We start from the raw sequence: 72089 nt of genomic DNA, 5'->3' as shown, positions 1-72089 counted from the left end.
TGGGAAAGCCTAGTAATTTCTAAGGTAGGAGCATGTTCCGCACAACTTTGTGGGCCTGTATTGTGCTGTAAGTTTTCGATGTTCTATGAGGACTGGTTCGTGTTCTCCTGATCTTCCCCTTCCTGAAGTCCATAATCCGTTCCTTGGTTTGCTAATGTTCAGTGGAAGGTGGTTGTTGTGGCATGTGCCTATTACAAACATCCCTATGATCCCAGCCTCCATCAGCAATCCCATCAGTGTATTCCAGGCACCCACCACTCTCTGTGTAAAAAAAACCTATCCTCTGCTCATTGTCCCACCAGGTGATGGATGTGGAGAATCAATGAACAGTGATTAGATAAAAACAAACCAGATATTGGTCAATGCTGGCAGAAATATCTCTTCCAAAATTAAAATTAAAAAAACAGGCCTGTAAATTATTATTAAATTAGCTTAAAACCTGTAGACTTTCTCTCATTTACAGACCTTCTGCACGGTGGAGATGAAGATTTGCTGATCATAATTACTATTTTAAATTAGCACAAAAAGGTAACAACAAATTGGTTCACTGTGTATATTGCTGTGTCTGAGTGGCTGGCCCGCCCCCGATGACTTGCTTCCCAGTGGCTCCTCCCCTTGTGGCCTGGCCATAAAGGTCGACCTCCCTCCCCCCACTCCTCCCCCATCCATTCATTCGAGCATGTGGAATTGGGGCCAGTTCCAGTCTAAAGTGCATTAAAGCCTATCGTCTCCCTCTCAGTCTTTGGAGTTATTGATCAAGCGAATCATGGAAGGTATCAATTGATTTAAGCGAAAGAAAATAGAAGCATAAATTTTAAATGGTGTGGACATGTAAACATTTGCAAAATATAAGGTAACAAATCCAGCAAATATTAATGCTAGTTTTCGATAAATGTGGTCATCATTTTGTGTCCTCCATTTGTTTTTTTTAATGATACAGCATGGTAGAAAGCCCTTCTGGCCCACGAACCCTATGCCACCCAATTAACCTACTGACCCCGTACATTTCTGGTTGTGAGTTCGCGTGTTTTGCCCCGAACACCGGAGAACGCTGTGTCCTTGGGTTGTACCTGTACAATCAGGTGACAATGAACTTGAACTTGAAGCCCCTACAGAAAATCCACGCAGATCACAGGGAGAACGTACAAATTCTTTACAAATAGTGCTGGGATTGAACATTAAAGTCTCCTTTTTCAGTGCTGAATGTCGAAAATGCAGATTTTTCTGACTGAGAGAATTAGTGCCTGGACAAGGTTCTTACCATATGTACTCATATACACTTGACCCCACCCCACCCCCCCAACTTTTTCTTGGCCCAAAATTTGTATATTTTTCCATCTATCCTTGGTCATGGTCGACGCTGCCCCCTTCCTTTTTTTTTGGTGCACATTTAACTTGAGTAGAAGAGAATAGAAGATGCACAAATTGGTGTTAATCAAAAATCTGGGTGAGAAGGCTGATTTTAAAGTAGAAAAACACAGGAATTTCTAAGGTTAGAACCTTACCATCAAAAAAACATTGCATATCCCTGTGAGGGGATGGTTTCCCCAGCTCGCAGGTACAGATGACATGGGAGTCTGATCACTGCAGAAATTCTTCTTGGAAAAGCAGTGGTTTCTCATTATGTCATGGGTTGGGGGGGGCGGGTGCTCAGAGAAAAAGGCCACAATACAATTTCCAATAATACTGAGACACATCACCTGCACAGGCACAAGGAAACACAAAGTGGAAAAAAAACTGTTGGTTTATTTACCTTCCCCACCCCCAAACTCAGGGGGAATGAATTTTATTCTGCATCTCACATTTTTGGGTAGTCGTTTATAATCCTGTTAGGGCGAATTGCTATAATTCGGATACCTGTAATGACAGGGTTAGAAAATAGAACAGCACAATGCAGTAGGGACCATTCGGCCCACAATGACGTGCTGAACTCCATACCATGATCAACCCTTCCCAGCCTCACAGTGCTTCGACTATTTTTCTCATGACAGCCCCATGTAACCAGCTACCAACTACCATATATACAAGTATAATGATACTGTGTAAAGTCAACCACCAATTCTCACCTAAGCCACCACAGACCCTCGCCTCAGCTGCCCCCCTTTTCACCAGAGCTCCTGACAGCCCGACCGTGGATCCTCGCCTCAGCTGCCCACTCACTGGAGCTCCTGTCGGCCCGACCGCAGATCCTCGCCTCGGCTGCCCGTCCACTGGAGCTCCTGTCAGCCCGACTGCGGACCCTCGCCTCAGCTGCTCCCCCAACCAAACTACTGATGCCCCAACCACGAATCCTACCCCCCCAGCCACCAGAGCTCCCTATGCCTTGACCGCACACCCTCGTCTCGGCTGCCCGCTCACCCATCTGAGGACTCCCACCGCTCAGACTGCAGATCATTTTCCTGGGCACCCACTCATCCAAGCTCGCAATGCCTAGAACAACACAGGTACTTACTGTGGTCAAAAATGCATGTAATGGTCGACCCCCTAAATTTTGCCATTACCATATATAAAACGTGCACACGCATACAACATGGAGAAAAATCATAAATTATGTAAAAATATACTCAAATAGTGTCACATGCATATACCACGTGGGTGTAATACTTTACATTCTGACCCATAAGAGCAATTTGCATTTGCTTAGGACATGAGACACTATCTGCCACAGTTAATCTTCCACGATTTACACCCATTCAGAGGTGTCAATTGCCCATTATATGGATGATATCCTCCAGCAACACATTAACACACGTTGGAAAGGATTCAGTTAAATTGATCAAAGACAAGCTTCAGAGTTGAGCAGGATTTTAATTCCATCGTGATTTAAAAAGCCTTTCTTGAAAAGAAACATAGCTTGTTAAAAATAGCGTGTAATTGAGAGATGAATGGATTGATTTGATGCAATGAAGTTGATTCAACTGATGCCATCGGGCAGAATCATCCTATTGTAGTCTCAGATCAGAGGGACTTGATATGTTAATCTCTTCCCTCAGGGCACAGGCCTGGGCAATGAACATTTATATACAACCTCTGTGATAATTTCCCATCCACAGTTTTCACACAGGAAGGACGTTCCCACTAAATACCCGAGTTGCAGTAATTTCGTAGGCTGGACATGGGTCGATGTTGACCATGACGTAGACTCTGCGTGCGAAATACAGCGTCGACCTATTAATTTAGCCCATTCCTGTGGATTGCTTGCAGTTCCCAGTTTAGACAGCAGGCAGTCTGCAATCATGCCTAGGCTACCTCAGGAAAACATTTTGGAATGGGAATGAGTCACTCATTCCGTTCTGAACTTTTTACACAGCCTGCGTTGTGGGAACTTTGCTATGATTTCCCGTTACGCAGCGACTATTTAAAAACCATAATTGTGCAGTGCCTTAGCCAGAATATCTTGTTTCTCGGAATACCATGGCACTCAGGGCAGAGACCAATATCAAAACTTTAATATTTTCTTTTTATATGTACCCAATTCCCACGCCCGCTATAAATTTTGTGTGTTCTTTCATTCCCGTTATTACTGTCCTACACCCACTACAAGTGGAGGAAAAATGTGACCGGATAGAATTTAATATTCAAAACACAGAGAAGCTGGAGGAACTCAGCCGGTCTCGCACCCCCGTCTATGGCGAGTAAAGATATGTTACCGATATTTCGGACCTAAGCCCTTCTTCAAGGTAAAAGCAAAAAGAAAAGGGTAACCCGTGTTGCGGGGACTGAGCCTTTTTGTCGAGGTGTGAGCACAAAGCAGACAGACGGCCGAATAAAAAAAGGTTGAAGACCAGGTCACAGGAGAGAGGGAGGAAGAGAAGAATAAAAAAGCTGAGGAGTGATGGGGAGGAGGTAGCTCTGAACGGAGAGGGAGGGGAGTGATGAACTGGAGGAATGGAGATAGAGGGGACAGGGAAGGAGAGGCTCAGGAGGAGGGTTTCATGGAAACTGAAGTCAAAGTTATTGCAATACACAAAAGTGCTGGAGAGACTCGGCAGGTCACACAACATCAGGGAAGCAAAGTCCTCAAACCAATGTTTCAAGCCTGAGCCCGTCATCAAGGAATGAGCAAAATACAAATACGGGCGGCTGTGTTGAAGGCTGAGGGGGGAAAGGGGAAGAATGTGAGGGGGAGGAGTGCAGACCAACAGACAAAGGGAGTTAATTGGATCTGGTCAGTGGACAAGAGAGGAAAGGTGAGAATTAATTTTGGCTCTGTGAAAGACAGAAAGAGGGAGAGAGAGAGAGAGCTAGCTAGAGGAAAGAAGACATGGGGGAAATTGAAGGTGGGTTTCTAACAGAAATCGGAGAAGTCGACATTAATGCCATCCGGTTGGAAGGGGCCCAGATGGAAGATGAGGTGCTGTCCCTCCAATTTGCAGGTGGTCTCAGTCTGGCAGAGCATGAGGCCACAGACAGACATGTCAACAAGGGAATGGGATGGGGAATTGAAATGGGTGGCCACAGGGACTACTCCACTATTGCAGTGGACAGAGCAGAGGTGCTCAATGAAGCCTTCTCCCAGTCTGCGTCCAGTGACTGACATAGTGGAGACCACATTGGGATGCAGGAGGTGACTCCTGTAGATTCACATGATGATGAAGGAGGAGGTGTGGGCGCATCTCCTGCACTCACAGGGGTAGGTGCCAAGGGGGAGATAGGCAGGAAGTGAGGAGTGGACGAGAAAGTCACGGAGGGCGCAGTCGCAGTGGAAGGTGGAGAGGGAAATGTGTGTCTGGTGATGGGATCTGGTAGTGTAGGTGCCAGAGGAGGATATGTTGGACCCAGGGGCTGATGGGGTGGAAGGTGAGGACAGATTTGAAATTCAAACAGTTTGATAGATTCAGTGGTTGCTCAGGATCGGGGTAGAATAGATTCTCTTGGACGATTAGTAATGAAAAATATGACAGGACTTGGAGGGATCTCACAGAGACATAAAACGTTATGGAAGGAGTAGACAAGATAGAAGCAGGGCGGTTGTTTAAGTGAGACTAGAATTAGGGGACATGGCCTCAATCAGTAGATTTTGGATGGAGCTGAGGAGGAACTGCTTCTCCCACAGTGTAGTGAATCTTTGGAACTCTCTACCTGAGGAATCAGTAGAGGCTGGCTCAATGAATGTATTTAAGACACAGTTGGAGAGATTTTTGTCGGAGAAACTGAAGGTTATGGGGAGGTGGAACACTGTCCACGGCCAGATCTGCGTTGGAAAGTGTACAATCGTGCGTTTTGGTCAGGAAAAAAAATAATCGGCCAGACTATTTTCTCATTGTGGAGAAAATTGACAATATCCAGATGCAAAGGGAACTGGGAATCCTTTTACAGGATAGTCAGAAGGTGAAGAAGGCAAATGCAAAGCTGGCGTCCATTTCAAGAGGAACACAAGAGCAGGGATGTGATGGTGAGGCTTCATCAGGTACTGGTGAGACTTCACGTGGAGGATTGTGAGCAGTTCTGGGCTCCTCATTTATATGTGCTGAAGCTGGAGAGGGGTCAGAGATTCCAGGAGTGAAAAGGTTATCTATCGTACAAGGACCGTTTGACAGGTCTTGGCCTGTATTCGGTAGAATTTAGGAAAATGAGGATCTCCTTGAAGCATTTCAAATGTTGAAAGGCAGGGAGAGAGTAGATGCAACACTTCACTTGTGAATCTGTGGGTGTCACCTATTGCATCTGGTGCTCCCATTGTGGTCTCCTCGACATCGGGGAGACTGGACGCAGACTGGGAGACCGCTTCACTAAGCACCTTCGCTGCGTCTACTGCAATACCCCAGGTATCTGGCACCTGTGGGAATTGGTAGATGCCTGATCAGTGAATTTTCCAGTTGTTCGTGATTGTGTGGATTGGCGAATTCACAGTGAGTCTCGCCAATTTAAAATCTGTATATTTTATCAGTGTATTTTCCGTGATTTTTTTTTGTCGGCTGCTTGAATTCCAGATAATAGGGGTTATTACTCTATTCTCCAACCAGACAGCATTAACATCAACCTCCAATTTCCGTTAACCCCTCCCTCCCCATGCCTATCTTTCGCAATCCCTCTGTCTCCCCCTCCCATTGGAGAGCTACCCTTCCCCATCACTTCTCACCTTTTCTCGCTTCTACCTCCCACCTTCATTCTCTGCCTTCAGACGTAACAACATGGCTTCCCCTTCGCCACTATCAACTCAGCTCTTAGCCGTATCTCCTCCATTTCCCGCTCATCTTCTCTGGCCCCCTCTGCCCTAAGATGGAATAAATACAGGATTCCCCTTGTCCTCACCTACCACCCTACCAGCTTCCTCATCCTACACATTATCCTCTGTAATTTCTGCCACATACAACCTGTTATGTATGGAGGAAACGTGGCCTTCCTGCACACCTGGAATGTGTGTATTGCAGGTGGTCACATGTAACTTCCAAATAAGTTCCAAACATCACCTGTCAATCAAGGTAAAGGTAAAAGGTAAAGTTCCATTATTGTCATGTAACACTACATTTTTTTTAAAGAATGTAACATACATGAAATTCTTTAACTTTTGTCTACCATCAGGCAGACAGTGTCACCACTTTGTCCAAGTGCCCCTCACAGAAACCTACAGCACCTGGTAGTCTCCCCTCCAAGTACTGACCAGTCCTGCTTCCGAGTTCAGACAATCCCAGGTGTATTCAGGCTGTTAGGTGCTGAGGGTTGGACTTGGCCACCCGTTAGTGCACACCTTGCCATTGGCCAATTTAAATAACCTAGGGTCATTATTGGCTTGCAGCATAGATTAGCACTCTATATAGTCCCAGTACACAGCACATTCTCTCTTTCTCTCTCTCTCTCTGCCTCATGTCCAAGCCCCAGACGCTGCTCCATGCCAGATCGCTACCGTGGACGTCGTGGGTAAGGCGTGCGCTACACTGAAGCTGAGTATTGTGCTAGATCAATACTTGCAGTACAGCTGCATCCCTGTGGATCAGGGAACTGAGACTGTATGTAGGACTCCCTGTTTCTAGTGGATGAGCGGGGTCAAATATAGGTTTACCGTTGTCAGAGTCCAACTGATGTCTGAGGTGAGTGTCTGTATCGTCGCTGACATGAATTAGTAGTTGTGTACCGGTTGATGTTCTCCCCTGTTTGTTTCTCGTGTAAATAAAAGTTACATGTGAATCTCCCAACCCTGATATTCTCAATACAACACTCCCTTGTCCACCATCCCCTCCCATTAATTGCCCCCTCGGCACCTTCCCCTCCGGCACAGAGATGCACCTACACCTCCTCCCTCACCACCATTTAAGCCCCAAACAGGCCTTTCAAGTGAAGCAACACTTCACTGGTGTATCCACAGGAGACGTCTACTGCTCCCTGGGCTCCCGTTGTGGCCTCCTCTACATCGGAGAGACTGGGCACCAACTGGGAGGTACTTCGCTGAGCACCTTTGCTCTGTCCGCATCAGTGACAGGGATCTCCCGGTGGCCAACCATTTCAATTCTGAACTCCGTTCCCATACTGACATGTCTGTCCATGGCCTCATGGACAACCAAGACCACCTGTAAAGTGGAGGAGCAACACTTAATTTCCATCTGGAATCCAACCAGACACCATTAATTGTCTTCTCCGGTTTCTGCTGGACCATTCTTCGTTCTCCCTCCCTACCCTTTCCCTTTGTCTTCTTCCCTCAGGTCTCCCCACCCCCTTTCCCTTTCCATTCACAGAAGCCATTCCCCCTCCCCGTTGGCTGTTGTGCCCTCCTTCCCTTTTCCACCTATTACCTCCTGCCCTCGAGACTGTGCTCCTCCCCCTGCCCTTCCCCCTACCATTTTGTTCAGGCACCTGCCTACATTTTGACAAAGGGTTCAAGCCCGAATAGTTGGTTCTGTATCTTTACCTTTGCTACATAAAGCACACTGTGTGACCTGCTGAGTTTCTCTGGGTTGTGTTTTTGCTTCAACTGCGGAGTCTGCAGACTCATGTTTTACTCCATCCTCTTCCCTGTTCTTGTCCCTATGATTAACATTCATCTTTGTCAGCTTTCTTTATACTGGATGCTGGTTTTAAAGAATGGGTTGGACTGGGTTTTAAGAGTTTTAGGGATTTGTATATCAGAGGTAATTTTGCATCATTTGAACAGTTAACAGTTAAATTTAGTCTTCCTAATAGGCATTTTTTTTAGATATTTACAAATAAGGCACTTTGCCCAATCTAAACTTTCTAATTTTCCCTGAGTTCCCAAAACCAATGTTCTGGATTTACTTTTTATAAAATTTCCTCAAGGCGGCTACCATTTCTAAACATCTGTTGGATCTAAAAATTGGTTCTGGCAATGCAATTAAAAGGGAATGGGAAAGAGATTTGAATCTCTTTATTTTAGCTACGCTTGACTTGATTAAGAATATCTCATTTTGTGCATGACATTGTCTATTGTAATTGCAAGTGGCTTATAGAATACACTGGTCTAAGGTTTTTATTCTGACATGGATCCAATATATGACAAATGTAGAATTCATGAGACATCACTGGTTCATAGGTTTAGGAGTGTCCAAAACTGAGAAGAGTTTTGGAGATGAATTTTTCAGCCCATTTCAGAGATCCTTAGGATCGTGATAGATCCTTAACCCTGTATTGGTTATTCTCATCAGAAAAATATTTCCTTGAACCCAACTCAGAGAGGAGTTGTGCCCTTTACCTCGTTGAAAACCAGATGAACAATTTTGATTAAATGGAAGGATGGTCTACCACTGACACATATGTCGGATACAGATATCATGTCTTGTTTGAGCTTGGAGAAAATCAGATAAACTATGAAAGAAATGATGATTGAATTCAACAACGTATGTGCCCCATTCATGGATTACTAACACAATATGATTACATAGGCTTGAGTGCTCGATGTGCAGAGGCAAAACTCAATCCCTGGCTTATCTCCCCATTAAAAAAAAATTTGCTGTTGACCGTGTTCAGTGGGAGGGGTAGAATTAGTACCGGGGAGGGGAGCTCAACGAAATGCCGGAAGAGCTCAACTAGTCTTAATACTCGGCAATATCTCTGTCTCCTTATAGACAGCTCCAGACTTTCGTGTTTCACTCTCTGAACCCTTTCCAGCACTTTGTGACTTTTATTAACTATCCTAGGTTTTTTTTGTTTCTTGGATATTCAGACTCTGCACAGAACTAACAGAATGTAAACAGTCTTAAAAGTGGAAAATATTTTTAAAATCGGACTTTGTTAGTTAGAATTAAAAATGCTTGGGAACAGGATTTAAAATTGACTATATTGGATGTGGATTGGGACACAATTCTTAAGATGGTCAATTGCTCTTCACTATGTGCTTCTCATTGTTTATTACAATTTAAAGTGGTTCACACATGTCTCAAGCTAAATTATCTCATTCCTATTCTGATACGACTTCTTATTGCGACAGGTGTAAGAGTGGAGAAACATCATTAATTCATATGTTCTGGACTTGACCTAGTCTTGAAAAATTCTGGAGAGAGGTTTTCCATACTTTAACATAGATTTAATACCGAATCCTCTGGTGGCCCTCTTTGGCACAATGGGAGGGAATGATTCTTCTCTATCTCTGGCTCAGAGACGTGCAATCTCTTTTCCACGCGTGTTACATTCTAAATGTAGCATTAGGTGGCAATAATGGAACCCTTACCTTTGCCTCTCTTTTGGCAAGGCGTGCGATTTTACTTAAATGGCAGGATCCTGTCCCGCTTACTCCTGGTCAGTGGTAGCAAGACATCGTGTCCTGTTTGAATATGGAAAACATTCATTATTCAAATGATACAAGATTTTAGACTTTACGGGGGACATCATGACTCATTTCCTTGTTTTATAATTTCATCTTAATGTCAATAAATTGTCTGACATGTATCTTTTCCAATTTTTTTCACATTTTTTAAACCTTCATTTTTCTTTCACATTAATCCTACTCAACACCTGGCAACACTGTTAGGTGGGGGATTGGAGTTTTTCTCCATTTTACTATTTTCTTTCTTTTGTTTTTTTCTTTTCCCTCTCAATTTTGTTTGTCATTACTTCCTTTTTAATAAATACAGAGAAACCCCGATTTCACGTGCCCCAAGTTAATACAAATTCGGATATAATGCGATGAATCATTAGACTCGGGTATCAGACTCCCAGGCAGATGCGGGGACCTGGGGCTCCTGGGCGATGAGATTTTTCTGGACCCCAAGATGGGGCCACATTTGGAATACATTTCATTGATATGATTTACAGCCTGTGTATGTTTTTGTTATACTGAATGTTTCATTAATGCTATATAATAACCCATAGCATTTTATTGAATTATATTATCTGTATGTTCTGTATTAAAATCAATAAAAAATATTTTAAAAAGAAAGAAAAGTGGGAAATACTTACATTGAGCAGATTTTGTGCAAAAGCGACATAAAATAATCCAAACGTTCATCAATAAATAATAAATTGCAGCCGAGGTTAAAAAGCAGCGGATGATTTTGAGAGAAAAAAAATCTGGAAATGTCCAGCAGCCCCGGTTTCATGTTTGGGGAGAAATTTTAATCCTTTTGTCCAATAAATAGTTAGAGTACACCCATTATGCTGACGAGACATTCCCCTGTTTATTTAACTGCTGTATTTTGCTTCCACGTTGAAGTACTAACTTGCACCTCAAGGTTCGAGAACAGTTTCTGTCCAACAGCTCTCAGGTTCTTGAACGTCCCCTTGTTACACTGATCCTGACACCACAAGATAACTGTCTGCATTACTGCAAGTCACTTTATTTTTGCTGCATCAGGTAGCCGGCAATATTTAATGTATGACCAAAGGACATAGGTCTCCGTAACCCTCGATTCCCTTCCTAATCAAGAACCTCTCTCTTAAATATAGCCAGTGACTTGGCCTCCACAGCCGTCCACGGCAACAAATTCCACAGATTCGACTCCCTCTCGGTAAAAAAAATTTCTCCTCATCACTGTCCGAAAGGGAAATTATTGTGTTCTGAGGCTGTGCTTTCTGGACCCAGACTTCCCCACCGTAGGAAACCTCCTCTCCATATTTCAATGTTCAGTAGGTTTTCATGAGATTTCCCACCCCACCGTCTCCCCCCCCCCCCCACCCACCCATTCTTCTAAATAGTGGAGAGTATGGAGAATAGCTCCAGATCCATCAAACACTCCTCTTGTGATCATCCTCTCATTCCAGGGATCATTCTGGTGAACCTCCTCTGGACCTTCTCCAATGTTAACACATCTTTCCTGAGATGAGAAGCTCAAATCTGCACTATCTACTTCTGTCAGAATTGTCTCCATTTAATACATATTGTGTACACGATTGTTATCTTTTTACATATAAACTATGCGTTTGGCTGCAGCCAGTAAATATTTTGGTGCATAGGGTCATTGTATGATGTATATGGCAATAAATGAATCACAGGCAGCATGGTTTACGTAGCTGTTAGTACAGCGCTGTGACATTGCCAACGACCGGGGTTCACATCCTGTAAGGAGTTTGTACGTTTGTCTGTGAGGAGTTTGCACATTCTCTCCATGTCTGTGTGGGTTTCCTCCGGGCGCTCCGGTTCCTTCCCACCCTCCAAAGCATACGGGGCTGTAGGTGACTTGGAGTATTTGAGCAGCACGAGCTTGTGGGACAGAAGGGCCTGTTACTGTGCTGTGTGTCTAAATTTAAAATCAATACTTCTTCCAGGCCCGGCTGTTCGACTGTAGAAGATGATGGTGAGACTGCACTTGGAGTACCGTGCACAGTTCTGTTCACCCTGCTGACGGAAAGATGTCATTCAACGGAAAGGGGTAGAAATGATTCACGGAGGGAGCAGTCCCTACGGAAGGCAGAGAGGGGAGTAGAGAGAAATATGTGCCTGGTGGTGGGATGGTGTTGAAGTTGGTGGAAATTACAGTGCGTTGGAGGCCGATGGGGTAGTAGGTGAGGATGAGGGGAATCCTGTGATTGTTGCGTGGGGGGGGCGGGGGGCAGAGGGGGCCAGGGCAGACGAACGGGAAATGGAGGAGATGTGGGTGAGGGCTGAGTCAGTGGTGGTGGAGGGGAAGCCACGTTTGTGGAAGAAGGTGGACATTTCAGATGTGCTGGACTGGAAAACCTCATCTTGGGACCAGATGCTGTGGAGACAGAAATTGAAAGAGCAGAATGGAATCCTTGAAGGAGTAAAGTCTGCAGACCTGAGTTAAAGTAAACACGCAACACTGGAGAGAGTCAGCAGGTCAGTGCCCTTTCTGTCACAAAGATAAAGATATATGCGTTGTACAGGACGATGTGAAATGTTACCTTTTAAAAAATATCAGGGTCGTCCTCAACCTCTCACCTGGATGGTCTCACGGGGCTGGTGGAGGGTCCCCGTGGTCACGCACATTCCACAGATCGATGCCCTGTCGTCGCTGCAGAAGACCTTCAGCCCCTCGATGAGCACCGGGCAGCGGAGCTCCGGCTCCGGCGCGTCCAGCGACAGTTTCCAGATGTTCTCCACCACGAAGCGGTTGGGTCTGGCCGAGTTGCAGGGCAGACGCGTTCGGCACTGAGGGCAAGTGGCCGCGCCTCTCTCCGACCTACAGTGCTGCTCGATTCGGACATTGCGACCGCTGTCTCTGGTCACCAGCAGTGGTTCATTGACCAGAAGGCGGAAGTCTGGGGGGCCCGAAGGAGAAGGGTGCCCGAGCCCTTAAGCTTCAGCCTTCTCGAACCCCACCCCCAGGAACCCGCGCTGCCTGCCCCGGTCTGTGTCAGTTTTCCCCGGGGGCTCGTAAACTTGCCAAACTGCGAGAGACCCGAGTGAGCGGCAGGGCTGTCACTGGCCCGTCTTCCTCTGCTGGGGCTGGGTGTCATGATAATGAATATGCATGATATGTACTAACCTGACCGGAAGTTAAATGGTATGCACTGGAGGTAAAAGGTGCAGGATGATGAAATAAGGGAAGCAGGAAAATAAAGACTCTGGGATGTTCAACTGGTAAAGCATGTGGTGATGGTGTTTAAATGTGATAAACATTTTGAATTTTGAATCGGTGGCTTTGAGCTGGAAGGTTTTCTTCATGGCAGTCACAGGAGCTGAATTTCTAGCACTTCGAGGTGTTCCTCATTTTGGCCCGACGGGTGATGCAAGCACTGTGAGTGTGAAGTGGAAGGCATGGCTGGAAGAATTTGAAGCCTACGCCGACAGTCGTGGCCTATTTCTCGATAGCAGTACGGCAGAACAGAAAGCGCAGTGGAGGGCGTTACTTCTCTTCACTGCAGGACCCGCAGTTTGGGAAACTTTTAAGACGCTTTCAAATACTGGAAGGAAGGAGGAATACCAGAAAGCCGTAGATGCATTGAATGCACACTATGTGGTGACACCGAATGCTACATTTCAACGCCATTTGTTTTGCAAAACAAAACAAGAAGATGGAGAAACGGTTGCCCAGTATGTGACTAGATTGCGACAACTGGCTGTGGGATGCAATTACGTGGTAGCTGATTTGGACAACCAGTTATTGGATCAAGTTGTGCAGCACTGCAGATCAGACAAACTCAGAAGGTGATTGCTGGAAAAAGGGGGTGAGTTGGAACTTACCAATGCTTTAACAATAGCTGCTGCATTAGAGGCTGTTGAGGGGCAATTTCATACCATGAAACTGAAAGACAACTCAAGCCAGCCCAGTAAAGACAAAGTTGGTCAACAAGTAAATAGGCTCTCGCATAGCCATAGCCAGCCAAGAAATATGCCGACACGTGACTTGGAGTGTTACAGATGTGGAAACAGAGGTCATTTTGGAAAAGACCCATGCTGCCCAGCAAAAGGCAAAGCTTGTAGAAAGTGTGGAGGTAAAGACCACTTTGCAAAGAAGTGCAAAAGCAAGTCAAATGCAAACCAGAATGGGAAGAGTACAGCTTCTAAGGGCAAAGCTTGGGGGAAAGGAAAGTATCCTGGAAAGAAAGGCACTATTCGCCATATAGAAGGTGACCCAGAAAGTGACGATGATGATGACAACTAGGATGGGCAGAAATACTATCAGTTTACATTGAATGATGTACATCATGAGAAGGTCCCAGTGATAATTGGTGGTGTGACAGTTCCGGTCATTGTAGACTCAGACAGTGACAGTAATGTAACTGACCGACACTTATGGGATAAATTGAAAAGAAAAAAGATCATTTGTACATCAAAGAAGTGTTCAAAGAAACTGTATCCATACACAGCAACCAAGCCATTGCAGACCATTGGATGTTTCACTGCGACTGGTGACAAGTACACTGAAGCAGAGTTTGTTGTCATAGACGAGAGGGGAGAACCATTGCTGAGTAGACACACGGCGTAAGACCTGGCAATACTTCATATTGGAGCTCGTGTCAATTCAGTTCAGTCATACGAGGGTATGAAGCAAGAATTCCCCGCAGTTTTCCAGGGAGTAGGAAAGCTGAAAGGTTGACAACTAAAGCTAACAGTGGATAAAACATTCAAACCCAAGGCACAACTAGTGCGCAGAACTCCATTTGGACTTCATGGGAAAGTCGAGGCCAAAATCAAAGATTTGATCGAGCAAGACATTATTGAACCTGTAGAACATTCAACACAATGGGTCAGCCCAGTAGTGATCGTGCCCAAACCAAATGGTGACATAAGACTGTGTGTTGATATGAGGATGGCCAATGAAGCTATAATTTGAGAACTCCAGGAGTTAACTACTAGTCAGGTGTTCTCAACAATTGATTTAAAATGGGGCTATCATCAATTAGAGCTGGACCCAGAATCCAGGGACGTGACAACATTTGTGACTCACTGTGGATTGTACCGGTACAAGAGACTATCGTTCGGCATCAATGCAGCTCCTGAGATTTACCAGTACGAAATCCATCGAGTGATTCAAGGCATTCCTGGAGTTGCCAACATTTCTGATGACATCTTAGTCCATGCGGCTACAAAGGAAGAGCATGACAGACGGTTGAGGCATGTGGTATCCAGACTACAGGGGGCAGGCCTTACCGTGAATGGAGACAAGCGCCAGTTTTGTGTCTCAGAGATGGACTTCATGGGACACAGGCTTACACGGGAAGGACTGAACCCAGCTGATGCCAAGGTGAAAGCTGTTGCAGATGCACGTGAACCCCAGAATGCAACGGAGATGAGGAGTTTCTTGGGATTGGTTAATTATTCCGCAAAATTCATCCCTAACTTTCCTACATTGGCAGAACCACTGAGGAAACTAACCAGGAAAAGTGTACCATTCCATTTTGGCTCTGAGCAGAAGGAAGCATTCACAGCTCTGAAACAAAGTCTGACGAATGCCGATACTCTTGGGTATTATGATCCGGCTACACCAACCAAAGTCATAGCGGATGCTAGTCCTGTTGGTTTAGGAGCCGTGTTGGTCCAGATGCGTGATGTGGGATCAAGAATCATTGCCTATGCCAGCAGATCTTTGACAGATGTGGAAAGGAGATATTCTCAGACAGAGAAAGAAGCACTGGGACTTGTATGGGCCTGCGAGAGATTCCATGCATATTTGTATGGCATTGAATTTGAACTCATCACGGATCATAAACCATTGGAGGTGATCTATGCCGCCAGGTCCAAACTGTGTGCCAGGATAGAACGATGGGTGCTCAGACTCCAACTGTACAAGTACAGAGTAGTTCACATTGCCGGGAAAGCAAACATTGCTGATCTGCTGTCCAGATTGTTGAAAGATGGATGCCCACAATCCAAGTCAGAATTGGGGACAGAAGCAGAGAACTTTGTACGCTTCGTAGCCATTCAGTCGACACCGGAAGCTGCGACAACGAGGGAAGTCGAGAGTCCGAACATGACCCAGAACTCATGGAAGTTAGAGAATGTATCCAAAGTGGACGATGGGACAAGTGCATTCACAAGGCATATATTCCCATTAGAGATGAACTTTGTTGCATCGGGCAGTGTGTATTGAGGGGGCTGTAGATTGGTGATACCACAGAGGTTGAGACCGAAGATCATATCATTAGCTCATGAAGGACACCTAGGTATTGTTGGTACCAAGCAAAACCTCAGGAGTAAAGTATTGTGGCCAGGTTGTGATAAAGACGCAGAGAAATTCGTCAAAACCTGCCATGGGTGTCAACTCACAAGTAGGAGTAATCCTCCAGAGCCGATCCAGAGTATGCAACTCCCGACAGGACCGTGGATCGATGTAGCTGTCTATCGGGCAACGCCTCATGCAACCACAGGAAAAAGTCCAGCAGAAGTACTTTTTGGGAGGAAAATCCACACAAAAATGCCCGAAATAAAGGAAATCAGGGACAACCAGGAGATGAGGGACCACGATGCTGAAAAGAAGGGAGCAGCAAAGTTGTATGCAGACTCGAGGCATGGGGCCAGGTACACAGACATCATGCCTGGAGATAATGTTCTGGTGAGGCAAGAGAGTGGTGGTAAGCTAGACACACCTTATTACCATCTGTTGTATCCAGAAGCGGCAGTATGGTGACAGTCAAGTCTCCAGCTGGAGTCCTGTACAAAAGAATCGTGTCTGGTGTAAAAAAGTACCAAAAGTGAAGTGGTTGGAAGTCCAATACGAGATGATCAACCTGAGGGACCAGATGATGTTCCAGAGGTAGTTACCAGCATTCCCGATGAAGTGGCCAGAGTACCAGAAACACCAGAGGCCACAGCGAGCAGTGTTTCCGGTGCTGAGGGTGAACAACCAAGTTGCGACAGTAGCATTGCAGGAAGGCCGAGACGGGACAGGAAACCACCTAAGCGATATGACGATTTTGTGCCATATTTCTAATCGTGCCCGCATTATCACGAACGTGAAAGTTTGTGATAGTTGGAATGAGTTTCAATGAAGTGCAGTAATGTTACTCACCAAGGAAGAGAAATGATAATGGGAATATTTGGACAGTGATTTGATCAATACATCATAAAGTACATGCATGAGTGCTGTATGAATTGCATTTTTGTTTAGTCGACTATTTGGTATTAAATGAAAAAAAAACAAAAGTATCGGAATTTAAACATGGGAGGTGTATAAATTTAAATGTTTACATTTTGCATGTGAGGTGAGCATTGTATTAGTATAATTACAGAAGAACAGTCGAGCTATTATATTACATTTGGTTATAACATGTTTATGTTACATTTTGTGAAGAGGGAATTTGAAGTTGATTTTGTTTTGAATTTGAAATTGTTTTGTTGGTTCAGAAGGCAGAAGAATGCTATTGATAGTGTTAAAGTGTTTACATTTAAACATAAAGATATAAAGTTTATTTCTGGTGAAAGGAGGGATGTCATGATAATGAATATGCATGAGATGGATTAACCTGACCGGAAGTCAGATGGTATGCACTGGAGGTGGAAGGTGCAGGATGATGAAATAAGGGAAGCAGGAAAATAAAGACACTGGGATGTCTGGTGATGGTGTTATTAATTTCACATTTCGGGCCACAAATGTGACACTGGGTGCTCCGAAACCCATGTGCGGTGCATCAGACCGCCAGTGGGGCGGTCACTGGCTCCGTCGCCCGCATCTGCTTGCCGGCACCAGGCAAAATCCACAGTCCCGGACTCAGCCAGATTCCCTTTGTCCTGCGGATGCCAGCCAGGCAGGGGCGGAACTCGGGGATGGACTGCCCTCCCCGTTCAAAACCAGGCGCCTCTGATGTGCCCGGCTCCCCGCTGATCGGGCGCTGAGCTGGGTTGGGGCGTTTGAACAGAGTTTGGTGAATTCGTGGGGGTGGGAGATAGATGCGTTATCAGTTCCACACCGCCTTCCGCTCACCCCACCTGTTCCCCCACGGTCAGGTCACCCCCACCCACTCCCCGGTCAGCTACACCCTCCCTCAAGCCAGCCCCACCACCCCCTCCTCCCCCCAGCTCCACATCCCTCCCAGTCGCCTCCACACAAACCCCATCACCTACACCCATCCCTGGTTAGCTCCCCCACCTGGTCACCTCCACCCATCCCTGGTTAGAGCCCCCCACCCCATCACCTCCACCCCCACCCGGTCACCTCCACCCACCCCTGGTTAGCCCCCCCCCAACCCAGTCACCTCCACCCACCCCTGGTTAGCCCCCCCCCACCCAGTCACCACCCACCCCTGGTTAGCCCCCCACCTCCCACCCGGTCACCACCCACCCTGGTTAGCCCCCCCTCCCACCCGGTCACCACCCACCCCTGGTTAGCCCCCCACCTCCCACCCGGTCACCACCCACCCCTGGTTAGCCCCCCACCTCCCACCCGGTCACCACCCACCCCTGGTTAGCCCCCCACCTCCCACCCGGTCACCACCCACCCCTGGTTAGCCCCCCACCTCCCACCCGGTCACCACCCACCCCTGGTTAGCCCCCCACCTCCCACCTGGCCACCACCCACCCCTGGTTAGCCCCCCCTCCCACCCAGTCACCACCCACCCCTGGATAGCCCCCCCCCCACCCGGTCACCACCCACCCCTGGTTAGCCCCCCCCACACCCAGTCACCACCCACCCGTGGTTAGCCCCCCACCTCCCACCCAGTCACCACCCACCCCTGGTTAGCCCCCCACCTCCCACCCAGTCACCACCCACCCCTTGTTAGCCCCCCCCACTTTCAAAGGCACATGATCAGAAAGAGTAATTGCGCTGTAAGTACAATCTGTTACCAAGGGAACTAATTGATTATCAACAAAATATAATCAATATTGATGCTGAATATGTGGGGGAAAAACTTTATCATTAAGGTGTAGAAAACACTATATATCAACAAGTCCATAATTAACAAAAAATTGATAAAGGAAGCAAGTTTATTGGGCAGCATCAGATTTGAAGAGATTCTGTCAATTAATGGGTCATTAACATTCGGAGCTTACATATTAATTAGAACAACTTTCTAATTACAAAGTGCACCCGTAACTATTAAAATTTTTCCAGTCAGATCTGTGATCGCATTAAAATGTAGAAAGGGAACATAAAAGCCAAGAAAAATAGATAATACCTCTTTCAATTTAGACTGTGATGGAATTGCAAAACCATCCAAAACTTTAAAAACCCGCGCTCATCTTCCTTATGAATGCGAGTCTCTTGCGCAGAAGTAATATCAGCATGGAATATTTTACAAACTTTTTTTATAATCTTCTAGATTATAGCAGTTAATAGTAAAAGAAACCAAATTATAAGTCTTTGCATGCATAATTTAAAATTATTTTAATAGCTTTAAAAACATGTATTGCGCATGTGAGACTTCATTCGAAAAGAGACAGAAACTGGCTTAGACCAGAACATTGAAACAGTAGTGAGATTTTGTCAAGATTGCCCAGCGAAATGAAATCTCTAAATAGCCCCCCCCCCCCACCAATTCTGAAACTACTTTAACCCACATCTCAAATTGGAAGGACTCCAAGATTAAAACTAATGTTTGTTACCACAAAACAAACTATTATTTAAAAACACTAGATTGGCCCACTTTCTGTCCCGACTCCTGGCTATCATTACAGGGATCCAACACAGGCACTTGTGGCAGGTTCCACAGCATCCTGCTCCATCGTTAACACAGCAACTCTGTTTGGTCGAGGGAGGGGGGTGCGGGTGAGGTGCCGTCATTCAATTTGATTGTGCTTCTCCAGCAAACGGAGAGCACTTGGATATTAGTATCATTTTTATCTATTTTTAAGAGCACATCATTTTTTTATATAGATATTACATCCACATTAAGTCATTGATTGTCATATTAATCTCAGAGGGATGTGGCTTCAGAGGGTGAAATGAGTGTGGAGGAAATATGGCCCCCTGCCTTTTTGGAATGTGTGTATTGAAGGTGGTAATGTATCCTCCTCGTCTGGAACTTATTTGGAAGTCACATCACCTGTCAATCAAAGTTGGGCTCCGGCCACTAATTAGTGCACACCTTGCCATTGGCTAATTCAAATCACTCAATGTCACTATTGGCTAGAGCCCAGTATTTAGCATCAGAACAGGGCACATTGCTCTTTCTCTCTCGCTCTCATTCTCTCTCCATGTGATGATAGACACGGACACTGTTCCACCCCACATTCGCTACTGTGGACGTCACTTGGAAGGTTCGAGTATAAGATGTGCATTGCACTGAAGCTGATCCGTAGTATCGTTATAGTTGAAACTGCTGTGGATCGATAACTGCAGTAGAGCCGCACCTCCTTATGATCACGATCCGAGAGAATGCATAAACCCCATTTGTCCCAAGGCTGCCTCCCGATGACCAGGATTCCAGGAAATGTGTGTATTACCCTTGTTATAGTTTGCGAATGTCAACACTGCCTGTTTGAATCAATGTGTTGCATTTTCCCGTAACATTTCCCGTGCTCTCCTATAAAAGCCAAATGTGGTTGCAAGCCCTTGTGTCCAGGTTAAGAAGCAGGACCTCCAGGATTGTAATCTTGGGGCTGCTACCTGTGCTGTGCGTGGGTGGGGGCCAAAATAATAAAATCAGGAGGTTAAATGTGTGGCTGGAGGAATGGTGCAGAGTGCAGGGATTCAGGTTCATTGACCATTGGGATCTCTTCTGGGGAAGACAAGACCTCTACAGGAGGGATGGTTTACACCTGAATGCAACAAGGGCCAATATACTGGCAGTTAGGTTTAATAATGCTGTCGGATTTGATTTAAACTAATTTGGCGGGAAGGGAACAGGACTGATAGGGAAGCAGATAGGAGAGTGAATATAGGGGTGGTTCCATTAGACGGTGAAACAATAAGGAAAAAAGGGAACTAAAAGTGATAGGAGAGTAGGGGCAAGTGCATCGAGAACAAAGGTGGAAGGGGAAAGGAGATATGGTATCAAGGTATTGTGTATGAATGCACGGAGTGTAAGGAATAAAATGGATGAGCTTGAGGCGCAAATGGCAATGGGAGGTTAAGACATTGTCGGAGTAACGGAGACATGGCTGCGGGAAGGGCAGGAATGGAAAATAAATGTTCCCGGGTACACGTCCTATAGAAAAGACAGAAAGTTAGGAAGAGGAGGTGGGGTAGCTCTGTTGGTAAATGAAATTCAGGCATTTGAAAGGAAAGACATTGAAACAGGTGGGGTAGAGTCTGTTTGGATAGAATTAAGAAATTGCAAAGGCACGAGGACCATAATGGGGGTCATTTACAGGCCTCTGAAAAGTAGCTCAGATATCGGTAGAAGTATAAATCAGGAATTAAGAGTGGCATGTCAAAGTGGTAGCAATACAGTAGTTAGGGGGGACTTCAACATGAAGGTGGACTGGGATAATCAGATGGGGGCAGGAACACAAGAGAGTGAGTTTATTGAATGTCTACGAGATACTTTCTTGGAGCAGCTAGTGGAGGAACCTACCAGGGGGAAGTCGATTCTGGACTTGGTGCTGTGCAGTGACGCAGAGTTAATAAGTGACCTCGATGGAGGGGAGCCATTAGGGAATAGTGACCATGGTATGGTTGCTTTTGAGCTGCAATTAGAAAGGGAAAAAGAAAGGAAGTCGGAAGCATCTGTACTGCAGTTAAATAAGGGGAATTATGCAGCTATGAGGGAGGAGCTAGCCAAAATAAAATGGAAAGATACACTAGCTGGGAGGACAACTGGAGAAAAATGGCAGGTATTTTTGGACATTTTTCACAGGATTCAGGACAAATTTATTCCAAAGTGAAGGAAAGGCTCTAGGAGATGCAAATGGCAGCCGTGGCTAACTAATGAAATCAAGTGCAATATCAAATCCAAAGGGAGTAAGTATAAGATAGCGAAGCGGAGTGGGAAGTTAGAGGATTGGGAAACCTTCAAAGAGCATCAGAGGGTAACTAAGAAAGTCATAAGAGAGGGGAAAATGAAGTACGAGAGGAAATTAGCAAATAATATAATGGAGGATAGCAAAAGCTTTTTTAAATATGTGAAGAGGAAGAAATTGGTTCGGTCCAAAATTGGTCCATTAAGAATGGAAAAGGGTGGAATTATTACTGGAAACAAGGAGATGGCTGAGGAATTTAACAAATACTTTGCAACTGTCTTCACCAAAGAGGATATAGGTTATGGTCAGTTAGGGGGTAGTGGTCATGTGGCATCAAGAGACTTGGGGAACTTTCCTGGGGAAGTCGGGGATCTAATGGATATCCGGATCCAGAAGCAGGAGGTTGTGAGTAAATTGTTGGGACTGAGGGCTGATAAATCCCCAGGGCCTGATGGGCTGCATCCCAGGGTGCTTAAAGAAGTTGCTATGGAAATTGTGGAGGCATTGGTTGACATTTTCCAAAGTTCCATAGATTCAGGGGAGGTCCCTGAGGATTGGAGAGTGGCTGATGTGGTGCCGATTTTTAAGAAGGGAGGGAGGGAGAAAACGGGAAATTATAGACCGGTCAGCCTGACGTCAGTGGTGGGGAAGATATTGGAATCTATCATAAAAGGAGTAATAGCAGAACACTGAGGCAGAAATAATAGTATAAGGGCTAGTCAGCATGGATTCCTTAAGGGTAAGTCATGCTTGACTAACCTTCTGGAATTTTTCGAGGATGTGACAAAGAGGGTGGACTTGGGAGAGCCAGTGGATGTGGTGTATTTGGACTTCCAGAAGGCCTTTGATAAGGTACCGCACGGGAGACTAGTGGGCAAGATCAGGGAGCATGGTATTGGAGGTAAGGTGCTGACATGGATAGGAAATTGGTTAAGAAATAGGAAACAAAGGGTTGGAGTAAGCGGGTCTTTTTCAGGATGGCAGGATGTGACGAGTGGAGTGCCGCAGTTGGGTCCTCAGTTGTTTGTAATTTATGTAAATGATTTGGATGAGGGGATTATTAATAACATGAGCAAATTTGCAGATGACACTAAATTGGGTGGCGGTGTGAGGAGGATGTCAGGAAAATGCAGAGGGACTTAGACAGGTTGGGGGAGTGGGCTGCAGAATGGAAGATGACGTTCAATGTGAGCAAATGTGAGGTTATCCATTTTGGGGGCAATAATAGGAAAGCTGAGTATTATTTAAATGGAGACAAGCTAGGGAGTGGGGAGGTGCAAATGGATCTGGGTGTACTTGTTCACCGGTCACTGAAGGCTAACATTGCAGGTTCAGAAAGCTGTGAAGAAGGCAAATGGCATGTTGACTTTCATAAAGAGGGGATTGGAGTATAGGAACAGAGACGCCCTTCTGCAGTTGTACAGGGCCCTGGTGAGACCCCACCTGGAGTATTGCGTCCAGTTCTGGTCTCCAATTTTGAGGAAGGACATACTAGCTATAGAGGGTGTGCAGCGCTGATTTACAAGGTTAGTTCCAGGGATGGCGGGGTTGACATATGCTGAAAGGCTAGAAAAACTGGACTTGTATCCGATGGAGTTTAGAAGGATGAGGGGGGACATGATTGAGGTATACAAAATCATCAGGGGGATAGACAAGGTGAAGTCGGATTACTTGTTCCCAATGATGGGGGAGACGAGGACTAGAGGGCATAGTTTAAGAATACAGGGTAGGCCCTTTAGGACGGAGATGAGAAAGCATTTTTTTACCCAGAGAAGTGTGAATCTGTGGAATGCTCTGCCACAGAGGGTGGTAGAGGCAGATTTGCTGATTATGTTCAAAAGAGAGTTAGATAAGACTCTAGTGGGCAAAGGAGTTAAGGGTTATGGGGATAAGGCTGGAAAGGGGTACTGATAGTAGTGATCAGCCATGATCTGTAAAATGGCGGTGCTGGCTTGACGGGCTGAAGGGCCTACCCTGTATTCTTAAACTATGCCCTCTAGTCTTCGTCTCCCCCATCATTGGGAACAAGTAATCCGACTTCACCTTGTCTATCCTCCTGATGATTTTGTCTATTGCCTATTGTCTATTGTTTATTGTCTTCTCTCTGTAAATCCACCTGATACTTTCTCAACACCACAGAGGGTAACCAGGAGAAGGGTAAAGACCATTATCATGTCGGTGGAAGTGATGTCTGAAATGAGTATATGGGTTCAAAATGGAAAAGGATTGTTGCAGAATTTGTCTTGTACAGGTTCTCTGAGCACAATTTGTCACAGCACATGTTCTCGAAAAGAGGAAGGAGGCATTAAATAGATTTGCAGTCTTAAGGAAGGATGTCTGTAGATCTCTATGAGTTCAATCTCTGGATAGTGTGGGAAGTAAGGAAAGAGTTTGCTGGATCGCCAGAAGATTTTTTTTAATTCATCCTCCATTGTGAAGATACTGAGGATGATACGAAGAGAGCAAGTGTGCTGGTTTCATTCAAGAGAGGGAGCGGGATGAACCAGGTCATCAGTAAAGTGGAGTTAACCAAGAAAGTGTAGGATGGAGCACAGCGCACAAACATGCTGGGGAAACTGATAATATTGAATATTCATCTGGCTACCAGAGGAGGTGATTGTAGCAGATACTATGACAATGTTCCAGAAAATAACTGGCAAATGCATGGATAGAATGTAGATTTTTATGGACCAAATGCAGGGAGGTGGGACTAGTGAGGATGGGCCAACTGTACAAATACACGGATAGGTTGGGTTTCAAGAGATATGGACCTAACACAGGCAGGTGGGGCATGTATGTGTGGGACTGATGAAGAGATAGATGGTTAGGTTGGATTTAAACAAATATTGGCCAAACGCAGGCAGGTGCATGTTGTGTGCGTGGGACAGTTTGGTCAGCATGGGCAATTTGAGCCGAGGGACTTGTTTTGACGTGGTGTGACTTGATGTCCTGGAAATACATCCATGAATTCCCACTGGCCAGAGGATCAGGCAAGGACCAGGGAGAAGCACAGAGATGGGGAACACGATTCCTCATCCAGAACTGGATGGGGAAGGGTGTGAATTGAAGTATGGAGAAAGCGGTTTTCGAGGGGAAGGTGGGGAAGCTGGTAGACAGTTAATGGATACTCCATTCAAATTGTGTTTCCGGGAAGGTGGGGAAGCTGGTAGACAGTTAATGGATACTCCATTCAAATTGTATTTCCGGGGGATGCTTTATATTTATGAAACAGAAGAGAATAGATTCTCAGGGGCTGTCGAGAAGTGCCAGCATGGGACTGGAGCACAAAGACATTTACATGAACCAGTGGTGGTGACTCCACCCATGAGAAGGGATTTCAAAACAAATGGGTGAAGGAAGGTAGCAAAGAGGACAGACGATGTGGTAACACCCACACACAGAGGGAGGAGAGGATGTGGAATAGAAGAAGTAACTTGTTATTGTCTGAGTGATGCAGTTTGCTTCCCAGAGTCCAAAGTTATTGTTTGATCCAATTCATAAAGTTTGAAAAGAACCCTTTGCTCTTTTTACCAGCACCTTTCGTTCCCCGAGTGTGATCTTGGTTTAACTTCTCTGGAACCCAATTTGGATTTTTGGAGACATTTTCTATGAGTTCTGCCTGATCCTTGACTTTTCTCAGTGTTTCAATTCGCTCTATGAAGCCAGGCTTTGCCTCGTCTTTCTCAGACTGAATCAAGATGTCGATGTAAGCCGGTGTCGATAACGGGTTTGGTCTCAGAGCAATTTCCTCCAGTCTTTGAATGCTCTGGGATAATTGATCGATGAACTGCAGCACTGCTTCCTGAACCTCATCGAACTCCTCCCGAAGGGTTTCCAGGAACTTCTGCTGTGTCATCTTCTCACCACAAGCCTTCTCGTACTTTCTCTTCAGCTCATCATACGTCCTCTTCTCCTTCTTCGTTTCATAGGAAAATTTGTACTTTTGGTTGAAGTGAACATTCCAGATACATTTTTGGGGACACACTGTACAGTACCCATTACAGTCCATGGCCACACATCGATGTTTGTCTGCATCATTCGCAATACGGCAGACATCGTGGCAGGTGAAATGACATTTCTGACAGTTGGTGATGTAATGACCGCTCCTGCTGATGTCGACCTTCACTGGAACTGTGACTTCAATTTCATACTCAAAGTCTTTATTTGCATCCAGCTCTGTCTGGTGTTGCTTCAGGGCCTCTTGAGTTTTCCGGAGTCCCTCTAATTTGCTCAACCCGACTCGGATTTTCATCTGCAACCCCTCCACTGCAGCCTCCAGCTGCTGACGTTCCCTCAGAACCTCTTTCGTCAGACGTAAACTTCTCGATTCCATTTTGTTCAGAGCACTGAAGAATTTCTTCATGCTGCTTGTTCCCATCTTCCAGAACATTGCATCAAAGTTATCGTCATCCTCTCCCTCACTGTCATCCGAGTTGTCCTGGTCGGCAGAGTTTCCAGAGCCTGGACGCTGGGCATAAATGGCAGAATTGTTGAACTTGAAGAGCAGAGGCGAACCATTTTTGTCCATGGGACAGGGAACGTTGGCCACCTTCAAGGCCTCCAGAACGGGGGGACTCTGCCCGTCTGCGAATGTCACCAGGATGAGAATGTTCTGGGCGATATCTTTGCCGAAAATAGAAAGAATCGCATCGAAGACATACTTCTGTGTGGGAGTCAGGCGGGGTAGTGAGGCTTGAGCCACAAAACACACGGCGTCGATCTGATCGATACCCTTTGGGGAGGTGAAGAACTCTTGGATCTGTTCAGTAATGAACTGATCTCGGCTTATCCCTCTGGTGTCTCCGAACCCTGGCGTGTCAATGATGGTCAGAGAGTAGTCGATGTTAAATCCTACTTGATGGTGGAGTTCGTAGGCAGTGACTGAGGATGTCTGACTTTCAGCCTGCGATTTTCCCGTCGCTTCCTGTATTAATTTGTATCTAAAGTTGTCTCCCCATTCCACGCCCAAGATGTAGTTGACCATCCCATTGATGAGGGTCGTCTTTCCTGACCCTGTAGCTCCCAGAACCATAATTGACTTCATTCTCTTTGTTTTGGATGGATTTCCAAAGGAGCATTTCACCAACTGCTTGGACTGATCTAACATCATGGACCTCTGTAGTTTGAGTTGGAAAATGGAAGGATTGGCCTTTAAATCCAGTTGAGAATTGTTGAGAAGTTTCACCGCTCGTCTCTTTGGATCATAATCTATTTTTATTAAAACCTCTTCACTTGCTTCACTGGACCCTGCTTCTCCACAGCGAGCAGACACTCGGACTCTGTACGTTACATCCGGCTTCAGTCCCTTTAAATTATACTGACATTGCCTGCCGGTTGTCCATACCTCCTCACACAATCCACCCTCCGTGTGGGATGAAGCTGTTGTTTCTTCTCTCCATTCAATCTTGTACTGAATTATTTTAACATCAGCTCCAATCTGACTTGGGATGACCCAGGAAAGTATAACAATGGATGCACAATCCTGGAAGATAGGTTTACCAGGTGGGCTTGTAGGACGTGTGACAACACTGTTCCTACCACTCGCCTTGCTGACCCCGACCTTAGTGACAGCTCTGTATTGGAATTGATACTCCTGGTGTGGCTGTAACTCAGATACTGTGAAGGTCTGGGATAGTTCAGGTGTACAGAGAGATGTCCATTCCTCCTGCTGCCTACTGCGGTACTCCACCTTGTAACCCACAATCTCGCCAGCACCATATCTGGGAGGCTGCAACTGCAGTGTCACGGAGTTGTGGGTTATTCCAACAGCCGTAGGACTCTCGGGTTGTGACGGAGGTTCAAAGTATCGGCTCCTCACACAACTTCCCTCGTACAGGTAAATGGAAGCTCCCGTGTTGCTCTCACCCTGCACAGAAGCAACAAGGAATTTCAGTTTTCCATCTTCTCTGTTGGCTGTTGCAAAGTCCAGGAACAGTCGAGCCTGCTCCCTCATCTTTTGGGTTACAGATGGTGAGTGAAACCACTGCTCGGTGGGTCCTGTTGCATGGGTTCCTTCAGCCGGCTTTGGTGCCTGCATTGTCTGAGCTGTGTGAGATTGGAGATAGGTAACTGCCTCTGACAGATAGAAATCCTCCTGTTGCAAGGTTGTAAATGTGAAGTACACCACGTAGTCTAAACCTGGATCTAACAGCTCCTTATCCAACTCACTTGTTGAGTGCATTACAGGTATATCTTTCAGGGTCTGGAGATAATACCCCACGGTCTTCATCTCCCGTTCCTTGTCATCCAGCCATGTGGTCAGGGACTGCTGTCTGAATGGTGACTGTTCCTTGTTCTTCAGAATATCCGCCAGTGACCCTTCTTCACGCCCACCTCCCCGAATGGATGGCAAAACTCTGGCTAAAGTCTTCTGGAAAACCAGTTTGTATTCCAGACACATCTCCCGGAACTGCAGTATCCTGTCCCCGATCTCAGGAAACTGAATGGCGACGTTGTCTTTCATCAGATCGTTGCACCTCATCACTGCCTTGCTGAGTTGTTCCAGGACGTCCTGGCAGCGATTGATCAATCCCACACTTATCTCCCTCACCCACTGGACGGCTTTCGAGTCCAGTTTATTGAGAGGATAGAGCCAGACTGTTATGGGCACTGAATGCTCTCCACCTGACCCCAGTAAAATCGGGAGGCTTCTGTATAAATTGATGGCCTCTTGGAATGTGGTGGGATTGTTCTTCAGTGAGAAATCCCCATAAAAGGTACAACTAAATTTCTCGGCCTTAGACTTTTGCACATCTGTCATTTTTAAGGAGGCCCCTCCCTGAATCGCAATCATTGGGAGACATTTAACCAATGCCTCCATATTACCCTGAATATCCTGTAGGTTCTCCATTGAAGAAGTCATTTGATCAAACACAAAAAACGCATGCGCCCCGTACAACACGGCTGTAACCACATGAGTTGCCCACCCCTCATCAAACACACTCGGGTAGGTGATATTCTGCCTCCCTAAGTGACTCATGGTCAGTTGGTCAAACCTGGTTGTCGCTTTGTACTGAAGGGTAACTCGGGCCTGTTGAATTGAGCCCTTTGTGTCACTGAGATATTTTGCGGATCCTTTCACCTCCACTAACCCACCCAGGAAACTCGCTTTCAATGATCCCGACACGCTGAGCGCATTGGCTTTCTCCTCCATGGAGTCAGATGCAATGATGTGCATCTCCGTGCTGGGCTGATCTTGACTATTGAGGTTGCTCTGTAGGGTTTGTAAGTCCCACAAGGTGATGCCTGTAGAATAAGATAGGAACAAATGTTGAGGTAAATTGCATAATCCAAGTGAATAGCTTCTCTGCAGAATCATATTCAATACAGGCTGTGTTTTGGACTGAAAGTAGAAACACAAGCCCCATTTGACTCATGATTTCTCTGCTTTGGGACAGGTTCCTTTCAATTCCAGAACTTTCCTTATCACCACATAGCTGGCAGATCCTCGAATTGCTCACCCGCCTGGTCCCAGTGTAAAGCCAGATCCATATCTGTGGCATGAACAACATTTGCCACTGATCATCAGGTCTGTGCTGAGTTATGAATGAAATTGAATTTTTAAAAATTTAAATGTAGATATACAGCATGGTTACAGGCCATTTTCGCCTACAAGTCCATGCCGTTCAAATTACACCCAATTAACCTACACCCCCAGTCCATTTTGAAGGGTGGGATGAAACCAGAGCCACCGGGAAAACATACTGTTACGACCTAGACCAGCAGCAATGAAACATCACCAAGACAATGGTATCTTCAGAACAATAATTTGTATTAAATTCGCAACGGGCGAACGAGCACACTGAACCGCGGGCAAGCCTCGGAAGATCTAACTGTGAGGGGTCTGGGTGTGGGACAAGCCCACAGCCTGGCGGCTGATGTCATAAAGGTCCCAGGAGTCGCAAGCATTATGTGGTTCCGCGGGATTTAAGCGCATGCGAGAGTTCTAGTAAAGTCAGTTGGTTCAACTCACTTTCCACTCAGCATGGTTGTTTCACTCGCTGCTTGCCTGGTGTGACTACAAACTATAACATAAAATCTTACTTGACTCTAAACTTATCCGCACTATCCTCAAAACTAAAGTGAAAAATTTCACCAAGCACTTGACACCGTCTTAACTTTAATATTTTTAAGTGTTACGGCTTATGGAATCCTGGAAGCTGTACCAATGGTAGTTAACATATTCATTTCCAGCTTTCATCTTGGGCAGAGGGCCAACACCATCCACAATAACTTTAGAAAAAGGTTCTCCAGAAGCAGGAATAGGTTTTAAAGGAGCCACTGAGGGACCTTGATTAAATTTCCCAGCAACCTGACCAGTGTGACAGGTCCGACAAAATGTCCCAACATCTTTTCTTAAGCGAGGCCAATAAAATTGTTTCATAATTTTATAGATAGTTTTGTTTACCCCCAAATTACCACCTAAAGCTGTACTGTGGGCCAAGGTTAAAATCTCATTGCTATAGGCTTTTGGAACTACAACCTGGTGAACAACTGCTCCATCTTCATTGGCAGGGATATCAGGTGATCTCCACTTCCTCATCAACACGCCTTCCTTGAAATAATATCCAACTGGCCATTTTGTCGGCCAAGAGAGCTTTATCCCTCACTTCAGTAAGCTCAGGATCTCTTTTCTGCCTCTCTAGAAGCTCCTTTCGAGATAACGACCAATCTATTGGCAGGTCACTACAACCTAATTTCTGCTGCTCACTGGCACAGAACACTAACCCTTTAAAATCATTTTGCACATCGCTGTTTTCACGGGCAAGCTTTTTCACCATTGCCCACGGTACTGCACACGCTGGATGTGTTTCCAAATCTGTCTCTGTCTCACCAATGACTGGCTTATCTGATAACTTCACTGAAGGAACAACTTTATCCTCTGCTAAATCATTGTCTAATAACCACAAAATCCCATCATCTGCTAAACTTGATCTGATTCCTATCCTATCAAGTCCATTAACTAATTCTGATTTCAACATTATCTTGTGCAAAGATATCGACTCCGAATAACGCCCCAAACCTCGAATCAAATTCATTTCACCTGCGGCAATCTTATCACCAAACTCCAAAACACTGTCAAGCATAGTGACTGGGCGGCCCCAGTGTGCTAAAAGATTTTTACTGACACTGGTGACGCTTCCTTTAATTAAACCTTATCCTTTTAACATGGAAGGTTTGAATTCCTTCCTGATTTTACCAGCAGGACCTGACCTTCTTTTACTTCCACATTTTTCATCTCTTTGAATACAAGCATCTGGTCCTACTTCCTTTCTTTCTTTCTTTCTTTCTCTTTAACACAGGACAGTTTTTATTATGTGACTGGTTTCTTACGCAAAGGTTTTTCCTTCTCTTGCCCCCCCTTCTTCTTTACCTCTAGCACCACTTCCCCATTTATTTTCTACCCTATGTCGATATTCCATAATTACCCTTTTGGAATGTTTTATTGGGTACAAATCTAACCTTGTGAGATAACGCATACTCATCTGCTAATTTAGCAGTCTCTTGCCAAGTTGTCACTCCCTTTCATCTAAATATGCTTTTATGTCATTAGGAACACACCTTTTAATTTCCTCAACTCTTTTAGTCTCTTATTGTCACCATTTATTTCTTTTGATGTGCACCATTGATCAAAGCACACAACTTATCACAGACATAATCCATAGAAGACTGATCCACCAATTTGTTTATATTCCTGAATTTTTGTTGATAAACTTCTGGAACCAATTCACAAGCCTTAAGCACAGCTTGCTTTACAGTCTCATCTTCAGTGGCTTGTTGAACTGCAAGGGCAGAGTATGCCTGCTGAGCCTTCCCTTTAATTACATTCTGTAACCCGAGGGACCAATGGTTTCTTGGCCATTTCAGACTCTCAGCAAATTTCTCAAAATGATGAAAATATTTATCGATGTCAGTGCAATAGAGGATTAAAACCATGTGCCCAGATGCTTTTTGCTTATGTGGAATTGACGACACTTGGGCCACACTCAGGTCGCCTTACTTTCAGAACTAGCAGATGTAATTAAACTCAGTCATGGGGATTTATCTGAAGATACACTTTGAAATGGAATTCCACTGTGAGGCCCAGGGAAAGCAGTTGTCAAATACGACACTCTGAAATTGACGAATTGGTCACCACCTGTCTTGCTCGAGAAGTTTTAATAAGTCTTTGTATCTACGAGATAAACCAGGAGATCATAGCATCCTGGTTCCATAATAATTAATCTTCTAAATTGTAGAATAGTATGCTCAGCTTTGATTTTGACTGACAAATGTTAGAAGGAGTAGGTGCATGATTAATTGTCTTTGGGGTATATAAGCCTGTGGTCCTGCTGCTGAAGTTTAGACTCTCCAAGGGGTGGGAACATCCCTTGTCAAGAAGGAAGAACAGCCAGAGTCCGAGCAACTTCCCGGTCAGGGAAGGTGGAGAAGCTGCTACCGGCGCCTACTACAAGTGTGCAGTCGTTGCCTCGCTTCGGCAGTTGGGACCAGTCCAAGCGTTGATAAGTATAGTTGGGAAGGGCTTGCATATTGTAGTGTGAAATCAGCTTTTGAATTTGTAATAAACATTTGTATGAACTGAACTGCTCTCGGTATGTGTCTATTTTCTTTCGGTAGCTCAAACACTGTGACCAATCGAAAATGAACAAAATGAGAGGTATAAGTTTACCCAGAACAATTGGCGCAGCTAGCAGGGTTGGTCTCAAGATGTTTCGCCGAAAGAAAGAGGTGAGCCCTGAGCAGTTCTTGATTCCTGGATGGATTTCCAAAGACGATGGGTTTGGCATGTTGGCCAATACCCTGTCTTTGTTGGGACCACCCATTAGTTGGGATGAGAAGTTAGACCCATCAAGTGCACCTCTGGGAGAACGGGTTGCCACTCTCCTTCGAGAAAGTAAATTTCCTGGTAAAAAGGGGACGCTGATGGATGGTTTTTGGCTGCTGGCGACAGCCTTACGCCACTCCATTCAGCGTGAAGCAGAATCAGTTCAAAGAGAAGTAGAATCTCAGCGCAAGAGAGAACAATTAGAGGAAGAGCTAGAAGCCATGCAACAACGCTGTTCCATGATGAGCGAGATTGTTCGCACCAGTCAGGACAGAGCCAAAGAATGGGAAGATAAACATGTACAAATGATCTGCCGTAATATTAAACTCCGGCAGCAGCTCTATGCAGATAAGGAAAGGCCTGGAGTAGAACCCAATCCATATCGCATTCGTGCCATGATAAGGAATGGTGACGATCCTGATGTAATTGAGGATTGGGATGGGAATATCTGGAATGACAATGGTAATGATGCAGATACTCCCCAGCATGTGCCTAACATACTGCCCTCTCCACCTGCTGTTCACACCCGCCCCATAAGGCAGCAGACTTCCCAAACAGACGGAAGGGGGGGATGATGTAAGGGTAGAGATTGAAGGGATAGATACCCCGATCTCCCACGTGGATCCAGGGGAAAATATCCAAAGCCCTGATTATGCTCTATGGCCCACCTCCTCTACGGGATGGCCTAGGCCTCGTCCCGTCCACTGGGCAAAGGGCCCTCTGGGCCAAAGTGGGAGCAGGGGTCAAGATCAGTCAATGATACGTGACTTCTCTATAAAAGAGCTGGCTGCCATTGGAGATCGATTTAGGCAATAAAGGGGGGAGAAACTCTGGTGGCCTGGCTCCTGCGTGTCTGGGAGCAAGGAGGGGGTAATGTATTTTTAAACCCTGAGGAATTGTTGGGATTAGGAACATTGACTACTGATATCCGGGTCACTGCTGAGCTGCGGGGTAGAGGGAGAGAGGTGGATTACTTACTTACTACTCTAGGGCATGCCCTGCTACGAGTATACCCATCACCAGTAGATTGGGATTTACATTTGCAGAACAATTGGAGAACTCCAGAGGAGGGTATAGCAGTAATTCGTCAACAGGCCCTGGCCTCTGCCTTGTATGCAGGGCGTTTGAGGCTGTGAGTACATGGGGGGAGCCCTGATGAAGAGATATTCATGGCCGGAATGCATACCAGATTGATTCATTCCGCCCAACCCACTGTACGGGGACTGATTCTGTCTGTAACTAGTCCGGTAATGGGGCACCCTGTGTCTGAGGCGGTGTACTTCGAGAATTAGAGTTGGGAGGTAAAATCCACTCACGTTCAGCCCAGGTTACATCAGACAAGCAGGATGAAAAGAGAGGGGCTGCCGCTAATAACGGACCGACAAGAAAGGACCTTTTTCTAACCTTGTTAAAGTTAGGCGTACCTAAAAGTGATATTGATGGGAAACCTTTATAAGAGAAAAGCAGGGGAACATCATCCCCACCTGCTGAGTCCTCCTGGCCCAGCTGTACCCTCTGCTCCCACTGCTGCTTTTATCGAGCCGACTTCTCCTGCTCCAGTTACTCGTGATGAGGTAAAACAATGGGTTAAACAGGCTCTTAAGGATAACAATAGCATGTGGTCCTGGAAGCCCCTGAACCCTTCTGAAGCCTGAAGGTGTGGGCAGGATTCCCGGGTCTACTCCATCAAGACACGGCGCACACACAGAGATCCGCGGCCCTACATACCGTTAACAATCCACTGGGGTGGGGGTAATGATCACTAATACTTGGCTTTGGTCGACACCGATGCAGAGCACTCGGTGATTCCTGGTAACCCCGACCTCTGGAACGGACCCACATTTCGAATAGAAGGGATGGGAGGGGCAATCACCCTGGCGAAGGAAATAAAAGTCGGCACCACGGTGGGTGATGGCCCTTCCCCCATATGGTTACATGCATTGATAGCTACCACTGACGAGTGTATCCTGGGTATTAATATGTTGGCCAGTATGGCCCTTAATACTAGCCAAGGGGGATTTGCATTTGGAATTCGAACTATTACAAAAAAACTAGTAGTGGGTCAGGCTAAGTGGGATCCTGTGATGGTGCCAACCCCATGAAACCAGTGTGCATTCCACAATATCATCTCCCTGGGGGGCAGGAAGAGATTACTGCCACCATCGATGCTCTCCAAGAAGAAGGGGTAGTGAGGCCCGCAATGTCGCCCTTTAATAGCCCTGTTTGGCCGGTCCAGAAGCCGGACGGCTCCTGGAGAATGACAGTTGATTATCGTTTTTTGAACAAACATGCCCCACCACTTGCTTCTGCAGTTCCGGACATTGTTACCCTTATTGAAAACATTGCTACTGGGAACTCAGGAACATGGTATGCTGTCATTGATCTCGTTAACGCTTTCTTCAGTATTCTTATAGCTGAGGACTCACAGGATCAGTTTGCCTTTACCTGGAAGGGCTGCCTTCCTCAGGGTTATGTACACTCTCCCACTATATGCCACAGACTAATTGCCTGTGATTTGGAGACGGTGCCAGTATCGCCTTCCCTCTCAATTCACCATTATATTGATGATGTGAGGATTCAAGGGGCCACGGAAGAGATGGTACAGAAAGCAGAACAAGAGGATGCCTGGTTTACTGATGGTAGCAGCCGGTGGGTGCAAGGAAAGCAAAAGTGGAAGGCGGTGGCTTACCATCCCAGGTCAGGAACTCACTTATTGGAGGAGGGGGATGGTGGCTCCAGTCAGTATGCTGAGTTGAAGGCGGTCACTTTACCACTAGAGCCCCATGATCACCCTCTTCGCCTGTTTACTGATTCCTGGGCTGTGGCTAATGGACTTGTGGTATGGATGCCTGATTGGCAAAAGAACGACTGGATGATACATGACCGCCCAGTATGGGGCAAAGAGTTGTGGCAGCTGTTGTGGGATGCTTCCCACCATCGTGAGATAACCGTTTATCACGTTGATGCCCATACCAATATGGTGACTAACATGGCACAACATAATGCAGTAGCAGATCAGCTTGCCACTATCAGCCGTGCTGATACCGTCCCCCTGGCTCAATGGGCACATGAACAGAGTGGTCATTTGGGGGAGAAGGGATCAGCTATGTGGGCCCGTACACATGCTTTACCAGACCATCAGGATGATGTTTGCATGGTCGTGCGTACATGCCCAGAATGTCAGCTTGTGAAGTCCCATACTGTTCCTCCTGGTCCGCATGGCCAAATAAAAAGGGGTACTCACTTAGCTGCGGTCTGGCAAATTGATTACATAAGCCCCATGCCAGACTGTATGGGTAAACATTACGTCCTAATAATGGTTGACACCTTTTCGGGCCTGGTTTTTGCTTTTCCCACCAAGACGGCTGACCAAGCTAGCACTATCCCAGGACTAAACCATTTGATTTCTCATTATGATGTTCCAGAGGAGATTCAGTCTGATAATGGCTCGCACTTCTCCGGGAAAGCAATCTGTGATTGGGCAAATGACAACGGTATTTTATGGGTTCACCGTATTCCTTATTACCCACAGGCTGCCGGGTAAGTTGAACGAATGAATGGCTTACTGAAGGAACAAATTAGTTTGTTAACACCACTGGGGACCCTGAAGGGGTGGTGCCATGTGCTGCAGCAGGCAGTCGACAATTTGAATCATCGCCCTTTAAAAGGAGGTACACCTTTCCACCGACTTCTTCACGCTTCTGAATTACACCCTATTCCAGAGGAAAAAACAGTCATTTCTCCCCATTCCCGAACTAGAGAATGTTGGACAAAAGGTATGGGTGGCACCACCAGGTAGTGGCCCTCCTGTAAAAGGGGAAATAGTGACACCTGCCCAGGGTAACACTCGATGGGTAGCTATTGAGGGACAGGATGATTTAGTCTGTTTAAATACTGAATGCTTACGGTATCGTGAGTGACATGTGTCATGCTTCTTTGTTCCAGGTTCTCCATTTTACACTCCTGGTGATCTGGCTTAACAGCTGCTTTGATGCCAGCAATTGGATTTGGAATGTCGAGGACGTTCCAAGGGAGTTGCCCATGGGAAACACGGTCCTCGGTCACCCGCCTCAACTGCAGCTTATATAAATATGTTATTATTCAGCATGTTTCAAAATCTGTTCGTGAGCTCCAGTATCTGGGTATTGTGGCCAACAAGGATAATTTGAGCCTTGGTTGGAATCCTTTCTCATGGCTAACTGCTACATTTGGGGGAGTGGGCCACACTATTCTCCGTTGGTTGCTCATGTCATTGCTTGTCTTTGTAATTGTTGTTGTTTTAATTTCTCTTTTTTTCTCCCTCTGTACTCAAATACTGGTCAGGCCTCGCAAATGACAGATTGTGACCAAGGGGTAGAACATAATGAAGGATTAAAACCATGTGCCCAGATGCTTTTTGCTTATGTGGAACTGACGACACTGGGGCCACATTCAGGTCGACTTACTTTCAGAACTAGCAGATGTAATTAAACTCAGCCATGGGGTCTTATCTGAAGATACACTTTGAAATGGAATTCCACTGTGAGGCCCAGGGAAAGCAGTTGTCAAATGCGACACTCTGAAATTGACGAATTGGTCACAACCTGTCTTGCTCGAGAAGTTTTAATAAGTCTTTGTATCTACAAGATAAACCAGAAAATCATAACATCCTGGTTCCATAATAATTAATCTTCTAAATTGTAGAATAGTATGTTCAGCTTTGATTTTGACTGACAAATGTTAGAGGGAGTAGGCGCATGATTAATTGTTTTTGGGGTATAAAAGTCTGTGGTCCTGCTGCTGAAGTTTAGAATCTCCGAGGGGTGGGAACACCCTTTGTCAAGAAGGAAGAACAGCCAGAGTCCGAGCAACTTCCCGGTCAGGGAAGGTGGAGAAGCTGCTACCGGCGCTCTGACAACCTACTACAAGTGTGCAGTCGTTGCCTCGCTTCGGCAGTTGGGACCAGTCCAAGCGTTGATAAGTATAGTTGGGAAGGGCTTGCATATTGTAGTGTGAAATCAGCTTTTGAATTTGTAATAAACATTTGTATAAACTGAACTGCTCTCGGTGTGTGTCTATTTTCTTTTGGTAGTTCAAACACTGTGACCAATCTAAAATGAACAAAATGAGAGGTACAAGTTTACCCAGAACAGTCAGCCTCATTGAATGGAGAACTAACTTTACCTCTCATCTAGACATAAAACTCTCACAAAGACTGAGAGATTAAATTCCTTCAACTCTCATCCTTTCAATCTCCCTTTGTTTTGCTTCTTCCTCAGCTCTACGTGCTTCCAATTCTAGCTCTCCTTTCTTTTGTTCTCTCTCAAACTGTCTCTGTGTTTCAGCTTCATCTCTTCTTCTTCCCTGTTTTTCTCCTTCTCCTCTTTGTTTTGCAGCTTCTTTCACCTATTGTTCACCTATTATTCTTTGGACCTCAGTTTTTCTCATCGACACTTTTATCTCCATAAGTTTCAACTCCTGAGCAATAATCAACAACTTGTGCTTTTTGCACCCCAACTTCTCCTAGATCTTGTGATGTGACATTTTCCGGGGCAATAGGATGGGGAACTGAAATGGGTGGCTTTTGGGAGATCCATGCTATTGCAGTGGAGAGAGCGAAGATGCTCAACCAAGCAATCTCTGGGTCTGCATTCAGCCTCTCCAATGTAGACGAAGCACCTCGGTTGTGGTGTCAATTAATCCACTGACCAGAGGAAACCCACATGGGGAGAACGTACAAACTCCTTACAGACAATGCCAGATTCAAAACCATGCTACTGGCATCGTTATAGCACCCAGATCTTAGAGGGTAGTTGGCCTGTTGGCCTATTCCCTTTGAGGAACTGGCATCAGTGCAACTGCTGGTCAGGTCCTCAGCTTCTTCCCAGGCTGAGCACCAGGATGGAGAACCCTCCCTTGGGTTGCCCTCCTTGGATTAAACCTGCACTTTACGCCACACATCCACCACATGACATTCCCCTACCTGGGATCAGAGAGTCCGACCGACAGTCGTACAGCATTCCCAACTGGAAAGGGCGGCCCAGCGCGGACAGGTGCAGGACGTCATTCATTGTTGCCCCGAGAGTGGAGAACAGGGAACACCAGTGTCCTGAAAGTGAAGATGTGGAATTAGAACATTAACTGTAAGGTGAGATAGGTGAGAGAGAGGGAGAGTAGCAATGAGGGGGAAAGTGGGAGGGGAGGGGATGGAATTAGAGAAAGAGAGAGGGAAGGGAGAGGGAGGGAGGGACAGGACAGAGAGAATTAAGATGGATGGATGCACTTGTGCACACACAGATACAGATACACACACACACACACACACACACACACACACACACACACACACACACACACACGAGACACGCACACAAACGCACACTCACATACCCACTCATCCACACACAAAGGAACACTCACACCTATACTCTCAGACAGCCTCAACCAACCGGCACGAAGAAGGACTCCAAATAAATGAGCTGAGTAGAAGGGTTGAGCCAGAGCTCAGGAGTGGAGAGGAGTTTCCGGAACTCACCAGTCTGGGTCTCTGCCAAGAGATAAGGAGAGGGAGGTGGTGAGAGGAGATGGATGAATGAGGAAAGGGGGTGCAAGAGAGGGAGGGAGAGATAGAAAGAGGGAAAAAGGCAGCATAGAGAGAAAAGGGGGTGAGAGAGGGAAGGAGAGTGGTGCAGAAAAGGAGGGGAGAGAGGGAGATGGTGAAAGAGGGTGCGAGGGTAAAGAGAGATATTTTATGAGAGACATTAACAGAGAGAGGCGGATATAAAGAGGGAGAGAGAGAAAAGAGTGTAGATAACGGTACAGAGAAGGAGAGAGTGGGATAGGGGAGAGGGAGGAGAGAGTGGGAGGGGACATGAGACCATGTAATGGGAGATCGAGAGAAAGAATGGGAGACATGGAGGGACAGAGAGAGGAAGCGAGAGAGAGGGGTGGAAAACTGAACAATAATCTCTCTCTCTATCACACACACAATTTCTCACACACACACTTGTTCACAAAACACACACACTCAGCTATTTCGACGCTTGCACCCAACCGATGGTCGGTACATGAAACTGTTTCACTTACTGGGAGATGTGGCGTTGGTTTACAGGTGAAGGGGGATTGAAGAGTGATGGGACGAGCGGTCTCACTAGGAAACCGTCCTGCACGGTCAGAACGAATGACAGACTCTGAGCCTCACAAGTCCGACTGACCCCAAAGCAAGCGGAGCTGCCCACGGGGAGGGGGGCTTCTGGCGCCGGTCCCACCCCGCGGTGTGGGTTGTGGGTCAGATCGACTTTCACTTTCGCTCCCAGGTCTATTGTCGGAGCCTTTCCGAGAAAAACTGAAATAGACTGTCCCACACCGATGGCACGAAGTATGACCCCAACTAAATGAGCTGAGTAGAAGGGGTGAGCCGGAGCTCGGGAATGGAGAGGAGTTTCTGGGAAATCACCAGCTGGGTCTCTGGCTTGGGAGAGGGAGGTGATGAGAGGGGAGAGGAGATGGGTGAATGGGGAAACGGGGTGCGAGAGAGGAAGGGAAAGAGAGAAAGAGAGAATAAGGCAGCAAAGAGGGCGAGAGAGGAAAGGAGAGTGGTGGAGGAAAGGAGGGGAGAGATTGTGAAACAGGGTGCGAGGGTAGAGAGAGGCATTTTACGAAAGAGGTTAATGGAGGGGGCGTGAGACGGAGAGAGAAAGGAGAGGGGAAGAGAGTGGGATAAGGGGGAGAGGGAGATGGTGAAAGAGGGTGCGAGGGTAGAGATAGACATTTTACGAGGGAGGTTAAGGGAAAGAGAGGCGGAGATAAAGAGGGAGAGAGAAAGGAGAGTAGATAATGGTACAGAGGAGTAGAGAGGGAGAGATCGGGAGAGGGGAAGGGGACATGAGACTATGCCGTGAGAAATAGAGAGAGATGGAGGGACAGAGAGAGGAAGCGAGAGAGGGGTGGAAAACTGAACAATAATCTCTCTCTCTCTCTCTATCATACACACAATCTCTCTCTCTCTCTCTCTATCACACACACAATCTTTCACACACATGTGCACCCAAGCACACACACACTTGTTCACAAAACACGGGGAGGGTGTATTCTGGCGCCGGTCCCACCCCGCGTGGGTTCTGCCAAATATCCTTTTCTGTTTCGTTTTCGGTTGTAGAATCGCTGCTTTCCGGGAAATACAAAGATCGACCTCATGCCCAACGGAAAAGAAATTAAGGACAATTCCTGGCGGATCAGAGATTCGGAGGTTGAGTCAGGAGCCAAACCCAGAGTCGACAATCCTGATTCATTACCGGACTGAGCGGAACAGTCGTGGAGCAGAGGGGGGAGAGAATAGGGGAGTGGAGGAGTCCATGGGGGAGGGGGACGGGAGAGGAGGGTTACAGCCCGACCGAAAGGGTAGATCTGTGAGTAAAATATTTGTTTTATTAAAACACAGAATTGATTTATAAATTGTGCTCCTCTGTTCAGATCGACAGATGGGAGGGTCCGGTCAGCCGCCCCCCCCCCCCCCCCAAAGTCAGCTCCAACGCCCAGCCCCATCTCAGCCCAGTTAGTTCCCTTCCCTTTCACTCCCCCCGCCCCTCACATCTCAGCCCGGTTTTAGTGGGCAAAGTAGTCGCCCCCAATGAGAAGCTGGAGTAACCCGGTGAGGTGCTGGTGCTCCTCTCCGGCGAGCCCTGGCAGCACCGCACCCCTGATGGAGACATTAAATTTGAGACAGGAATCGAAAACATCATAAAATGTGTGGTTGCTTTGGTGACCCTCGTGTTGCAGGTAGGTGGGTACATGAATGCCACCCCCCATGACATTGACCCTGGGGTCCTTACTGAAGCCTGTGAGGTATTTAATTCGCACTGGTCACCAGCCCAGACACACGGCTTCCTCTCGCCTGGATTTTAGCGCGCCGAAGTTCGCCACCATTTGAGCGGTCAGTTTCACTTTTGTTGCACCAAGAAGTCCAGTTGTGCAAATCTAGGCGCAGAATAAATGCCCCAGTGGAGAAAGTAAAAGGAGATCTGAGCCCTCCCAGACCATGAAGGGTCCTTGATAATGGTTGTTGTACTAATTTGCTCATAAATCGTATTCGCGTAGATCACTGAAAGTAACGGCGATAGTAGTGAGATAAACAAGCAGCAACATTAAAATTAAACCTGTAAATTACAGTATCTGCACACGGCCTAACTACTAATTCCCACAAGATTGTAGCTAAAACACCAGAAAATTCAACAAAATCAGCGACTGTAAAAACACTGGCAGCAACAAAAACAACAGCGCTTGCTTGTTTTCGCGTGCTGTGATGTGATTTTCGTGTTGTGATTCAAAGTGCTGGGTCATAACGACGGCTCTGACCAGAGCACATTGAAGTTTCAAAAAGTAAATGACCATCGAGTTTTAGCCTAGTAGAGGGAGCTGCCCACGGGGAGGGGGATTCTGGCGCCGGTCCCACCCCGCGTGGGTTCTGCCAAATATCCTTTCTGTATCGTTTTTTGTTTGTTAGAACTAACTACTGGGATATTTTTATGAAAAATAATAAATTTCTGCTGAAGCACTGCACAAAAATTTTACAGACCATCATTTTGGCATCACCCCCTCTGATGGTGTTGTTACAAGCCCAGAGGACCCAATAACACAGCAGCAATAGATATTCACCGAGACAAGTGGTTACTTCAACAAAAGTTGCTTTTAATTATCTTTAAACATGAAAACAGAATCACACTTTAACTTATCACTATTGGGGGCGTGGCAAGATGGCGTAAGGAACAGACGTGCCTTCCAGTCTTCTCCTGACTCTAACTTATTGTTTTGTCTTTAAGTGCCCGTTAAAACTTTTTAAAAAAGTTTATAAATAGTATGAGGTGTTGAATTAATACCTAATGGTACATTTGTTAAAAAAAAGTAAAAGGAAACATCAATAGATTGTTAAAAAATTAAATTTTCTGAAATTATCTGAGCCTGCTTGTTTACAAAAAGCCACGACTCAGCGTGAAATGGATCCAGGAAAAGAAGCGAAGAAATCGCCCTGGAGCTCTGTTTTGATTTCGTAAGTCTTTCTGAAGGTCATTTTCAGCTGCCTTTAGAACAAAGGGCTGGCCGGATGCCAGTATTTCAAGCAACGTCGCCTGAGACTTTGACTACTGAATTAGCTGGGGCGCCACCAGTTGGAGATATACCATCAGTTATAACAGCTCTTCCAGATACTGACGTAACGAAGCTTTTAAAGGAGGTTTGGATCAAAAATAACCCTGATCATCAGCCTCCTGTTACTTCTGGGGGGTCTGTGACAGGGGCTCTTACACAGAGTCAAATTGCAAGAAAAGCTACTAAATTAAAAGAAGGGATAGAAGGTCCTCTGATTCCACAAGAACAGCAGGATCCCACCATGTCTGGATCTACTGATGTTGATATACTTTTCAAGAGTCTTGAACATAAGATATTTTCTTCAATGATGCATTTAGGAGATTCTATGAATAATTTTACTTCTAAGATTAATGCATTGATGGATGTCAATACTCAACAGATGGCTGATTATGGAGCTTTTAAAGTCGAAACTATTGAAAGACTTGAGATGTGTGATCAAGGATTATCTGATGTACAAGATCAATTGAAAGATGTGAATAAAACAATTGAAATGCTACAGATTCAGAATAAAGATTTAGCAAAAAAGTTGATTATTTGGAGAACCAATCTAGACAGAATAATGTGAAAATTGTCGGCTTGCCAGAAGGCATAGAAGGGTCAGATCCAAGAAAATTTTTCACTGAATGGATTCCACAAGTGTTGGGACAAGATAAGTTTCCTGAAGGTTTAATATTGGAACGGGCTCATAGAGCTTTGAGAAGGAGACCTTTCTCAGGACAGAATCCAAGACCTGTTCTGGTTCGCTGTTTAAATTACTGTGATAGAGAGACTATTTTACATATGGCTATTAGAAATGCACAGCAAAACAGATCTCCTTTGATGGTTCAGAGTAATCGTGTTTTCTTCTATCCGGATTTGAGTCAGGAAATTATGTTTCAACGACGTGAATTTAATTCTGTGAAAGAATTATTGTGGAAAAAAGGATATAAGGCAACATTTAGATACCCTGTGGTACTGAAGATTTTTCAGGATGGATATCAACCAAAGTTCTTTGATAATCCTAAAGAAGCTATGGATTTTGCTCACTCTTTACCAATTACGCAATTCCAGGAACGACGTAGTCCTCCACAGTCTCCTCCAAAGAGGGCAGAGCTGCAAGAAGGGAATTTGATTTCTGGAAGAAATGGAAGAAACGGTGGTCTCAATGGCAAAGGAAACTCATTTAATAGATAAGGAACATTTGAAACTCAAACGTGAATGGGTTGGGCACGTTTTTTATTCTTCGTTTAATTCTAAGGCAAAAGGTGTGGCAATTTTGGTACATAAGAATCTACCATTTTAGTTACAGAGTGAAGAGAAAAATGGTGGAAGATTATTAAAATTAAATTGTACAATCTTTAATGAGGCATGGACTTTGCTTGATGTTTATGCTCCTAATGTTGAGGATACAGCTTTTGTTGTGGATATGTCTTTATTACTTGGACAATCGAACTCTAATGTGATGTTGGGGGAGATTTGAATGTGGTGTTGGAGCCTTTATTGGATAAGTACTCAAGAGTAATTAAGAAGTCTAAGATGGCAATTCAAGTGATTAATATGATGGCAGATTTGAATTTAATTGATATTTGGCAAAGAGTTAATCCTACAGAGAAAGATTTTTTTTTATTCCTCGTGACATAATTATTTTTCTAGAATTGATTATTTTTTAATATCAGCACATTTGCAGGATAGGGTTACATCTGTGGAGTATAAGGCTAGATTGGTTTCAGATCATTCATTATTATTATTAGAATATTTGAGCTCACAAGATGTTCAGAAAGCTTCAAGATGGAGATTTAATACTATGCTATTACGACGCGAATTTAATTCTGTGAAAGAACGGTTGTGGAAAAAAAGACATAGGGCAACATTCAGGTATTCTGCGGTACTGAAGATTTTTTAGGATGGAAATTAGCCAAAATTCTTTGACAATCCTAAAGAGGTTATGGACTTTGCTCAGTCTCTACCAATCATGCAGTTTTAGGAACAATGTAGTCCTTCAAGGTCTCCAAAGAGAGTAGAGATGTAAGGTGGGATCCAGATTTTTAAAAGAAATGGAAGCAATGGTGATCGAAGTGGTAACGTTGATTTAAAAAAATAAATCTTTTATCTTTTTTTTGAAAAGAGTTTAAATAGTTTAAATAATGATGATAGTTTAATGAAATGGGAGTTGGGAGAGGGAACTGGGTGGGCACTAGTTTCCAGAAGTCATCAGCTACCTGTGAGTTATCTCACACCCAATATTTTGGGGGCGTTACCGCTTTGGGCGATTTAAACAGGAGGAGGTAGTTGTGACCTCCGACCTGTTTTTTTTTTCTTTTTAATTTTTGGGTTAAGAAGTGAAGGTTTTTTTTTAATTATTTTTTTTTTAAATAAATTTTTTTTTAACTCTTTTTGTTTTCTGATTGTAATTGAGAGGGAATTAGGAGGCTTTTTTTTCTCTCCTTTTTTTCTCTTTTTTTGGGGGGGATTTTTTCTCTTTTTTTCTTTCTTTTTTAAGAGGATGATGTCACAGAAGATAATAAGTCAAAAATTGAGGATGTTGAATTAGGTGAAGAGGAAGATGAGGGGAAAGGTGATAAGAAGAGAAAGAAGAAAATTAAGTACAAATACATTGAGGGATAAGAGTTTAATAAAATTAAATTAATTTCGATAGAGAATTTTGAAGATGTTATAAATGAAGAATATGGAGAATTTTATAAGAATTTGAACTTTTTTTCTTTTATTTTCTTTTTTTATATAAGGGGAGGGGAAGGGAATAAAAAGTTTATCTGATTGTTTTTCTAAGGGATGTTTTTGTTCTCTCGATGAATTATAAAGGAAACTTGGTATTAATGGAAATTCTGTATTTATGTATTATTAATTATGATTTTTTGTATAACAGATATGTTGTTGATATATGATTTTAATATTTGAACTTAGTTTTAAAGTGGATTTCATTTGTTAAATACATGTATTATGTTTGATTTAAATGTATGTTTAAGGGTATTATTTTAGTATTGATATTTTTTTGTTGTTAGTAATTTTTTTTGTTGTTAACTTTTATCTTTTTTTGTAAGTGGGGTTTTTTATTTTATTTACAACATTGTTAATTAATTCTTCACTCTTTATTTTGGGGGGAGGGTTGGACTAATTTTAAATTAGATGATTAATGTTGTGTTATAATTATTGGGGGGGTTAATTTGTGTAGTTTAATGATGTAGTATTCTAATTTTTATTATCTTATTTTTTATTATTTCTTTAAATGTAATTTTTATTTTATTCATGTCATAAAATTTTAAATAAAGTTAAAAAAAAAATAACTTATCACTATTGACTTACCTAACTTAACCTCTTTCTAATTCTAAGCACAGGTGTGTGTAATGTGTGTGTAAGTTCAGAAAAGTTCTTTGGTTCACAGTCCAATCTCACTTCTCATTCCTGCAAATTCACTGGTTGCAGGCAATTCTTATACTGTGCACAGAATTTAACATTTATAAAGTTCACCAGGCTTGAAAGGTAAATGGTTACTGCTCAGGAAGGTTCTTGTCAGTTTTCAGAGATATTTGTTATTCCAGGACATCTACAACTGATTTATTTCCATCAGCCACTTCAGTGTCTTGCTGACTAAACTTACCCCCTCAGGGTTCTCCACATGATTGTAATGGAGAGGCGCTGCTGCGCTCCTATTCGGAGGACACACTACCTGCTAATCAAGGTCAAAGTCTCACCCCAAGCCATCAAGGTGACCCTTACAATTGGCCTACCTAAATCACCAGCTGCTGCAGTCCAGACAGCCCACCCAGACTCAGTCCTGACCTTCACCCAATTGGCCCAGGAGAATCATCTCAGTTCACCCCTGCTGAGCCCTTGCACTTGACTTCGAGCCATTGGCCACAGCAACCAGCGGGGCCCACACTCACCCATATGATTGGCCCCCAACTTTGCCTCCAGCCCCTTCTGCCTCTTTGGACTCCTGGTGGCATGTAAGTATCATCTTCTACACTGGGTTGGGGTGAGTCTCGAGGCCCGGTAGCAGAGCCATGTCCGTACCGGTCAAGGGGTGGGGGCATGTAATATCACCTTGATCTGATTGTTGAATGTTCATGCTCTTGTAACTTCCCCAGTTTCTGTCGGTTTCCCCTCGTCATCTGAAAGTGTATATTTACCCCCTGTGTATTGAGTATTGGACTGTGTATTGGACTACCAGCCGCCCTACATCTCCATCGAGCACACAGAACTCAAAACGGTCAACCAGTTTACCTACCTCGGCTGCACCATCTGATGCGAGGATCGACAACGAGATAGACAACAGACTCGCCAAGGCAAATAGCGCCTTTGGAAGACTACATAAAAGAGTCTGGAAAAACAACCACCTGAAGAAACACACAAAGATCAGCGTGTACAGAGCCCTTGTCATACCCACGCTCCTGTTTGGCTCCGAATCATGGGTCCTCTACCAGCATCACCTACGGCTCCTAGAACGCTTCCATCAGCGTTGTCTCCGCTCCATCCTCAACATTCATTGGAGTGACTTCATCACCAACATCAAAGTACTCAAGCTGGCAGAGTATGCAAGCATCGAATCAACGCTGCTGAAGATCCAACTGTGCTGGGTAGGTCACGTCTCCAGAATGGAGGACCATCGCCTCCCCAAGATCATGTTATATGGCGAGCTCTCCACTGGCCACCGAGACAGAGGTGCACCAAAGAAGAGGTACAAGGACTGCTCAAAGAAGTCCCTTGGTGCCTGCCACATTGACCACTGCCAGTGGGCTGAGATCGCCTCCAACCGCGCATCTTGGCGCCTCACAGTTCGGTGGGCAGCAACCTCCTTTGAAGAAGACCGCAGAGCCCACCTCACTGACAAAAGGCAAAGGAGGAAAAACCCAACACCCAACCCCAACCAACCAATTTTCCCTTGCAACCGCTGCAACCGTGCCTGCCTGTCCCGCATCGGACTTGTCAGCCACCAACGAGCCTGCAGCAGATGTGGACATACCCCTCCATAAATCTTCATCCGCAAAGCCAAGCCAAAGAATTGAGTGTGTGTAGAAGTTTGCTTAATGTATCGACCCTGTTGTCCCATTTTCATCCCTGAAATAAATGTGCTTTGTACCTGCACTCTGGTGTGGTTCTTAACCTGTGGGACCCACACTAACCAAAACAACAATTGACACTGTGAGAATGGTCCCAAGGGTTTTGGCCAAGCATAGATTGGAGGGATGTTTTGGATCAGGGGAAAGAAAGCCAGTACTGACCCGAAAGGCAGAATCCTCGGGTAGGCCGAAAATAGTGAGGGATTTGGCCAGCATGCTGGCTGACTTCGGTAAGCCCGTGGATTGGTCCGAACAGCTGGGCCCTCATGACGAGGGTATGGGCCACCATGTGCTAGCCCTCCTTAAGGAGTCAGGGTTTCCCAAGGCAAGGGGCAGTCAGAGAGGAGCCTACTGGCTGCTGCATCACTGCTGAGACACCAGGTAGGGATCACCCAGCAGCTGGTGGACAAGCTGAAGTCCCTCTCTGAGCCAAAGGACAGGGAGACAGAAGCCCTGGATGGACCTGCAGTGGATGGCAGGAGGCACTTCTTGCAGCCCAAGGCAGAGCAAGTGACCTAGAGACCAGAGGCACAGAGGTCGCCTGCCGACTGATGCAGCTCCAGCAGGCTCAGACAGCTTGTCGGTCAGGCTGGCGACCTGACCCGATTAAAGTTAGAGCCTTGGTCAGGCAAGGTGAGCAGCTGGACGCTTGGCTGGGGGATGGGGACATCTGGATGGAGAATGGTGAGGACGGGACCCCGGGGAACCAGGGTCCTGCTCCCCCCACTGCTGAGCCCTCAAAAGCCCGACTTATCACCACATAGTCCCAAGTCCTCCGTGGAGGAGAGGGAGGTGATGAGGAGGGGGCAGTGGGAAATGCACCAGGGGACCCTTAGAGAACATTGAGGCACGGTAGTACTCCCCCCATGGAGCTCACCCAGTGTTGCAGAGAAAGAATCACCTACTGACACCAGGGTAACACTTTGGAAGAGTTTTATTAGCAAGATATTTTGGAGAGCAGGCCCATCACCCAGCCTGAGCTTGCTCTGCTCACAGCCAGTTTTAACAGAGTTTATATACAATAAATGGCAGTGCCTTCCTGCATGTGGGCTTTCTGTTGCGGTCAACCTGACAATAGTTTATCAATGTCAACATTTGGCAATAATTTAATCATTGTTTCACAGAATTCCAAATCTTATCATGTCTGCAGATAAGTTTGTTTGCAGATAAATCACAACCTTGAGGTTCCCTGCCTCCACTTAAGCAATATGCAACTGACTCTTGTTTGTTCTTGTAAGCAACTTATGGGTGAACCCTTCACCCTTTGTGTTCAGATTTTCCTCCACACCCAGCTGACAGACCAAAACCGCCAGCGGCCAGGTGAGCACCTTGCTGCTTGGTGCCTCAGGCTGTGGGATGAGGGGGGCACAAATATTGCCCTCCCCCATCGGGAGGCCAGTGCCCTGGGGAATATCTCCGACTCCCAGATCATTAACAATGCCCTGCAAGCACCAAAGGAGGGGGGGCCCCACAGGTGGGAGAATGTAGTCACAGCCATACAGACCCTGGTATCCCACCTGGCTGGAATACCCAGTGGGCCACGGTAGGGGATGGCATCTGGGTCATCAGGGAGTGGGCACTTATCAATGGGATCTATGACTGCCCACTAACGGGGCATGGCAGACCCCCCCATCCTCTCCCATTGGATGGAGGCCAGGGTCCCCAGCATGTGCACTCCATTGCCCTTTCCTGCCCGGGGGACCTGAGGCCACACATCCCCGTAGCTGCACACTGGGGAAAGGGCAATGTGCAGTGCTGGCTGGCATTCGTGGACACAGGTGCACAACACACCATCATCCCTGCGGGGTGATGGGGGATCCCCATGCAGACAGAGGGGCTGGGAGGCTCCCTCCAGCCTGCCCGTCTTGGTCCTCAATGCTCCCTCCCCTGAATGTATATTGGATATCAATGTATTATGGGGACAGTCCCTCCACTCCAACCGGGGCTGCTTCACCTTTGGGGTCGCACGGACGACCGTGGTAGTGTGGGCAGCTAAGTGGGAGCTGCCCACTTAGTAATCATACCCCCCCCCTTCCAAAGTAACATACCTGCAGCAATACTGCGTCCCGGGAGGACACTGGGACATTACTGAGGCCGTGCTGGCTCTCCTGCAGGAGGGAGTCATCCTTTCAATAGCCCTGTTCGGCCAGTCGGCAAAAAGGATGGCACCTGGAGGATGACTGGATTACAGGCAGCTGAACAAAGTTGCTCTCCCGCTGGCCACTGCTGCTCCAGACCTTAGTGGAAGACATAGCTTCCCGAGCAGATAAGCCCTGGTGTGCAGTGGTGGACCTGACCCATGCATTATTTTCCATCCCCCTACATAACAACTCCAAGACCAATTTGCATTTACTTGGATGCCCAACAATACACTTTTTGTAGACTCCCTCAGGGCTCCCTCCACAGCCCCATGATCGGTCACAGCCTAATCGCCCGTGATCTGCAGTCAATTGACTTCTCCCCACGAGGTGTCGATCGCCCACTATATTGAGACATACTCATCCAGCTCTTCAGATGCTAATGAATTTCCTGAGAGACGGCGGACGGGCCATTAATATGAATAAGATTTAGCCCTCCCGTGAAGCCCATTTCCTGGGTATTCCATGGCACTCAGGACACAGGAATCAGCCAGGAGTAAGATTTTAAACTTTGAAGTCTCCACTAATAAAACCAGCACACAGTTTTGTGGGTCTCTTTGGGCTATTGGAGACAACACATACCCTACCTCACCTTGATCCTAAGACCAATCTATAGAGTCTCACGCAAAAAGGCCACCTTCCAATGGGATCCCGAACAACAGGCTGCTTTTGATACAGTGAAGTAGGCTGTGGAACAAGCATTGTCCCTTGTTCCCAGGTAGGCAGGTGTTCCTTTTGAATTACAGGTGTCAGCGAGAGAGACCACTGCCGAGTGGAGCCTCTGGCAGAAGCTCCGAGGTTGCCAAGTCCCCCTGGGTTTCTGGGCAAAGTCCCTGCTTGAAGCTGCTGCTGGTCCAGCCCATTTGAGCACCAACTGCTTGCCTGCTATCTGGCCCTCCTAGCCACCGAGCACCAAACAGGCACTGATCCCATCATCCTCCATTCACACCTGCCCATTATGCGGTGGGTCAAATCCTCCATCTACCCACAAGGAAGGCCGGGCTCAGCGGTCATCCATAGTAAAATGGAAGTGGTACATTGCAGACTGTGCAGAGTCCGGCCCAGAAGGGGTGAGCTACCTCCGCGAGCAGGTCATGTCCTTCCCGCAAGCCCAGGAGCTGGCTCCAGAATGGCTGAATTCCCGCCCTCCCCCATGCCCTTGGGCCACTCCTTTGACTCCCTTGATCCCCAACAAAGGACACATGCCTGGTTCACAGACGGCTCCAGCCACTGGAAAGGGGGGAAGCAATGCTGGAAGTCAACGGCAGTCCACCCTGCCACGGGGAAAGTTATCACCAAAGAGGGTGAGGGGGGCTCCATCCAGCTTGCTGAGCTGGCAGCAGAAGCACTTATACTTCAGAACACCATGTGGCCCATCCACATCTACACCGATTCATGGGCAGTGGCCAACGGTATGTCGGTGTGGATGGCCCGATGACATGAAATGGGGTGGGATATCCACGGATGCCCCCGCTGAGGGCAGCACCCACTGGGAGCTAATCTGAGACCAAGCCACCCACAGGAGATCACAGTTCACCATGTAGATGCATACACCCGCAACACCACAGAGGAGGAAGCGCACAACGTGGCCGTGGACCAAGCCGCCCAAATATGCACTGCCTCCACCTCCCCACCAGACACTGACAATGGGGCACTGGCTGCATGGGCACACCGCAAAAGCGGCCACCTAGGGGCTGACAGCACACGACGATGGGCAGAACAGTTCAAGGTCGCCCTCACCCTGGACCAGTGCACAACTGCTGTGGTCGACTGCCTCATCTGTCAACGGGTAAAGCCAAGCTGGTGGCTAACAGGGCTACCAGATTATATTCACCATGGCTTGGCAGCAGGTCACATATGGCAAATCAACTATACGGACCACTCCCACACTAAAACCTGACAATGGTGGACACATATTCTAGTGTACTGGTGGCAGTACCCTGTGAGAAAGTTGACCAGAATAATACCATTAAAGGATTGCAGTACCTCTCCTCCATTTGCGGAGTCCTGTGGGAGGTGCAATCCGATCAGGGCTCACACTTTACGGAGTCCAAAGCCCAAGACTGGGTTGATGAGGTGAGGATCTCGTGGCTGCTCTACATACCCTATCACCCCCAGGCATCTGGGTTGGTTGAAAGGATGAACAGCCTGCTCAAAGAGAGCATCCACACTTTGACATTGAGGGGGTGGCTGACCATCCTGCAACAGGCCACCTCTCACACTCCCCATCCCTGGAACCAGAGCCCCCCAACCTCCCCAAGACCGAGGACTCAGGGAGAGTATGGGTACAACAGCCACGAAGTCTGCTCTAAAAGGCGAGATAGTCACGCGCGGTCCAGGAGACACCTGGTGGGTTGCAATCTCAGGCCAGACCGACCTCTCCTGTCTCCACACCCACCATCTCACTCGGAGACAATGAGTTCTCACCCCCCCCCCCTTGTTTCTTTCACCCCACAGGAATATGCAAGACCTGCTTCTACCCCTGCTACTAGTGGTGACCATGGGCAATGGCAGATTGGCGAACACATTCCTCTGCATTACCTATGAATTCGCCACCACCACAAACAGATCAGACTACTGGATCTGCATCCAAACTCCAGTACACGCCGATCAAGCATTACCACTCACCTCCAACCTGCTGGACGACTCTCAGATGAACTGCCTACATAGACTCTTTGCTCCAGTAGGTTTGGGTTAGCTGTGTGAGAGATAATGGAATATGGGAAGTTAATCAATTGCTAAATAGGAATGAATTATGATGGGTTGAATAAGGGTGGAGTAAGAATCGAGTGTGAGGAAGGGTTAAGCAAGTATAATAGAATAGGGGTCTTATAGCAAGTAGATAGATTTAGCAAGTCCTGGGGGTTGAGATTAATGAATAAGAACAAAGACATGACACTTCCTGGTAAATAAGTTTACAGAAAGGCACATAAACTGCACGTAGGCAGAATTACCTAATGCTAAACCAATCCAAGAGGCAGAAGATTGTTAAGGGGGGAGGTACCTCTGTACTGAAATAGAATGTATAAAAAGTTGGGTGAGCCCCAGTATGTGTGTGTATTCCCAGGGTAAGGGGAAGCACCCAACTTTGCACTGTTGTAAAATAAATGTTCTTTGTTCTCAATTTTTGTCTCGAGTGAAATCTGTGAAGGCACCTCTGCTTCTCACAACTTGGAGACTTGTCTGGGATTGCACTCCCTCCACTGACAGAGCGCCTGACGACGGGGGTAGGTGCACCCCGGCTGATTCAGCTGGACTCCCAGACGACGGGTAGCTGGTCAGTGGACGAAGCGAGTGATATCCAAGAAGAGGCATTGAGAACAAACGACAGGAGGATGTTAAAGAAGTGCGCTAGGAATAGCTACTGGATTCCGGTAAGAGGAATTTCATTTTCCTGCCATTATGGGAGGAGGAAGTAGCAAGGGAAAAAGTCCTAAAGAAGGACGAGAGGATAAAATACCGAAACATAGTCCGTTAGGACTAATGTTATCCAATTGGAGTGCAGGGAAAACCCGTGGGAAGGATAAGCAGACCATGGTCAGGTATTGTTGTCAGGAATGGGTTACGAATCCGATAAAAGGGAGTTCAGTATATTGGCCAAAGTTCGGATCCGACGAGGATTGGATGTGTCAGGCATTGAACATCTGGCTCTACCAAAATCAAGGAGACAATACCAACAGTAGGGAATATGCAGCCTGTTGGCTTAGAGAATCGTTTAATCAGATGATATTGGACGAGAAGAAATTTACAAATAAGAAGGATGAGGAGCCTTCTGACCCCGAAATAAAGGGATGGGATGTGTTACATTCCCTTCCTCCACCTTATGTTTCCCCTGTACCGGCTCCCATCCCCTCCATCTCCCCTACGCTTTACCCTTCTTCACCTTCCCCTCCCCCTCCACAGTTACAGAAAGAAGGAGAAAATAGGAGTGGTATGATGACCCGCTCACAGAGTGCAAGATTACCGCCTCAATTGACACGAGAGGGAGGAGACTTTGATTGTGAAGGTCATTCAGAAGAACAGTGTGAGGACCTTTGGGAGGAAGGGGCAGGACTCTTTGATTTGTCTCCCAGAGGGCAGGAACTTAACCATCATAAAGGAGGAATAAGCCAGAAACTAACTGGATGAGACCTTTACGAGAGGTTCCCTTGGGAGGGGATGCATGGGGTCTTGGATTTGTGAATGTGCCTTTGACTAGTACTGAGGTGCGCAATTTTAAGAAGGAAATGACCTCTCTGATAGAAGACCCTCAGGGATGTGCAGAACAATTAGATCAATTTTTGGGACCTAATATATATACCTGGGATGAATTAATGTCTATCTTTAAGACTCTATTTACTTTGGATGAGCATGGAATGATCCGCCAGGCAGGGATCAGAGTCTGGGATAGGGAACATCAGGGGGGGGGGGGGCAGAGGCGATACCTGGAGAAGCAAAATTTCCCCTGGTAAACCCAAATTGGGATAAGAATACTAATGATGGTCGCACGCGAATGGATGAGTACAGGGTTAATCTAGTAAAAGGAATGAAGGAGTCTGTTCCAAAAGGACAGAACTTTAAGAAGGCATTTTAGGTTCCCCAAGGTCCCAAGGAGACCTCCTCTGCATTTCTGAATACATTACGTGTGGCCATACAGCAACATGGGGGGTTGGATATAGAATCCCCAGCAGGTGAACAGTTGTTATTGACGGGTTTTGTTACTAATTCAGCTTTAGATATCAGGAAGAAATTACAAAAGACAGAGAATTGGCATGAACAGGGACTATCACAGCTTTTACAGATCGCACAAAGGGCATACGTCCAGAGGTCTGAAGAAAAACAGAAAGGAAAGGCTAAGATTTTGATGCAGGCAGTAAAGGAAGTTGTGGATGGAAAGCAAGGATGTGTTAGGAACCGTGTTGGCTTCTGGATGTTGGGAGGAGCGCCGGGAGGGGGGAAGTAGAGAGAAGGACAGAGGTAGGGGTAGAGGAGGATTCTGGGGATGGCGACCATTCCCGGGACCCCGTGTAGACCCTGGCAGAAATTGGGAAACAGGAGTATTGTTATGCTATTATTGTAAAAAGGAGGGACACTTTAAGAGGGAATGCCTGATGCGGGCCAGGGCAATGTGATCTTACGCATTGATGGAGGCAGATTATGCATAGGGGGGTCACGGTTCTCAGCTAATGCATACCGTGGGGCTGCACGGAGAACCATTGGTAAATTTAAGCGTAGGACCCCATGGTGACAAAATGACTTTTCTAGTAGATTCCGGACCAGCCCGGTCTAGTATTTTACGACAGCCCGAGGGTGTTAAAACAGAAGAGACGGTGATGATTTCGGGGTGGGGGGAGAGATTTTGCGGTCCCTAAATTAAAGAATGTAAAGATACAAATGGGAGGAAAAATAGTTACAGAGGATCTTTTAGTAGTTCCCCAAGCTGGGGTTTGCTTGTTGGGACTTGATTTACAGGACCAATTGGCTATTGGTACCAGACCACAGGAATCGGGTATCGGGGTTCAATTTTATGTGCTGATGGAGCAGGATCGGGGACTAATAAATCCTAGGGTATGGGTGAAAAGAGGCAATAGAGGAGGGTTAGATGTTCCTCCCCTGCAAGTTACTCTAAAAGACCCCGACCAGGTAGTTCAACGAAAACAGTATCCGATTCCTATGGCTGGCCGAAAGGAGTTGCAGCCAGTAATTGACCAATTGGTGAAAGACGGTATACTCGAACCCTGCATGTCACCTTTTAATACTCCAATTTTACCTGTTCAAAAACCAGACGGCACATACCGATTAGTACAGGATTTGAGAGAGTTAAACAAAATTATTCTCACCCGTTATCCGGTTGTACCTAACCCTTATACATTGATGGGTAGATTGACCCCCATAGTAAGTGGTTCAGTGTAATTGATCTCAAAGATGCCTTCTGGACCTGCCCTTTGGCAATGGACAGTAGGGACATGTTTGCATTTGAGTGGGAAAATCCCTTTACAGGACGGAAAAATCAATACCGGTGGACGGTTCTTCCCCAGGGTTTTACGGAATCACTAAATTTGTTTGGCCAAGTTTTGGAACAGGTACTAGATGAGGCTCCTCGGAGAGAGGATTGTCAATTATTACAATATGTGGATGATTTATTAATCATGGGGGAAATGTAAACAATACACTGTTGATTTTTTTAATTTTCTAGGGAATAAGGGTCTTAGAGTGAGTGAATCAAAGTTGCAATTTGTTCAATCTGAAGTTAAATACTTAGGTCATTTGGTTAGTCAAGGAATTAGGAAGATAAGTTTAGAGAGAATACACGGTATTTTCCAGATCCCGCTTCCAAAGAATGCTCAAGAACTTAGGAAATTCCTTGGTTTGGTGGGATACTGTAGGATTTGGATTGAGAATTATTCCAGCCTGGTCAAATTTCTTTATGATAAACTTGCGACTCTAGGGGGTGAAACTGTTGTCTGGTTGTAAATAATCCATTTGACCTATATACCAATGTGAAAGACAGTGTGGCCATGGGAGTATTAACACAAGAGCGAGCAGGCTTTAGACAACCAGTTGCCTTTCTATCAAATATTTTAGATCCTGTTTGTCGTGGTTGGCCAGAATGTGTGCAAGCAATTGCGGCCACTGCCATTCTAGTAGAGGAAGGACGCAAAATTACGTTTGGTGCCCCGATGACAGTTCACACCCCTCACAGAGTCCGCACCATTCTTTTACAACGTGCCGGAAGGTGGCTTACCGATTCCAGAATTTTAAAGTGTGAAGCAATTCTTATGAATAGGGATGATTTGACATTGATTACAAATAAAGAACAGAATCCAGCCGCCTTCTTGGTTTCTCCAGATTCTGATACTGTCCCCAATGATTTAGAGCATGTATGTTTAGAAGTGATAGATTTACAGACTAAAATTAGAGGTGATTTAAGCTACGAACCTTTACGAGAGGGTGAAAGATGGTTTATTGATGGATCTTCCCACTGCATTGATGGCATTCGTTACAGCAGGTATAGTGTAGTGGATGGGAATGAAGGAGTTGTGATTAAGGCCGGTCGTCTCCCCGGTACTTGGTCGGCCCAATCCTGTGAATTGTATGCCCTCTGTAGAGCTCTCCAGGGTCTAGAGGGAAAGGTGGGCACAATCTATATTGACTCAAAGTATGCTTTTGGTGTAGTACACACTTTCGGAAAGATTTGGAAAGAGCGGGGAATGATAACCGGGAAAGGACAAAAGTTGATCCATGAGAACTTAATTGTTCAATCCTTAGATGCTCTTATGTTACCTGAGGAGATAGCTGTAGTTCATGTATGGGGCCATTAAATTATTGACAGTCCTGAAGCACAGGGGAACAGACGGGTAGATGAAGCTGCCAAACAGGCTGCACTCACAGAAATATAAACATGCAGCTGGTATTCCCCATCCCACATGAGATTCAAAAGACTCCCATCTTCTCACAGGAGGAGGAGATTTATATGAAAGACCAGGGAATGCGTCAAACTGCAGATGGGTTATGGTGGACGGCAGAGGGACGTCAAGTCCTGAATAAAGCCTTGGCTCGTCAGATTATTGATCAGCTCCACCAGCAGACACATTGGGGAACACAGGCACTTGTTGACGCCTTTGTATGGTCCTTTAATTGTTCTGGAATATACACCTTAGCCAAGCAGAGTACTCAGGGATGTCTAATTTGTCAGCGAGTGAATAAGAAAGTAATGCGCTATGTAAGGCGATATAGCCGTATGTCCGTTTCAATGAATACAGATTGACTTCACGGAATTGCCCAAGATAGGGGTCTATAAATATCTCCTAGTAACGGTGGATCATTTTACTCAATGGGTTGAGGCTTTCCCGACCCCTAATGATCATGCTAACACCGTTATTCGGATATTACTAGAGGCTTATTATTCCATGTTATGGTATTGTGCAAACTACTGATTCAGATCGAGGTACACATTTTACCTCTCAGGTATCCAAGGGGTGTGTAAAATCTTGGGAATAGATTGGCAGTTACATACCCCATGGCACCCCCAGAGTTCAGGCCGAGATGAGCGGATGAATCAGACCCTAAAAAACCAACTCACTCGACTTCATGAGGAAACTAGCCTCTCCTGGATTAAATGCTTACCCTTAGCTTTAATCAGGATCCGCACAGCTCCCCGTAAGGACCTTGTGGTCTCACCATATGAGATGATGTTCGGTCTTCCTTGCATGGGATTCCACACCGATTCCCCTACCCCTGAGGCTAATGACCAATATATATCTAAGTATTTACAGGAACTTTCCACTTCTTTATATGACTTAAGACAGAAGGGTTTATTAGCTCAAAACCCACCCCTGGACTATCCAATTCATTCCATTAAAGCTGGTGATTGGGTATATGTAAAAGCGTGGCAAGACCATAAACTAGAACCAATATAGGACGGCCCTTATTGTGTACTTTTGATTACAGACACTGCAGTACGAACAAAATAAAAGGGATGGACTCACATACAACGCATTAAGCGCGCTAATCCATAGACTAAGGACATTGATAAATCCCCTCCACCTGGCATGCAGTCTCGCAACCTTCTGGTCTGAAAGTTACGCTCCACTGACAAAAATTGTTGTAATGTTATTTTTATTATTTGCGGTATTGTTTTCCTGCTGATTCCCAATTTTTGGGAAACCACCCAATTGTAAACAATGTATTAAGTCCTCCTGGAATAGGGGCAGCAGAGGTGATAGTTACTTTGAAGAATGGACAAATTTACCTTTAGAATGCAGATGGGGCACAGGTATAAAGTGCATTCACAGTGGGGTACCTTATTTGTTATGGTTTAATTTAGGATCCCAACATGGACCAGGGAAGCAGAACTGTCCTAGGGGAGTGGATTGGGTTTACGTCCCAGCCTCTACGGGTAGTAAAAAGACAAGTGCCAAAAATACGGTACAAAGAAGATGGTTGGAGGATTATAAGCAAAATATTAGTCAGGGCTATAACTGGAGTAGGAATAAAGGGGATATATATGCTAATACTCGCAGACAAGCTGCTATTGTCACCAGTTAGGTGACAATAAATGGGTAGATTTAAGTCAACAAACAGCTGACTTGCTGGGGTTGAATTGTTGGATTTGCGGAGGGCCAACTAGAGATGGTACCTGGCCCTGGCAAGGTGAGCCTTTGGATATATGGAAACTTCTATGCTTTAATGCTACAACGAATAAAATTGAATACCCCACCCTCCCCCACAAACTTGGCATCTTGCAAATCATCCATTGGGTCACGAATGCGTCCGGAAGGCTAAAGGCCATCACTATAAGGGGGATTCCAGTTGTAAACAGCTTAAGCTGCTCAAGAATTCTACAGCTGTTTGGCAACCCCTACCTGGTATTTCTCTATGGAAAAAGATTCAGATTGTGTGCTTTATGAGAGTATGACACTAGTGACACATGGAACTGTTCAGGTGAAAATCCTTAATGGGACATCCCCTCGCTTCGACAGACCTGGAACCAGACTATCCCACATGGATATGTCCCAGAGGGTTTATATTGGATTTATGGGAATATGGCTTATACCTTTTTAGAACCAATTGGAGTGGCACTTGTTGTACTGGAATCATTCAACCTCAATTTGTCTTACTGCCTTTGCAGCCGACCATCACCTTTCCATCAAGCTATATATGCGCCTAATCCCACAATCTCCTCAGGATACTCGTCCAAAGAGAGAACTTAAAATTGGAAATTGGGATGAAGATTGGCCCCCTGAACGTATTATTTAATATTATGGCTCTGCTACTTGGGCTCAGGATGGATCATAGGGATATCAAACCCTCATTTATATACTAAATCGTTTGATCAGACTCCAGGCAGTTTTGGAAATTATCACCAATCAGACAGTGACGACCTTGGATTTATTGGCTGAAGAACAACGACAGATACGTGCTACAGTTTATCAAAATTGCCTGGCCCTCGATTACTTGTTGGCTGTTGAGGGTGGCGTTTGTGGAAAATTGTTGCTTGAAGATTGATGACAATGGCCAGGCGATAAAAGATATTTCTTCAGGAATTCGAAAACTTTCCCATGTCCCGGTACAGACTTGGCATCCTTGATCTGGTACGTGGTGGACTAAACTTTTTACTGGCGATTGGAGTTGGATACACACGGCCCTTATAGCAGCTGGGCTTTTTATTTTAGCCCTCATAATAATTCCCTGCCTAATGCCTTGTGTACAGTGTTTAATTCAACGGGCCCTTCGTCAGGTCACTACAACCCAAATGATGTATGCTTTCCAAACTCTGTCTGATGATGCTGAGGCTGCAGTTCGTTTACTCACTCGCTGGGAAAAAAACCAAGCTTAAAATAATACTTCCCGATTGTGGTTTTACTAAGCGTAGCTAACGAAAAAGGGTGGATTGTGAGAGATAATGGAATATGGGAAGTTAATCAATTGCTAAATAGGAATGAATTATGATGGGTTGAATAAGGCTGGAGTAAGAATGGAGTGTGAGGAAGGGTTAAGCAAGTATAATAGAATTGGGGTCTTATAGCAAGTAGATAGATTTAGCAAGTCCTGGGGGTTGAGATTAATGAACAAGAACAAAGACATGACACTTCCAGGTAAACAAGTTTACAGAAAGGCACATAAACTGCACGTAGGCAGAATTACCTAATGCTAAACCAATCCAGGAGGCAGAAGAATGTTAAGGGGGGAGGTACCTCTGTACTGAAATAGAATGTATAAAAAGTTGGGTGAGCCCCAGTATGTGTGTGTATTCCCAGGGTAAGGGGAAGCACCCAACTTTGCACTGTTGTAGAATAAATGTTCTTTGCGTGAGAGATAATGGAATATAGGAAGTAAAGCTGGTATGAATGAAATAAGGGTCTTATAGATAGACAGAATTAGCAAGTTCTGCATATAGAATTAGTAGTTCTGGGGGTTGAGATGTGTGAATAAGGACAAAGGCAGATTCATGAATAAGGACAATGACATGATGGGACCCAGACAGGATACCCCCTGGTCCTCCAAGTTTACAGGAAACTGAACGTAGGCAGACAGAATTACTTAATGCCAAACCAATCCAGGAGGCAGAAGAATGTTAAGGGGGAGGGTACCTCTATACTGAAATGAACTGTATAAACGTTGGGTGAGTCCCAGTATGTGTGTGTATTCCCAGGGTAAGGGGAAGCACCCAACTTTGCACTGTTGTACAATAAATGTTCTTTGTTCTCAATTTTTGTCTCGAGTGAAATCTGTGAAGGCACCTCTGCTTCTCACAGCTGTATGGGGTGGACCTAATGGCAGCCCACCACCCTGAACATTCCCGCTCAACACTACCCCTTCTACCAACTCCTGATGGGGTGGGTGCTTCAGGAACCGGTATTTCCCTGTCTATAATTTGACCTCCACTTGAGCCCCGAACCTCTGCACCATCCCACAGCTCCTCCATAGACCAAAGGAGTGTTGGTGCAGACTTCCCAACAGACCTCCAACAGTCTCCCCAACACACCTCCACCTCCCAGTCGGCAACAGTGACTCCCTGCACAGATGGTACCCGGGCTCGGCACTCACCCCCTCCAATGGTGTTGCCAAGCTGGGGGACCCCTGGACTTTAAATGGCAACCACTGGGTATGCGGGCACCATGTGTACCCCTAGCTCCCTGCCACCAGGTACAGCTGCTGTTTCCCCTGTAACAATATTAATATTTGGGGAGATTTTATAAGATTTAGAGTAGGTCATACACGTACGCACATTTTAAACCAGATCTTATTTGAAAGACTAAAGAATTCACACTGCAAGATCTCTGGAGAAATTGTAACACCCTTTCACAAGTAGGTGTTAATTGAACTTACCCTCATAAAATGCTTGACCTTTGTATGGCTGGAGTCATGCTGTCTATCAGTACTTTCTGCAAAGTGCTCACAGAAAGGTCAATTCTGGATTGTTTACCTAAGTTGGGGGTTTTGCAAGACATGAGTCACATGCTCTTTTTGGAGTTTCATTGGAAGAGAGAGTTAACAGCTCAGTCAGTCAGTGTGTGGGACACTGACACATAAATGAAAAGTGCAATCCAGGGAAAACTGTTTGAAACTGATGAAAGGAAGTTCCAGAGCAGTAGATGGCTGGAAGTGCTATCTGTCTTATGTTTCTCTTGAACTAGAGGAAGGAATGGAACTCTGTGGTAGCTTGAAGAAAGAGGTCACCATCCAGAAGACCTTGATGGGGCAAGTTTCATCAGCGAGTCCCTGAGGTGACTAGTGATGGTACCTCAGGAGAAATCCTTGAGCAACAAATATCTCTCTCCGCAAACCCTAGAAGAGGCTTTCCTGAGCGGTAAACATTTACCTTTCAAACACCAAGCCTGGTGAACTTTATATGTGTTAAATTCTGTGATTGCCTGCAACCAGAGAACTTAGAAGAAGGAGGTGAGATTGAACTGTGAACCAAAGAACTTTCTTGAATTTACACAGACATTATATACATGTGTGCTTAGAATTAGAAGGGGGTTAATTTGGGTTTGTTAAGTATAGAGTTAAGTTAATGTTTGATTCTATTTTCATATTTGAAGTTGATTCAAAATAACTTATTTTGAAAGCCACTGTCTTGGTAAATGTCTATTGCTGCTGGGTTTTGGGGTCCTTTGGGCTTGTAACACCCCGGATTCGTGGTGCCCTACATCCATTCTCTCGATGACCTGGGTGAGCACCCAGCCTTTGGCGATCATCTCAACAAGAGGGCCATTACTGCGGATGAAAGGTTCTAGATGATCGCCTTCCCCAGATACGGCACCGCACGGCTCTCCAACGAAGTGATCCTGATTACCGCCCTCCTAGAGACGTTGGCCAACGAGACGGCAGTGTCCCTCCACCATACATAGGATGCTCTGACCTGGACAGCTATGAAGCTGAAGACAGGACGTATGATGGCACTGCAAAATTGAATGGCCCTGGACTACCTGCCAGCGGCGAACGGTGATACCTGTGCAGTCATTGGACAGGAGTGCTATACCTACATTCCCGACGAATCCTCTAACATCACCCACCCGGCTGACCACATTTGTGACTCAATGGCCAAAATTAAAAAATCCAAGGACCACATCCTCCAGCATCATCACCTCATGGGGACAATGGGGGCCATTTGGGCGACTATCATTCACTGGGGGATTGCATTTATTCTTGTTATCATTGCTATAGACATTCTATGTTGTGATTGTCAAGTTATACAGTCAGCATTGCCCTGTTAGAACTCCTTATTACCTGTCACTCTTTATTGGTGAGCAGTGTGTCTTCCGAAGGGGTGGATTATAATGGAGAGGAAGCGGCCGCCACCACATGGCGCTGCTGCACTCCTGTTCAGAAGACACACTACCTGCCAATTGAAGGTCAAAGACTCACCCCAAGCCATCAAAGTGACCCTTACGATTGGCTCACCTAAATCATCAGGTGCTGCAGACCAAGCAGCCCGCCCAGACTCAGCCCTGACTGTCACCCAATTGGCCCAGGTGAATCACCTCACTTCACCTCTGCTGAGCCTCTGCACTTGGCATTGAGCCATTGGCCACAGCAACCAGCGGGGCCCACACTGACCCTTACAATTGGCCCCCCAGAACTATAAAGGACCATGTGTCCCCTTGTTCTGCCTCTTTGGACTCCTCATGACATGTAAGTATCACCTCCTGCACTGGGTTAGGGTGAGTCTCGAGGCCAGATAGCAGAGCCATGTCTATGCCGGTCAAGGGGTGGGGGTACATAATATCACCTTGATCTGACTGTTGAATATGCATGCTCTTGTAACTTCCCCAGTTTCTGTCGGTTTCCCCTTGTCATCCTGTGTATTGTGTATGTGTAGAAGTTTGCTTAACATATCGACCCTGTTGTCTCAATTCCATCCCTAAAATAAATGCATGATTTGTACCTGCACTGTGGTCTGGTTCTTAACCTGTGGGACCCACACGAACCTGAACAACAATGGTAACCATTTTTTTTCAGGTCACCAAAGAGTTACTTTTTGTTTCTCTTATTCCAAATGAAGCATTAGACAGCCAGCCCTCTCCCCTTGCATGATACATAAGGGCTTTGACCAGGCTGTTTTTCAAATGGGGCTTTCTACAAGCTTGCCAGCTTGTCCTGTTCCAGTCCCAGCTGCCTTTGCTGGCTGTAACACTGTAGAATTAATCTCTCTCTCTCTCTCACTCTCTCTCACTCTCTCTCTCTCTCTCTCTCTCTCTCTCTCTCTCTCTCTCTCTCTGAGAGAAAGCCTCTTTATCTCTCTCTGCTTGCAAAACCACATGACCCTCTTAGAACAGCAAGTTACCTTCCAGACAATTTGTGGCTCCAACAAGATTTTTCATCTGTTGCCTTTTTGTAAACAACAATCTATTAGTGAAGTCTCTTGGGCACCCTCCAAAGCTTTTGCAAAGGCTGTGAGGTCCCTACATATCTAGCATTAGCAGAGCTCCAGTATTCCAAAAACATATCTATATACTCTGTCACGGTATCACCTGCTGAGGTTCGCCCCCCCCCCACCCTCCCCCCCCCCAGTGATACCAGTGGATCTGTGACAATTGTTAGCACACATAAGTTAGGCTGAATGGTCCATTGTGTTGTGTGATTCTGTGTTTAATTTTTTTTTCCATTTCCTCTTCCCCACGCGATTGAGGTCAGACATCCCATCGACATGTCTGTTTGTCCGTGGCCTTATGCACTGCCAGACTGACACAACCCACACACTGGAGGAAACCTTAGGAGCCATCTGGCCTGTCGAACCTGCTCTGCTATTTAGGGCAGCATGGTTAGCACATTGCTTTTACAGTCCCAGCCACCAGTGATCAGGACAGGGGTTCAAATTCCCATGCTGTCTGTAAGGAGTTTGTACATTCTCCTCGAGATCTCTGGTTTCCTCCCACCTTTCAATAACGTACTGGGGGTTGTAGGTAATTGGGGGCATGGGCTGGTGGGCCAAAAGTGCCAATTACCATGCTGTTTGTCTAAATTTACTTGTAATGAAATCATGGCAGATCTGATGATAGGCTCATCTCAACCTACCCATATCCCTTAATTCCCTTACTATATAAAAATCTATTTAACCTTGTCTTAAACATATTTACCGAGGTCGCTTCCACTGCTTCAAAAGGCAGCAATTTCCAAAGATTCACTGCCCTCTGGGAAAAGCAGTACCTCTTCATCTCCACCCTGTTTCTACCCTGGAGTAACAGAGAGGCTGTGGCCACCACAGGGTGTGTGCTGCTGCTGTACTCCTTTTTCTTTGAATACCCGGTATGGCTGCTGCTTCCCCGCATTTGTGGTGCCCTACATCGTCTCTTGACAACCTGGGGGCGGGAGCACCCAGCATTTGGTGAGCACCACAAGAGAGCCAACACAGCGGCAGAAAAGTTCTGGATAATCACCTTCCCCAGGTACGGTACCGCCCTCCTCAAGACGTTGGCCAATGAGGCGGCAATTGCATTGCACCATACACAGGATGCCTTGACCTGGACAGCTGCGGATGTGGCCCTGGACTACCTGCTGGCGGCGGATGGGGGTACCTATGCCGCCTTTGGTCAGGAGTGCTGCACCTATGTACCCAATGAATCCACCAACATCACCCAGCTTGCTAACCACATTTGGGATTCAGTGGCTAAAATTAAAAAATCAGGGGACCAATTCCACCAGCATCACCACCTCATGGGAAGAGTGGTGGCCACTTGGCTCCATAGGGGGTGTCTGGGCAACAATTACCCATTGGGGGATTGCTTTCATCCTTTTTTTTAAACTTTATTTATTCATTCAAAAAACGAATAATATATGACATATACAGCAATTAAACATGAACATGAACATTTTATATAAAAAGAAAAAAAAAGGAAAAAAAAGATCCCCCCTTCAGCCAACTCTTCTAAGGAGAGCCAGAAAAAAAATAAAGAATATTAAAAAAAAGTTAAATATACATATTAAAATCTAATCAATATAAATTGAAATGTAAATATTCTGAGTATAACAGCCACTTATTAATAAAAAAATTATAATTATCATGCGAAACATAATGTAATTTTTTCCATTATTAAACAATATTTCATCTCATTATCCCATCTATTAATATCAATCATATTTGTATCTTTCCACGTACTAGCCGTACATTTTTTTGCCACAGATAAAGCTAAATATACAAAAGCAAGTTGGAACTTTTCTAATCCCAAGCCTTTCAGAGGTTGCAAACTACCCAATAAAAGTACTGTTGGATCTAAAACTATTTTAATCTTATACAGATATTCTAAAAATCATTGAATTTTCTTCCAAAAAGATTGCATGACCAAACAGCATGAAAAAAAGTTCCAACCGTATCACCACATCTAAAACACAAATCTGATTCATTAAAACCATATTTTTTTTAATTTTTCAGGTGTCAAATATAATTGAAGTAAAAGATTGTAATTAATCATTGCGTAACGTGCATTTATCAATCTAGTTATACTAACATAACAGATATCTAACCAATCATCTTCAGAAAAAATAAAACCAATATCCGCTTCCCATTTAATTTTAGATCTATCCCAACTCTTTTTATCCTTACCATCCTGTAATATTTGATACATAAATGAAATATAACCCTTCTCTGGTACCTTCATAAGAAAAGTCGCAAATTTAGTCATTTAATGTAAAATCATATCTCTACCAAACATACATTTTACCAAAGATCGAATTTGATAATAAAGAAACAGTTCTTATCAATACCAAAATCTTCCCTCATCTGATTAAAAGATAAAAACTTACCCTCTTTAAAACAATCTCCCAAATTTTTCACACCTTTAAATCTCCAATGCCATAATCTTTGATTATGTATTGAAAAAGAAATAAGTTGTTTATTATACAACGTAGTCAAAGCCAATAATTTACCCCTAGAAACTATCATTTTATTTTTCTTTATCCATAACTTCATTAAATGTTTTAGTATAGGCACATTATATTGTTGTAACAAATTCATATTCCACCTAAACAAAAATTGATGTATTTCAAATTCAGAAATACTTGCCATCTCAATTTTAGCCTCATAATAATTTTGAAAATGTAGTAAACAAAATCCCCCTAACTCATATTTCAGTTAATTAATTCAAAGCTACTCTCGAAAATTTACCCCTCCATAAAAACTCCCTAACCATTTTATTTAAATCTCAAAAAAAAAATTTATCAAGTAAATACTTGATTGAAACAAAATATTGTATACGTGGAAAGATATTCATCTTAATTGTATTTATCCTTCCCATTAAATTAATAGGTAAATCTTTTCATTTAATCAAATCTGTTTTAATTTTTTCATTAACGGAGCATAATTTAATTTATATAAACATTGATAATTGACTTTCAAAATTATACCCAGATATTTAATTCGATCAGTCCACTTCAAATTAATAATATTCTTATAAACTGAAAAACTCCTTCACTTACCGGTAATATTTCACTTTTTTCCCCAATTAACTTTATATCCAGAAAGACATCCATATTGTATTAAACATTCCTTCAAATGGAAAAGTGACTGAGCTAGATTTGTTAAATACACCAATACGTCATCAGCAAATAAATTAATTTTATACTCCTCATCTAAAACTTTCATACCTTGTATCTGTGTATTTTGTCTTATCAACTGTGCTTAAGGTTCAATCACTAACCCAAACAAAACTTTCATCCTTGATATTATTTCTGTTGTCATCCAGTGCTGTGCCTGTCAATCATTCGGACCACGGCATTACCCTGTTAGATTTAGTTATTGCTTCGAATACATGATTGCTGGGCGATGTGTCTTCTGAAGGGGCGGATGTTAATGGAGTCGCTGTGGCCACCACAGGGTGGTGTTGCTGCCTCCTATTGGGAGGACTTGTCGCATGTCAATCAAGGTTGACTCACCCCAAGCCATCAAGGTAACCCTCACGATTGGCCAACCTAAAGCACCAGGTGCTGGAATCCAGACAGCCTGCCCAGACTCAGCCCTGACCTCCTCCCAATTGACCCAGATGAATCACCTCAGCTGACCACTGCTGAGCCTAGTTGGCCCCAAGTGATTGGCCCCCCAGTATTGCCTGTGGAACTATAAAGGACTATGTGCCCCTTTGTTCTGCCCCTTTTCCCCCCTCATGGCATGTATCACCTTTTGCATTGGGTTGGGGTGAGTCCCGAGGTTAGGTAGCAAGATCCATGTCTGTACCAGTCAAGGGGTGGGGGCACGTAGAATCACCTTGTTCTGGCTGTTGAATGTGTGCATTTAAGTGATTTCCCCAGTTTTCTGCCATTTTCTCCCTCGTTATCCAAAGCGTAAATTTACCCCTTGCGTATTGTGTATGTGTGCAGGGTCTTGACCCTGTTGCCCCATTTGTGTCCCCAAAATAAATGTGTCCTCTGTACCCCGACTTTGGTCTGGTTCCTAACCTGTGGTATCCACATAAACCCTTACAACCCCGGGATCTTGAAGATACATACTCCAGTTCTGGTCTCCCCCTCCAATGGAAACAACTTGCCCACCTCTATCTTATCCATGCCTTTCATAATTTTATATGTTTCTATAAGATCCCCTCTCATTCTTCTAAATTTCAGAGACTACAGTCCCGGACAACTCAAATCCCTCCTCACAGACCAACCCACTCATCTCTGGAATCACCGCCTCCAAGGCCAGTGCATCCTTCCTCCTAACCTTACCCTTCCTCCCCTTTACTCTCCCCTCCCCTTCCTCCTCCCTGCCTCATTCCCTCCCTCTTCCCATCCCCTTCTCCCTCCCCTGACTCTTCCTCCACCTCACCTTCCATTTCTCCCCTGCCTCTTCCCCTCCTGCTTCCCCTCCCCTCCCCCTCCACCACCATCCCCTGCCCCTTCCTCCTAGTCCTAATGTCCTGCTCCAATTCCATATCCTCCAGACCTCTCCCATCCATGTATCCATCCAATTTATTCTTAAAACACAAAATCGAGCCTCCATTCACCACGGTAAATGGCAGCCCAGTCCTTTTCTTTTTCAATCTTTTTATTAATGATATTATAGGTAAACAATACACAAGGAGAATAGGAGAACATCATCACGAAAGGGAAAAATATCACTATATGACATTATATGATATAACATATTGTATACACCACAATTAATGAATCTGTTCTCATCTCTTCAAACTGAAATTGTCACAAAAAATGATTATATGAAACCCCATCTAATCTAAGAAAAAAAAAAGACCAGGCAGCCTTTCCTGAGAATTTATTGATAAAGTGTAATTGTCGGGACTTCACCAACAAGGAGAAAAGAAGTAAAATTTAGTCCGGAAGGGAAAATAGTTCTACTAACTAAGTCATGTGCAAATAATTTATAAAGGTCGCCAAGTCCCTTCAAATTTAACAGACGTACCAAATGTATGCCCCCTAACCTTCTCTAAGCTTAAACATGACATCATTTGAGAGAGCCGAGTCAAAGTCGGTGGATTAGAATCTTTCCATTTAAATAAGATCACTCTTCTAGCCAACAATGTAGGAAAGCACACAGCCCGATATGTGGAAGTGGGAACTCATCCCACTTCTGGAAGTTTAATTCCAAAAAGAGCAGTCAATGTGTTAGGTTGTAACTGATGTCCAGTATTGCCGACAGTCTTAATAATATCTATCCTATACCTCTCCAAAACATATGAGTTAGAGAACCCACTTCTGATTTACATCTACCACAAATAGGACTAACATTATTAAAAAAAATACGGGCCAATTTGTCTTTCGACATATGAGCCCGATTAATTACTTTAAACTGAATCAAAGAATGACAAGCATATAATGAAGAGATACCAATCCTAAAATCTTCTCCCATTATTCCTATGGAGGATGTAACTGAAGTTCCTTTCCCAGGCCCTTTTAATTTTGTCATTTAATATACTAGAACTCTGCTCAAGCTTGACATGTTTGGACAACAGTCTTTACAAAAGCTTTGGAGATTCCCCAAGAAACTTCACTAATAGATTGTTGTCTATAAAAAGGCAACAGAGCTTGTCAAAGCCGCATTCTCTCTGGAGTAGGTTACATACACACACTTTAAAACAGATCTTATTTTAAATACCGAAGAATTCATATTCAGTGACTTTACAGAAACTATGGAGAATGCTATGCACATTTCACAAGTAGGTTCTAATTGAAATGATGTCATGAAATTAATAGGCTATTGTCTTGGAAGAAACACCAGAATCAGGTTGCCTATGTTGGACCTTTTTGCAAGATTTTTGACCTCACTGCAAAGGGCTCACTCAAAGGTCATTGAGGTTTGTTTACCTAAAACATCAGATGGATTAGCAGATGGTCTGGAGAAGGAAGGGGTTTTACAAGTAATAGAGAGAAGGACATGTGACTGGCAGTTGGAATCTCAGAGAGAGGAAGAGACTGAACAGCATCAGCCAGGAGAAGCTTGTTGGAACTGAAAAAGAAGCTCCAAAGAGGTGGATGATTGGAAGTGCTATCTGTCTGATGTTTCTCTTGGAATAAGTGGAACAAAAGGAACTCCATGCTAGCCTGAAAGAAAGAGGTTATCACCAGGAGAACCCTGATGGGGGAAGTTTCATCATCAAGAAATTGAGGTGACTCATAGTGGTACCTCAGTTGTGAAAATCCTGGAACAAAACATCTGTCTTTGCAAACCTATAAGAACTTTCCTGAGCGGTAAACATTTACCTTTCGAGCACCAAAGCCTGGTGAACTTTATATATGTTAAATTCTGTGCATAGTATAAGAATTGCCTGCAACCAGTGAACTTGGAAGAATGAGAAGTGAGATTGGACTGTGAACCAAAGAACTTTTCTTAAATTTACACACACATTATATACACGTGTGCTTAGAATTAGAAGGGAGTTAAGTTAGGTTAGTTAAGTCAATAGTGATAAGTTAAAGTGTGATTCTCTTTTCATGTTTAAAGATAATTAAAAGCAAAATCTGTTTAAGTAACCATTTGCCTTGGTGAATATCTATTGCTGCTGGGTTTTGGGGTCCTCTGGGCTCATAGCAATTGATACTTGGAAATATGATGTTGTAGCTATTAGGGAGATGTGATTGCAGGAGGGGTGTGATTGACAATTAAAAATTCTTGGCTTTTGTTGCTTCTAGTGTGCTAGAATGGGAGGGCAAGGAGTGGCAGTGTTGCATTGCTTGTCAGAGAAAATATTATTGTGGTGCTGTGGCAGGGTAGATTAGAGGGCTCATCTGGGTGGAATTAAAGAATGGGAAAGGAGTGTCTGAAAGAACACCTAATGGGGAGCGAGAATTGGAGGAGCCAATCTCTAAGGAGGTTGCAGATATGTGCAGTATACGCAGGTCGGTGATTGTGGGAGATTTTAATGTTCCGAACATAGACTGAGAGACCCATATGGTAACAGGGCTGGATGGTTAAGAGTCTATAAAATGTGTGCAAGAATTTATTTGCAGCAATACAGTGAAATGCCAACTAGAGAAAAGGCCGTGTTGGTTCTCCTGTTTGCGAATGAGATAGGTGTTTGTATTCGGGAGAACTTCAGGAGCAATGATTGTAATGCCTTGAGCTGCAAACTAGCTATGGAGATAGATAAGTCTGGACTCAGGGTTGAGATTTTTGAAGCAATGAGAGAGGATTTAAAAGGAGTGGATTGGGGTGATTTTTATTATGGAGAAATGGAGGACATTTAAAAGAGAAATTTTGAGGATACAAAATCTTTATGTTCCTGTTAGGTTGAAAGGAAAGGTTAAAAGATTGAGGGAGCCATGGTTTTCGAGGGAAATTGGAAACTTGGTTTGGAAAAAGAGAGGTGACTACAGTAAATATTAGGCAGCATGGAAAAAATTAGGAGCTTGAGGAATATAAAGTAAAAAAGATCTGAAGAAATAAATTAGAAAAGCTAAAAAGAAATACACGGTTGCTTTGGCAAATAAGGTGAAAGTAAATCCAAAGGGTTTCTACGGTTCTATTAACAGCAAGAGGAGAGTGAGGGATAAATTGGTCCCTTAGAGTATCAGTGGTCAGCTGTGTGTGAAACCAAAAGACCTGGGGGAGATTTTGAACTATTTTCTTCAGAATTTACTGAGGAGAAAGATATTGAATTGTATAAAGGGGATTCAAGGAGTAAACCGAGCCTGTAAGTTTGATGTCAATGGTGGGTAAGCTAATGGAAAATGTTATTAGAGATGGTATATATAATTATCGGGATCGACATGGTATGATTAGGAACAGTCATGTTTTCCAAATATTATTGAATTTTTTGAAGAGGTTACCAGAAAAATTGATGAGGTGGATGTTGTATCTATATGGACTTCAGTAAGGCCTTTGACAAGATCCCACACGGAGGGTTAATTATGAAGGTTCGATCATTAGGTGTGAATGTGGAAGTGGCTGG

The 72089-nt window shown here is 45.1% G+C and overlaps 2 protein-coding genes across 3 annotated transcripts; one reads left to right on the top strand and one right to left on the bottom strand.

Annotated features, from left to right (window-relative positions):
- Nucleotides 1-23670: 23670 nt before the first annotated feature.
- On the bottom strand, nucleotides 23671-40742 carry LOC138754821 (uncharacterized). Of its 2 annotated transcripts, none has more exons than XM_069919685.1 (3): nucleotides 40541-40742; nucleotides 38416-38541; nucleotides 23671-28873 (listed from the first exon to the last, which is right to left on the bottom strand). In XM_069919685.1, exons 1-3 carry the CDS (start codon nucleotides 40626-40628, stop codon nucleotides 25107-25109), a joined length of 3981 nt encoding a protein of 1326 aa, XP_069775786.1. In that variant the 5' UTR covers nucleotides 40629-40742; the 3' UTR covers nucleotides 23671-25106. The 2 variants fall into 2 exon arrangements, with proteins under 2 accessions (XP_069775786.1, XP_069775787.1); XM_069919686.1 differs by lacking the exon at nucleotides 40541-40742 and adding an exon at nucleotides 39519-40493.
- Nucleotides 40743-40786: 44 nt separating this feature from the next.
- On the top strand, nucleotides 40787-47627 carry LOC138753029 (uncharacterized). Its single transcript, XM_069915623.1, has 3 exons — nucleotides 40787-40840; nucleotides 41112-41210; nucleotides 46661-47627. The coding sequence occupies exons 1-3, from the start codon at nucleotides 40787-40789 to the stop codon at nucleotides 47543-47545; spliced, it is 1038 nt and encodes a 345-aa protein (XP_069771724.1). The 3' UTR covers nucleotides 47546-47627.
- Nucleotides 47628-72089: the final 24462 nt, after the last annotated feature.

The sequence above is a fragment of the Narcine bancroftii genome, chromosome 2, assembly GCF_036971445.1.
Source record: "Narcine bancroftii isolate sNarBan1 chromosome 2, sNarBan1.hap1, whole genome shotgun sequence".
In the NCBI taxonomy this organism is placed as follows: Eukaryota; Metazoa; Chordata; class Chondrichthyes; order Torpediniformes; family Narcinidae; genus Narcine; species Narcine bancroftii.
The sequence above is the reverse complement of the archived record's forward strand: the minus strand, read 5'-3'. Positions and strand labels throughout refer to the sequence as shown.

What these genes read in the sequence shown, in the direction of transcription:
- LOC138753029 (XM_069915623.1), top strand. Translation starts at nt 40,787, where the DNA reads ATGGGGGAGGGGGACGGGAGAGGAGGGTTACAGCCCGACCGAAAGGGT. An exon ending in CCGACCGAAAGGGTAGATCT is followed by an intron (nt 40,841 to 41,111) that starts GTGAGTAAAATA and finishes CTCTCCGGCGAG; the next exon opens with CCCTGGCAGCACCGCACCCC. An exon ending in TGGTGACCCTCGTGTTGCAG is followed by an intron (nt 41,211 to 46,660) that starts GTAGGTGGGTAC and finishes TAACTTCCCCAG; the next exon opens with TTTCTGTCGGTTTCCCCTCG.
- LOC138754821 (XM_069919685.1), bottom strand. Translation starts at nt 40,628, where the DNA reads ATGAGGTCGATCTTTGTATTTCCCGGAAAGCAGCGATTCTACAACCGA. An exon ending in TTTGGCAGAACCCACGCGGG is followed by an intron (nt 38,542 to 40,540) that starts GTGGGACCGGCG and finishes CTTCACTTTCAG; the next exon opens with GACACTGGTGTTCCCTGTTC. An exon ending in GTCGGACTCTCTGATCCCAG is followed by an intron (nt 28,874 to 38,415) that starts GTAGGGGAATGT and finishes CTTATTCTACAG; the next exon opens with GCATCACCTTGTGGGACTTA.